We start from the raw sequence: 72,089 nt of genomic DNA on the forward strand, positions 1-72,089 counted from the left end.
TGGATGTCACTTGAGTGAGACGGAGAACAGGCACAAGGGGAGGGACGCAGCAGACAACATATTCAGTGCTAATTGGATCTGCTAGCTGAAGGCAGGTCAGTGAGACACGTTTCATTGCAGCTGAGTGGCTGGAGATTGTTTTTAAAGGAAATTACTCATTTTTCTGATGATACTAAGTAAAATGTCATTTTTTTCTGGAAAAATATCTCATTAACATCTTGGTCAAGACATGATGGATGGATGTTTGAAAGTGTAAGTAAAAGCATTTTCACATTTAGAGTTTAACAAAAAAGCATTAGGCCTAAACTGTGCAGCCTTAAGAAAACCATTAGGCAGAAAAAATAATTGAAACACTAAGCAAAGCTTCCACACACAATTTCATCAGTGCAACATTTCTGAGCGGGCTCACTCTTTTGTTTTTCAATCTGTGTTACTTTTGGATCCAGCATCTAATCAAGTCAGGGGTTGGATGCGTCTGTCTTTTTCACAGTTTCAATTTTCCAGGGAGCAAAAATGTTGGCCTCCGGTGTAATAGAAAAATCTCACGTGGTCTGAGTGAAGATTGGCAGACACAACCTATTTTTCTCTGTCAAAAGCTTCACAAAACTGCTTTGCAACTGGAGTGACTCATCATTCAGGGTCCTGCTATTCAGCAGTGATGATTCACCCAACTTTACAGATGAACATCAATGTGTTGTAAAGGTTTTCAGCAGAAATAGGTAAGTGAAGTGAGACACGGATCTCGACTTCTCCAGCTTCTACGATTTTTTCATTTGCTAAATCTGATTAACCAATAAGCTTTAATAACATTTCAACAGTAGGACTGGGTGTACAGAAGTTGAAGAAAGTAATAACTTTAATGATTCTTGTTGTGAGCCACTTTATTGGTGTGCCGGTAGAAACAAATCCAATAAGCAATAATGGGAGGTAGTATCCAATATTCTGAGTTAATATTTCAAACTAAACAGTTGCTTACAGCCATTACACCAACACACTTCCAAGAGTATTAGTAATCACAGAATTGGGTTTAATGTTGTACAATTAGGAAGTTATTGTCATCTAAAAGACAAAAAATGTTTGTTTGATGATTTTTAACATTTAAGCAACAAAAGTCCTGCTTAGAGCTTACAACATTCCCAATTTTATTTTTTATGTTTTTCCTTTTTCTTCCAATAAATATGTACATTCTTATACAAAACCTTCACATGAACTCTACTTTATAGATTTTATGTTACATTATTTTTACATTACAAAGTTTCCCAGGCTGGTGAAATCTCTTTAGATGCCATAAAAAAGATTTTCTTGCTGAAATTCTTCCAGAAATTTCAGAACACTATTGAAAAACCTTCTGAGGTCAAATCAGTAACCAGAAAGAGACAAAAGTAAAAAGCAAATCACTGTGAAGAAAATTTAAACAGCAGACGAATGTCTGTCAAATGGCAGGAAAAAACAATGAGAAAGTTTAATGACAATATTTCCACTTTTTTATTAGAGGGTCAGGCAGTGACCTCCACAACACATAATGCATGTGTTGCGTGTTTTATGTGCAATTTCTGAACTTCTTAGCATGAAGTAACGGGATTTTCCAGTTCAAATCTCCTCCACAACAGCAGGTCAAACATATAACAACAATAATACGACTCTAGTAGTGGCTGTGAAACAAGGTTGACCTACTGCTGCTGTGGTTGCTGTTCAGATTCTGTACTGAAGGTGCAAAGTGGCTGCAACCAAAAAGAAATATCAGCTATTCTTTGGCTCAGAAAAATATGAACTATAACTGTTAGCATTTAAACACTGATGCTATAATTTATTAATTATATTGCTGAGTCCAATTTTTATTACTGACATTAATTAATATGTTACATTTTTGCTTGTTCGCCATATACATTATCACTTTCCATTTCGCTGGACATGTTTTATACTTATTTTATGATGGTTTTGTTAGATGAATATTGCAGATCCAATCAATCACAGACAATATAATGTAAAAGAAGTTTTGCTGAGTTGGTTGGGGGTTTGCTTGTCTGGGAGCAGGAGCCCCAAATCAAATTCTGCTGAGGGACCCAATAAACTTTTTAACAGGCTTTGGCTTAAATGATCGAATGAGCCGACACTTCTGGTTCTGCATCTAATGTTTTGGACTTTCTTTTAAACTAATAGCTGCTGATACAAAAAGATGTATAAGTAATTGTCAAATAACACAATGACAAAACAATACACTTATCAAGGAAACAAAATAAAACTTTCTTCACCAGTCTTGTATCTCTCTTTCTTGTATTTGTAAAAAGCTTAGTGATGCCTCAATTTGGAACTGAGGAGATAAAAAGCACTTTGGTAGGAAGGTGTATGGAAGCAAAACAATGAAGCATGGAGAGGGAGATGATGTCGAGTGCTGGTGTAAGACTCCTGCGCTGGTCAGCTCTGCATGATGCAGACTAAAGAGGAGAGAGAGGAGGAGGAGAGAAAGGAGGAGCGAGAACAGGAACAGACTGCCTGAGCTGCACAGCGCTCAGTCTCTTCTCTGAGCTTCGCAGAGCTGCTTGTCTTTGCGCTTATTTTACTCTTTCACCCACAACGCTGTTCAAACATTTTTTTTTCCCTGAACTGACAAGATTTAAAGAAACAGGCAGAGGGTGTTACTTTTCCTTCTGCACCATGTTACCCTGGAGAAGGAATAAGTTTGTTTTGGTGGAGGATGATGCCAAGACTAAGCCCAAGAGTCTGGGGACGGGGCTGACCTACCACTCCATCCTCTCGTCTCTGCTGCGCTCATGTCCAGACTTGCTCCCTGACTGCCCCTTTGACTGGGTGGGCAGCATCTTTCATACCAAACGGCAGAAGGTGGAACTCAACAAAGAGGAGCCCGTTTACAACGTGCGTTACCTTGGGAGTGTGGTTACCATCACGGCAAAGGGAGACGGCTGCACCCAGGAGGCGGTGGCCAAGATCTGGGCAAGGAGCAACTATGGGGAGCAGAGTGTCAAGATGAGGTTGATGGTGGGGTCACAGGGAATAAGAATGAGTGCTGACAAATCTGGGAAGAAGAAACCCATCCATCTGTATTCTCTGAACAGAATCACCTACTGCGCAGCCGACCCATGCCGGCCCAAAATCCTGGCTTGGATCTACAGGCACCAGGTGAAGAACATGGCGGTGGTGCTCCGGTGTCACGCCGTGCTGGTCAGCAAGTCGGAGAAAGCCCAAGCTATCGCCCTGAGCCTCTACCAGAACGCCACCTCGGCTTTCAGCGAGTTCAAGCGGCTGAAGCGTCAGAGCGATTTCCGGCACCGCCAGCAGCAGCTGCTGGGCGAGGAAGCGGTGCCCCTGATGCCACTTAGGAGGCTGCTGAATGGGCAGTGCCACTACAGACCGCCTGCTGAAAACCCGGGCACCACCACCCGCCTCTGCTCCATCACAGAGGAAGAAGAAGAGGAAGAGGAGGAGGAAGCGGAGGAGGAACAGGACAGCAGAAATAAAAACAACGAAGAAAAAGAGGCGAAGGAGAAGCAGAAGGTCCTGACAACAAACACAGACCCGACTCAATTGCTGTCAGAGCTGGACATTGGGGACATCGCCCGGCTGGAGCAGTGCCAAATCAACTTTGTCAGCGACAGCAACAACAACACGTTTACATTCATAACCTCTCTAGTGTGACTGTGATGTAGTTTGGGAAAGCAGCTCTCCAACTCAGTAAAAGACATTCCTCTCTTTGCCCTCCACCGGCGCCCCACTCAGGCTCCCTCCGTCCACGTCGGTGCAACGTGAAAGTGTTTTTACCAGAAACTTCTCCCACTGTCGGGTGGAGGCGACGGTGCGATCCTTCAGTGGGAGCGATTTTTCTTCCTCCCAGATGGCTCCGAGGTTTGGCTGTAGCAGTTTAGGGAACTGCTTGTTTACACTTGAGGGCTAACGCACAGACCGACGACAGCACAATGACGAACGAGGACAGTTGTTCACAAGAGCACCAACGATGCTGAGATTGCTGAACATGGGTCTCATATCGAGGAGAATTTTCTTTTTACTTTTATGTGAGGAAAATTAAAGCCGCGTTTACCAGCAGGGACTTGTAATAGTTTTTTCAGGGAGGTTTCTTTGTAAATTTGTACATTTTTCTATTTCTGACTTAAGTATTTGTTATGCTTTTACAAATGGTCAAGGACGATTAACAAACAAGGCTATAATTCAGGAGGGAAGCCATTGAGTTGAAATCTATATTCCTGCCGTTTGTTACCATGCACGGACAAACTTCCCACCCTCCATTTTTCGTCTCTGATCCTTTAGCTCTTAAAAATCAACACTGTGATTAAAATTGTATGACCAAGGGAACATCCAGAAGTATTCATGCACCACTTTACTGTTTATGTCTAGAATTTTCAACATACCAATATATCAGTGTTTTTCTGTGACATGGCTTCACATTTTTTGAGTTTTACAATTGTGTTTGTTTTTCCACGAGCCCTTGCAAAAACGGACACAGACCCTCGACGCTTAACTCAATCTGTTTTCAAAGATTAGCTTTCTTAACTGTGCTCCGTGTGTGCTACTGTCTCTAGATGCTTTGTAATAAATATAAGATGAAGCTATTTATTTTCCAAATGCGCTGAATAAAAGTTACGCTCACTTGGGTTTCTTTCTTGAATTCTCAGAGGGAGAGTATTTCTAGATTCCATCAAAGAGATTATTCAGATGAAAGCAGCAGCTCTGCGTTGTTGTGCTGTGCATTTGCATGTTTGTGATGTTAGATGGCCTACCAGCCCTTCAGTGGCACCATGGCCACCCCTGTTTTATGCATGAATTTAAGCTAGGAAAGGATAATGAGCAATGAGTTGAAACCTTAATTACAAACCCATCTAAAAAAACTGAAAACATTGAGTAAAAGTACCATCAGGTTTTCATACAAGCATTTTCAGCAAAAATTTGTTAAAAAATTTTAAGGCAATATTTACAATATTGTTGCTCCTGTAATAATATTGATTGTTAGATATATATCAATGTACTCTGATATATCTCTGATATATATCTAGCCATTGCATGTACTCAGAAAAATATGCTTTTTTCAAATAAAGATATTTAGCAAAATCACAAATTTTATTTCACATGAAGTGAAATAAAATTTCACACAGGGTCAAGTAAAGACTATTTCATATTTTTACATCTCTTAAAAACAAACAATAACTGAATTTGAAAGAAGCACTTAGATACTTACTGTGTAATCAGATGGCTAATTAGCCAGGCTGGGTTAGCTAGCCTGACCTCTACTTATCAGATGTTCTGTTATTGACAGCTTTACTTACAAAAGAGCAATCCCTCAAAAGGAGTAATGGGTGCCGTCTTTCAGTTTCAAGCCCATAGCGCTCTGAGAAATGAGAGTGACCTGTCTGGTAGTGCACAAAAACACTGAAGGGAGGGGCAACTGCTCCGAAAAACTCTGGAACGTTCTCTAGCATTTTATTAGATAAATTTACACCATAGTACTGAGGCCTAAGAAGGGACAAAATTAAATAAATAAATATGTTAGTAAATAACTTATATGACAATAAGTTAATTAAATAGGTCATTACAACATTGCAGACAATTTAATAAATGTATATTTTAGTTATTCCATGGTTCCTGTTCCTGCAGCGTCACCGTGAAATAATTCAATCAATTAATCAGCAGTTGCTATAATTATGTACTTATTTATTTAATTTCGTCCTTTTCAATCCTCCATATCATAGGACAGGCATGGCAGAACATTTTAATGGTTATGGAGCTTTAGCAGAAGTTCAAGCTGGAAGACTCCGCCCCCTCCGTTCACCCATCGACGTCATGCTCATCCCCGTCCTCAGCACTGGACCTCACCCTGCACGTTCAATCAGCAATCAGGCTCTGCATAAAAGGATCCACACCCAAACCGTCAGACGCTTCCCAGCTGCGTTCAACCCACCACCTCCCCATCTCCACCCTCATCCTTCGGTTCTCCAGGATGGAACCCTTCCTGACCACCACCACCAGTGTCGGGCCCCGGGGGGAAAGCATCCCTAATCAGTTATCGGGATGTTCATCGAGTTCACATCAAATCTCAGCTCAAATCAGCTGCCGGAGCCCGAGCGCCAAAGAACTGTTATTCATTGCTGTCATTAAATCTTTTAATTGTTCCTTGTTCTCTGTCTGAGTCTTTCCAGATTGAACTGAAATCATAGCATTTTAAAACCATGCCATACCTTCCATGACTTACTGAAACACAACAGCTACAAAAGCTTTCTGATTATTTGCCATGAGCCTTAAAATTCAGTGCTTTTATTTTTCATTATTTATCCTTAAAATAACTCCAATTTGATTGAAGTCTCCCTTTGATTAAGTAAAGAATACAAAATAAGCTTGGCAGCATTAAACATCATGAAACACAAGAGTTAAAAAATGTTGTGAAAGAGTTAAGAGAGAAGTGATGTGATGACTTCCTGAAAGATGAGTTTCAGAAAGAGCAAGAGTTTTTGAGGCGTTTAATTACAAATTCAGATTTCTTTTATCAAATATTTTCATATCAACTAAATATAACAAATGTGACATGATTGTGCTATAAAAATGCTGGTACACACCTGTAAAATATGTAATACTGCCCCTTTAATATCACTGTAAATACCCCAAAATGCCTGTCTGTATTGATTCTTCTTATCCATCCTGACTGAGCTACAGAGAACCTGCACAGAAGAAAGGCGGGAAATCTTTGAAAATTATGTTTATTGAAAGCTCAGTTTTGTGCCAAAGGTTTGTCAACTAAATATGAAGTCAAGGCCCCCACTTAGTCACCCCTTACAAATCTTTCTGCAGCCACACCCACTTCACGTCTAACATTATTACTTTAAATATTTCTGCTCCCATGAGCTTTAAAAAGTCAGGGTTTTTTTGCCTCTAGAAAAAGAGATGTTGGTGCCGAGCTGCCAGTCACTTTCAATCCATGTTAATGTCACTTGATAAATTTCTGTAGGCCTTGTGCTTGCTTTCCATTGCTTAGCTGTGAAGGCAGCAATTAATCAGTGCCGTGAAATGTTCGGGGAGTGAACATAAAGCACCTGCCTCAGCAGGACGGTTGTCAACCTCTGCGACTGCGCCAAGTGATCCAAAACGGGGACAAAAGGAGCTTCAGTCACCCCCAACCTTTTTTATTTCCAACGCCATCCATTTTAATGAAGAGGGTTTTTAACCTGACTTACAGAAATAAAGATGAAATCCGTGCAGTGTATGTATGTGAGGTGGATTTGTGCTGTGGTGTTGTGCCCCTGAGGAGTTTATTAGCATCAGCAGGAATAAATGAATATTTCATGTCCCATATTTCAACATATCAGCACATATTGCACGGCAGTAAATACCTAAATTCCCTGAAGTTATTTCAGTCCAATCCAATTTATTTATAAAGCAATTTTAGAAACAACAAATGATTGACCAAAGCATTTTACATTATAGCAAATAAAGTCTAAACAGATGTTAAACAGACAACTCAACAAATTTGGTAGAACAATGTGTTGAACATCAGGGACAAAGTCTTCAAAAATAATTTAAAGGGGGACTATTAATGCAAATACATCATTTTCAAATTTTGAAAATGATGATCAAATTTTGATTATCAATTTTCATCATTAAATTAATTGAGGAATTTAATTTAATTCCTCAATTAAAACCACAAATTTTAATTGAGGAAAATTGGTGGTAAACAATTTTCCTCAATTATTTACCACAAATCTGACCAATCACTTTAACATTTTGCATATTTTCTTCTTTTCTGACCAATCACTACAATTCTTTGGTCAATCATCTTTATCTCCTTCTAATTTAACTTCCTGTTTAACAACATTTCTTGAAAACCAAACCTGAAAACATGCTGCGCCACAATCCTTTTTCCGCTTCCTGTCGTCGTCTTCGTCTTTCCTGCCTGTACTAACATCTGATTGTTGATCACATGACTCATGTAATAAGTGCAAAAATAAAGTCAGAATAAAGCTAAATCTGAGAAATTGTGCTCATTGTTGCCTTCAATATATTTGAAAGAAAACTTTATTTTCTCAAGAGTCAGGGAGGAGACATTAGACCATAGACAAGAAGAAGGACGACTTTTAAGATAAGGCGGGTTTATAATTCAATGTGAGGAAATGAAGAGGGAAAGGAAAAGTTATGTGCAACATTGTCAACATTTTTGTAAGGCCAGGTTTTGGCAAAAATGAAGCTAAAAAATTGCAACTTTGATTGTGACTTTTTGAAAAAGGTGCCACATATTTAGTAATTTTAGTCCGCAACAATCACAAAAATCATTGCAACATCCTGGAGGGTCTGAACCGTACAACCATCCACTGCCAAAGGATTAATTAACCTAATAGTCATGTTTTTGGTCTGAAGTTCCCAGCATGGATTTGAACCCGGGTTGTTGAAAGGCAACAGAGTTAGCAACCACACCACCATGCAGGCCCCATTTAAAAACAAACAAGTGTTTAAAAAGAAGAATCAATTCTTCAGCACACAGGGAGCCAGTGAAGAGCAGATAGAGCAGGAGCGATGTGTCTTCGCCTGTGTGTTCGAGTTAGAAGACAAAAAAATGACGTTTCGTAGCAGAACATGAAACGCTGTTTGATTTGACATTTCTTTTTAGGAATGCTGCTTTTGAAGAGGGATAGGTTCTGCTTTGTTGACGTGTGAGACAGTGAGAACATGTTTGGTTCAATCCGGTGAGAACAATCTGGAGACGGATTGTTCTGAGGGAATCCTCTGAACTGGAACTTGCCCGATCAATACTTTTTTTCCCCCTCGTAACACGCTGCTCCTGATGGAGGAATGAATCAAAAGAAACATAAAAAAGCATAGATTTCCTTCTGCCATCTACCCATCCAGAGAGAGGATAAGTAGAGAATCTGAATACTTATGCATTTTAATCTTCGCCTCCGTGATACCATCCTGCAAACACAGTGCTCTAATGGCAGAAATGTGTGCAGCCACCTGCAAATGTTATGTTAATATGGTATGGGGTGGTTTGCAGAGACGCTACAGGGATTTTATGTAAGCATAAATCAAGAAGAGGGAGCAGATGGCAGATTGAAGTTTTTTATCACGCCCATCTTCCAGGATAACAAGGGGTTCAAGCCCAGATATGCAGCATGTTAGGATTTTTCCCCATATCAGCTGCAACACAGAAACCTTATCAAATGACACAACTGCATACAGCCATACTGTGACAGTTCAAAAAGGTACATATTTTTGTTCGTCTGGCTGCAAACATGCATCTGCTCGGCAGCCTCTACATCCTCACACAGCGTCTGTGAAGCTACACGAGGCTGTGAGTGACAGCACCACAGGTCCAATTATCTCCATCACGGAGGGAAGAAACTAAATGTTTTCCACAGCTGCTGGCAGTAGGTAGAGCTCTGATTTGTTCCAGTTAGAATTAAGCCTGGGGGAAAAAAAAAAAAAAGATTCTGCAAGCTGTCCAAGGAAGCACACTGAGGATCAGCGAGACAGCTCAGCAACTGGGCAGATGAAATTCAGGGTAAAAATAGAAAAGAATGTGTGCTTTTAGAGTTAATGTTACAAACTGGAAGGAAACTTACATCCTTTCTCTAAATATTCATACAGTTTTGCTTTTTGCTTTCTGAATGTCTAATTCTGGACCACATTCATCACAAATCGCTGCTGCCTGTGGCTACTCAACCTCTGGTTTACACTCTCTGAGGCTCATGTGGAGATATAGGGACCAAAATGATATTTACTTCCACATATTTACCTGCAAACAAGTTAATCCTGAAGATACAGTAAGAGTTGCAAGTAAACAAAAAAAAAACTACAACCATATGTGTCGAGGTAGGTGGTGAATAAGAATGGATACACTAGGATTTGCTGTGAAGAAAAGCAAAAAATCATTAGGAACAACTTATTATTGTAGATTAACAAGCCCATTCAAAACCCAAAAACACAAGGAACACACAAACTGTACATAAGAAATTGGTAACTATTTGCTGACATTACAGTTAAATAAACTATATCACTATATTCTATTAAAGTTCTTGGTGTTTTAAGCCGAACAATATCTGTGTTAATATATGGAGTTACCTTCGTTACTCCTTGCTGTAACATTTACTCCTCTCTATCTCATACACTCTCAAGAATGGAGGCAAACCATAAAATGAAATCCGTGTCGTCTACTGTTGCCCCCCGTTCTTGAGGAATTCAAAATACATGCAATCCGCTGGCTTTCTTAGATTAACTTTTTTTTTTTACTGCTTTGCAATTAAGTGAGCCAAACTGTTATGTTTTGAGGCATTTTCCTGACCCACATGCGGAATTATGTACAAGACGCAGAATGTGAAATGGAAAGATTTATTTACAGTATTTGCAAGGAAGTAAAGAACGATCAAGAAAGGCTTTTCAGGGTCTGTGATTCTGCAGCGTCTAGAAGAGAACGGGGGTAAGACTGGGTGAGGAGTATGGATGATGAATGACTGATTGAAAATGTGATGGCTTACAGGTGGATTGACAGTGTGGAGGGAGGAATGAGGATCCTCATGGTGGAATGTGCATGGTAGTCTGATGAAGGGCTTTGTCCGGAGGTGATTTTGTTGAAGGCCGAGTGATCCAGAAAATGAACACGCAGAGGGCTGGAGAGCAGGCAGGCGGATAATGACTAGGAGGATCTGTCACAAGGAGTTTTGTTGAGGAAGTCCTGGGTCTGAGTGGCACTTTGAACTTCAGGGTACACAACACATAGGATAAGCTGGAGCAGAAGTAATTCAATTATGTTTTCTGAGTCAGTAAAGCTACCTTCACACAGGCAAATGCAACCTAATAACGTTCCTTTCATCCAAAAAAATATTCTGATTTGAGCCACTTTCATATGAGGTACTAAATCGAAAAAGTATCTGATGGTTTTCAAAGTGTCTGCAGTCTGAACGGTCATCACGTTGCATTTAATCTGACATTTATGTCATTGACATGAGACATGCGTCATAATATTTGGCCAGAAGAAGTTGGTTCCCCTGATCCACCACTCTGACTACACACAAGTTCCAGTCGATGCTCCACAAATTTAGTTAAAAAGAAATATGATTACGGTCACAAAATTCAGTAGTATCAACAAACACACACAAAAAAATTGTATTTCAGCAAAAACATTGAAGTAGAGCACCAACACCTGCAGTGTGACTGTAGCCAAATTCATGAACGTGTAGCATCTCTAGAAGAAGATACAGCAGCTTCATTTCACCAAAAAAAATAGATCATCAGTCATAGAACAGTCGTCCTACAGCTCCTTAAATGGTGTGGAAGCATTTGGCTGAGTTGTAATTAGAATTTTTTCTTTTATATATCAACAACAAACTTCCATTTTTTTTTATCAGTTTAGAAGATAACCAGCATTGCTTGTGTGTGGGAAGACAGTCTCCAATACATCCTTGCTTGTTATTATACAGTCTGAGAGAAGGGCCTGGAGTTCAGCTTGCAACTTCAAATAATCAGAGTATCAAAGCAAGCAGGGATCTTTTTGCATCTCATGCATATCTTATAGTTTCCTTAAAGAAAAATGTTGCACATTGTGCATTTTCCAAATATGGCATTTTGAGTTTTGCTCAACAGCACTGTGAAAATCTAACTGATGCAAACCAAAGTCAAACATTCGAACTGTAAGCTGTATGTTTGGGATTCTTCTACTTTGAATTATATCACACAGCTTATCAACACCGACATAAAGAAATGGCAGCTCATTGATTTGATGTCAAACATGTTTCACTCTGTGCCACAACATACAACTACACACCATTTATCTAGTGAGAATAGGGGAAGAGTTAATATAATAAAATGTTTTTTATCTTGCTAAAAACAGCACAGTTAGCAATGCATGAAATTAAGCAAAAACTTTGAGATTTAAAATCAAGCCTTAGGTCTTGTGTGTGACTTTTGCATCATGTTTCTACTGACAAAGGTAAATTATCACTCTGCTGCGTCTATGCTCACAGGAGGAGTGCATTGTTTTTTTTTGAAGCTGTTCAAGAGCTGCTGATAAATTCATGATGATAAAACTACAGTGTAGAACAGCTTTACTGCTCATCTCCACACTCCTTTCTGCTGCAGATTTTACTGAAAAGGAAGCACACAAAACATCCACTGCTGTTTGAAACACAGGATGTACCATTAAATCTACCCAAATGACCCTTTACGAAATGAGAAAATTTTATTTTCCTCATCACTTTACACAAAGCAAAACCAAAAAGGGGAAATATAATGACTCCGTCAAACACTTCCTGAGATTTTCTACCACAGCCGACACAATGAGAGAAAAGCAACAACCACTCGCTCCTTGACGTCACCGTGGGGCCATTAGCCACATTAATAACCAGGAGCATAGGTTGAGGTTTTGGTTCCTAAAGTGTCTTTCAAGGGACTCAATTGAAGACACTGCTGATTACGTCCTTCTGGTGTCTTTGTTTTTTTGCAGCTGTGGTGATGCATGTGTCACCTGCTTTGTTGATTCCAATCGCACAAACCAGTTCCATCAATCCTGCCTGACACCTTGGTTGTATGCGCTGACTGAAGTAATTATATTCTGACGTCAAGAGCCCAGAGCTAAATGTCAAGAGTAAAATACATAGGGCCAATAAATAAGCTCATGTCAAAGGGTAGGCTGGCAGATAGATTGATATGGGTGTAATTTAAAGCTTGCATTGTGATGAAGAGACTTCCACATGAGATCCTAACTATTTACAACAAAAGTATTTTTTATTGTTTTTGGGCTTGGTGTTATTTATTTATTTATTTTTTTGCGGAAAAGACCATTGCACCACACCTGCTACTTGTTTGTGACATCCACCTTATGCGTCTTTGTCTTGCTAATAAAAGGCGTAATAGCAAGATGGACAAAAGAATAAACAAAACATAATCCAATTACATATATATCGTGTCATGTGAATTTTTGAAATGTGAAAAAGTAAAAGCTAATTAGGCGTGTTTTCATCTACTGGTTTGGAGTGGATCAAAAGTTCTTCCTCATAATTACAGCTGAATACCAAATAACTAATTAGAAGTCAACCACAATGTCAATGTCAGTGCTGCAACTAACATTTATTCAGTGGAGCTAATTAATCAAACTGAAATGTTATCATATTGTGCAAAGACCAAAAAAGAAAAAAGGTGGAAATTTCTGAAGGAAGGATAAATCGATATGGGGAAGTTGTCTAAACCAAAGAGAACATTTCTGGCCAGGAATGGAGTTAAAGATTTTCCTGATACAGATGAATAGCTCACATAATTGCAAGTTTGTCTTGTAACATTTACAGTGATGCATCAGCAGATACTCTTGCGATCGGCTCCTGACCAGGAACTTGAAGCAAAATGTTTGAAATAATTAGTTTGAGTCATTGCATTGTCTTTTGTTCTGTTACCAAAACTTTGAAAGACAAAACTATTGATTAAAAAATGCCATCAGAAATCTTAAGTAAGGAAAAAGAGACACTGATGAGAATTTTTAAAAACACATTTCTGGCTGCCACCTTGAATGCAGAAGAGAAGAGTTGCACCCGTCTTATCTTCTAACTCTCAGCGGGAAAATGTCAACACGTTCCTTCCGGAAATGCAATCCGTGAGAGATTGTGTCTCCCCTTTAGCTTTTCCAGCGTCAGATTAATAACATTCACCAGGTAGCATTAAACATTATCTACTCCCCCACATGTCTGCGTTTCCGTCTATTTGAAGCCACAGATACAGATGTCATTTACCTTCCTGCGGCAGCTTTTCTTTATATTTAGCTCTTACAAAACAACGTGGAGCATAAAGAAAGTAATGGGCTAAATTATCATCACCCAGTGTTCGCAGGAACAGCGGAGGTGTGCTTGACATTGAACCCGTGGCTCTATGGGTTCAGTTTGATGTTCTGTTTTTAGCTCAGCGAAAGGTATGACTAATATGATGACCAAACGGAAGCACTTTGAAAGGAAGTTTTGCAAAAAAGAAGAAAACAAGGCTCAACAAGGAAGGAAAGAAATAGTCCTATTTACCCCCGCAGCATTTCTTTGGACAGAAAGGAGGCAATCAGTCCTGCATCCGTTTGTTTCCCAGCTTCCCATTACCCAAGGAGCGCTGAAACAAGACTCGAGAGAGCAATCACTTAGGCACACAGACGCACAATCAGAAAAAAACTGGGACGAACTATACACACATATGCACATAAAAGACTGGGGGCATCTCATTTAGTGTTTTGAGAACGAAATAAGTGTTTTTTTCCCCCTCTAAAGATCTACAGAGAGTGGCAGGTGGATAAAAGGGCAGTGGAGTGGGTGGACTTGGCCAGCATGTGAGTGGGCTGGCACATGCCACAGAAAAGGCCTTGTGTGGACAAGAGCCAGTCACAGCCACAGTTCCTGAACAAACAAGGATGCACAAAACACAAACAGTCTGGTCCTCTGCAGCTTCATAATGCTTCATGTTGATGAAGATGCTGCATTACTCATATGTGTGTGTGTGTGTGTATATATATATATATATATATATATATATATATATATATATATATATATATATATATATATATAGTGAATCTTAAGGATTTATATCATGCAGTCACATATTTCTAACATATTGCCCATAATTTTGAGGAGTTTTGCGTACAGCTTATGAAAAACCAAACCACATTTTTTTTTCACTTAAAACCAATAAAAAGAATTATTTTTCAATGTAGAAATACTATGTTAACCAGTCATTGCAGTTAGTCAAGTACTCAGCCATTGACAATCTTCATACGGAGAGTAAGCTGCAAAAGAAAGCCGGCTGTTCACAAAGAATATTAAAAGTGCTGTAACTTATATAAACAATAAATGTAAAAAATGTTTTTAGGTATTTGTTTAAAACTGTCATCGTGCCATGATCAAGCTCCGCATGCTATCATTCCTATCTGAAGAAATACGCCTCTACTGGTCAAAAACAAACAATCAAAGCCATTCTTAGTGCTGTCAATCAAGCCTGTGTATGCGCTATTCAGTGTCGTAATGGCAGAGAAGCAACTTAGAATGACCAGAAAACTGTTTATCTGTCACCATGTTAACGATACTGAGCATACATGACAGGCTCTGACAGAGGCACATACATCAGCATGATTGACAGTGTTAAGATCCTCCTCCTGGCTCTGACTGGTTGTCTCTAACTGAGCACTGTATTCCTGCAGATATCACTGATAGATATAGCACTACCAATTGTGCCTCTGATTAAAAACCATAAATGAAAAAAAGTCCAACCACTTTTTATTTGCCATGTCTTCTGAGAAAATACATTTTAAAAGATACTAATCATAAATAAGCAAAGCAAAACTATTCCAATTAAATATTTTTTTGTGGGCACTAATTTTGTACAATGTATGCTTTCTTTTATAAATCTTGAAAATGTTTGTATGCTCAGTAGAGAGCTTCTGTTTCGTCTGACCTCCATTATAATGATTGCAAAGCTTATTATCCTACAACCAATAGATGTATTCCACTGAATAAAAGATGGGACTGGCAGCCTTCTGCCTAATGAAGTCAGGCGAACAAGGAAACAAACAGTATTTGAGTCTAACAATGATGCATGTTATGGTCTGTAAACAAGGTCATAATTGGATTAGCATCCAACAGACAGATTTTGTTTAAAACATGCACAACATGCTCTCCAACAGCATATACTCCCTGTTGGAGAGGTGCAAGCTGAGTAATCACACATTTTTACTTTTGTCTCATTTAAATGAGAATTGTTGTAATTTTTTGCTGAATGCAAACATCTATTAAAAATCATGTTAGCAAATGTTCTTTGCTCTAATGCATCTGATTGCCTCTGTAAGAAGATTTCTGATGCTTGTTTCTGCTTTGTGATGTAGGCACGAATAGCTCATCCTGCGGGGGGCTGATCTTGTGCAACAGACAAAATCAGCCTTGCAATCTGTGTTAAAAAGGGGTTGCCAAATATGTGAAGCACAAAGAGAAAAACTAATTCAAGGCACTGGGAAAAAAAAAACAAAAAAACATCTGTCTTTTACAGAAGTTTGCACACACTCCTCATTAGCATGAATGTCATAATAATTTGAGTATTCCAGTGATATAGTTGAATCATTGTTGTTACAATTTCAATAACTATAAAAAACAAGAATCAGGAGGTTTATACTATTCTAACATCATACCTAGAAAATTTCCAAATACATGTGAGTTGACCTCAGCGTTATGAGCACCACACTCTGACCAGCTGAGCATAATGTCAAGATTTTATCGATGTTAAGAAAAACTTACATGATGTTGACAAAATTTCTCATGTTCTAATGCTTTTCAAAATCAATATGCATAATGGTTTGATTTAAAACCTTCTAATATTTTGAAGTGTTGGTTTTCTGAAAGCCTTTATGTTTCAATTGGGTAGTGTGGGGATTGAACCCATGATAGCACACAATTTTATCAATAATAACTAAAGAGGAACGCTTTAATTTACTGTCATTTTGTCCCAAACTGTTTTCTTTAGCAGAATAGAATGGTGTAGGATACGTGTCACAATAAGGGTGGACAAAAACCTGCTAGGTTGTGTGTAAACTTTTGATATCCACTGTTTAGTCACAGTCAAGCCTTTTCCTTTTCCTTTGAGGTAAATGTCATGGTATCCATTTTGTCAGCTATGTTGCCACCACTGCATGACATGCCAACACCACTCTGAAACGCTGGAGGGGAAAAAATGAAATGGTCTCCCATTGAACCTGATGCAGTCTCACACACAAACACACACAAGCGTACACGCAGGCATTGTGATTCTAATTAATTCTAAACTCATCATCTCCCATATCAGCATTAGGAAAACAGACAGCCATCCGATTAGATAACTCAAAAACAAACTAAGAATACCTTCAAGTCTCCTAAACCTGCTGTGCCTAATTATTTTCATCAAGCCTAGCCATTACCACCTGCAGGTAAGGACAAAAAGTATTCCATTTATTGCCTTGGTAATTATGTAACAGAAACTGCTGTTTTCTGTTTTGGAAAGAAAACTTCACCCGATTGTTCACTGAAATGTTTCAACATTAACTTTAAACACAGACTGTATGTAAACTGCCTGGAGAGATAAATTCTTACTCATGTACCTCATATTCTTATTAGCCTCTGTGAAATGGTCAAATCAGCTGGACCAAAATCATTTTGTTTAAAACCACATAACCATAAAAAATTACAGACCATACTAAAGAGGGTCATTTGTAACAAAGTAACATGTCAAATTACAACTACAAACATCAATATGGTTGTGGTTTCACGTTGTGATGATGTAGAGGAGTTTAAGAGACTGGTGGTTGTTAAATGAACAATTTTAAACAAATGTCTGTTAGCTCAGCATCAAAAATTTGCATATGTAGATATAATTTTTTTTATATATATAAGAAATTAACTTCATGTTAGAGTAACCCATGTCAGATCCAGTCCCAAGTAGGGCTGCAGCTGGCGATTATTTTAATAATCAATTAGTCTGACAATTAATCGAATAAAAAATAACTGCTACGTTGTCCGATTTCCCATTTAGTGCACAAAACAAAAATGGAAAAATCGGATAATGAGCGTTCAATTTCGATTTTCATTATTTCATTTTTGACAAGCGGTCTCACCTGGAAGTTCTCTTGTACATACAGATAAACAAAACAGAGGGGGAACAGGGGAAAACCCGCCGTTTTTTGCTAGCCGCCAATAAAGCTTGAAAAGAAGAAAAACCCGCTGCATTCACTACGTACACTATGGAAAACTTCATTGTGTTTCAAGAGAATAAAAGATTAGGCTTACGACCCGAAGATATGACAAATGAGAATATTGTCGTAATATTTCAGGTGTGTTTGTGTTTTTACCTTTATTCAGATGCATTTGTTAGAGCTGTAATGTAAAACAGAATCGTGGACTTGCTTTTTAAACTTCATAATCAGGCTTGCTTGCTTGCTTAAATACATTGGAAACATTGTGAGTGTGGTTAAAAGCATTTTATCTGTCCCAGGTACAAAAAGAGAGTATATATTTGAAGGATGACAGAAATGTTGCTATATTTTCCTGGGGTGAATGGGACTTCAATTCCCTGTAGCTTAATCATTGCGGATATTATGAGGTGCCTGGCATCCCAGTAGAAATATGGGCTATGGCGCCTTCAAGGGATCATCCTGCCCGTTTCAGTTTCCAGAGGACACCTGGACCAGTTATTGGTTCCTCCTGCCCACCTCCATGGGCCACCACGACCAGGACATTTCAGAGGTGATCAAATATTCTCCTTTACGAAACATGCTACTGTACTACCTCTACAATGCCTATGCTAAGCCTGTAAAATTAGCAGAGAAGTTGAAAACATGTTGGAAATCTTTCATAGTTAAGTTGGACACCAGATGGTGTTTTTGTAGTGGATCTCTAAAGAAACTGGATCACATGATGGTTAGGGCTAATGACTTCAGTTTTGACCTATTGTGTAACTACAAATTATATATATGGGGGGAAAACACTACGCTGCTCTGAAAACTCCGGAGCACATGTCAAAGAAGCCTAAATTTGGATTAACTGAGTGGATAGATAAAAACATCTTAAAACAACTTCTTGTTGCAAATTAATAGTGTACTTACCTCAATTTACAGCTGCTGGTGGCGCAGGCTGGTATGGTATGGATTTTGGTTTTCTAAAAGAAAAACGGTAAAACGACCGAGTCTATTTTTGTTTTTTTCATTTTTCATTTGAAACGAAAAAACGAACTGCCTGAAAATACACGGACCTTTAGAGGACGCACAGGGAGCTTTATAGCGATAAAAAACACCACCCGAAATTTTTGATAAAACAATATAGGGCTATTTTGGGAAATTAAGCACCTTTTTAAATTTAAATTGAGCTGAAAACCTGAGGGGGAGAAGAGGAGGTTGCCATGAAAAGGAAAGCACGGTGGAAAGTCAGGTGAGCTAACCATGCTATTATTGTTTTCATGTTCCTGTATAAACCAATTTTTTAGTTTCTTTGTCAACAACCCAAGTATTTTTCAAATATTTTATTTAATTATTTTTTTAACAAACTACGCAAGTAGTTTGAAGTGAATTGAGCGAAGTGCTAATGGGCTCTCTGCACGTCAGCTTCCGCGTTCGGGGATAAGCGGCTCGGTCGCTTCCAGTCTATTGAAAATGGCATTTTACACCAGGTGCTTCCAGGGTTTGCCCAAGGTAACAATTAATGACCCGAAGCTCCAACAAGTAAGGTAGAGAAAGGTTTTAAGATGTAGGCCTCGTCATTCATTCACGGATACGAGGGTGAGTTTTACTTTCTTGAAACGTTGTGGCTAATATTAACTTTAGCTTATACTAGTAGGCAATATTTTCGGACAAGTAGCGTCTGGTCCATAACGCTTCAACACGCCGTCAGATCCCGGTCAGAAAGACGCATTTAGTTTAGTTTCCATGAGATAATATTCAGAAAGGATTCTTTTATTGATTGATTTTAGTTGCCTCTGCAATTAACTCTTTGTGTAAAGTCTATCATGTCCTCGCATGTGCACCAGTCAAGGGTGTTAATTATAACCTGTCAAATGATCGACGGGCTATAAATTTTCCTGTCGTTTAAAAAAAATAACCAGTCAAATACGGAAAATGTTCCATCAACGCGATTTTTCAATAATTGATTCATCACAATTAGCCTTAATTGTCAGCATATCCTGAAATCCATGTACTTGTCAGGAAGTTTGTTTGAAATTATTTTATAACCTCAAAGAATGGTGTGATTTTCTTCAAATATATTCATAGTCTAACATGAGGTAACCCTCTAGAAAGATAAAAGGAAAAATATAAATTTCTCATACACAATTCAACATTTGTCTTTAGGTGTTTAACACAGGTAGGATGAAAATTGATCTCATGGTTAATTCACCCTTACAAGAGCAGACTTGTTAGATTTATCTGCTTCAGCAACATGAGACAGATGAGTTGGATGGGAGCCGAAGAACTCAGTTGGGTACATATTGAAGGGTCGAGCTGTTTAATATTCTGCTTCAGAGAACAGACAGTGCCAGTGTCTGTGAGACTCAGACAGTGAGTCAGTGGCAGGATGCCTACATTGAGACTGAAATTAGAAAAGATGCTGCATATTCTGTAGGCTTTAAATCAGGTTTATGCATATGCATTTTCCCAGATGCATGGTCTTTTACCACGCATTTCGCTCTGTCAGGCACACTCATTCTTTGATGTGCAAGCGTTAAACTATCCAAACTTTCACACAGCCCTGCCCTTCTGCAGCAGCTCTGTCCCTGCACAGAGGGTGCATAAAAACCGTATTCAACTGGATTTCAAAATTATTTTTCATTGCCAATGAAATCAAAAGAAATCAGGTCATTTAAATAATCGCTAACTGTTGCAAAGGTGCTTATCCAATGTGTAAGAGTCTGAGTTTATACTAGGAAAACCAACAATATGTGCAACAGACTGAGAACTAAGAGGAGGAAAAATGTTTTGCAAACACATCATCCATAAAATTTATCACATAAAACATAATTTATGTTATTTATTCTGAGCATCAACTCCCTTCAGTTCGAACAAATAAGATGCTGATCCAGCTCAGTTGCCTGGGAGATTTACTTTTGGCCCCTAAGAAAAGGCTGGTAATACCAAGATAAATGGAGATGTTGTGGGAGAATCACAAATATGAGAGGGGATTTGCCTTACCTTGATTTTAAAACTTTTCTATTGACGTTCATGAGTAAGCCATTTATTTACGTCTCTGCAATTGGATTTTTAACCGTTTCCAATCTGGTTTCAAAGCACTCTCTCAATTAAATTTACATCTGGATTGTAACTGAGCCGTAACTTATTCATTTGATAGTATAATTTATGTGCCATATGAAATGAAATATATGAAATTTCTAAGTATTTATTTAGAAAGTGCATGAAAATTAGAGGTAGGAAGCACAACAGTGTCATTATGACCAATGCAATCCTCAGGACTATCAGGGTTTTTAGAAACAACATTAATCATTTTCTCTTTTAAATGAATAATACTTTGATAGCTGATCAAAAATAACTTAAGACCGAATGAACATGAACCAGAATTGGTCTGGTTTCACCGCAGCAACCACATTGGACGTGTCGAGAGGAAAAGAATCAGTGATTAAAAAAAAGACTGAAGTGATTCGGTCTTGCCAACAGCAGAGTTTATATAGAGGTTTGCAAAACCTGATTTTATCTTGATTTTACACTTCCTCTAATCAGCAAACTAATTTGCATATCAGTTAAATACTTACGTGGAGCTAAATACTTAGCTAAGAGCTAGTTGGCTAGCAACCTGAATATTTAGTTTGCAAGCTAAATATTTAGGTCCTTTGCAAATGTTTAGGCTGGAAAATAATTTGCGAATTAAAAATTTAGTTTGGAACTGTGACGACTGTAAATGTATACCATGGTGAATATATGAAATTTGAAAAATGAACAATAAAACACATTGAAAATTGTAATTTCAACACATACAGTTGGAGAAAAGTTTATGGATTTTGAATACTTTTACAGCTTGCTTTACATCTCTTGTTTATTTAAATAAAAACATTAACTCTACTAGTGTTAGCCAGATTAGTCCATTTCATGCTACATCTTTGTACTTGTCCACATGCAAAGTAGGTGCCTGGTTATAAAAATGGCAGTGTTAAAATGGTGCTGCTGCTTTAATGTGTTCATGAGATTAGTTCAGTTTAGATGTCTAATCTCTGCTATTTGCCTGCTAGAATATTAACCAAATGTGCGTTAAACTGTATTCATGTAATCACTTTCTGCAAAGTGAGGAGAAAGCAAATTAGTTCCTGTGCTGCAGTATTACCATAAATAAACATAATATATAATATGTTTATCAATCTGGGATTTTAGTCACAGGCTACATGGAGTCAAATAAAAATAAAATATACTCTAGTGCCATTTGATTACTCTTCCTGTCTGCTGTGGTCACTTCTGTCATATTGGCAAAGACTCTTTTCTCTCTCTCTCTCTCTCTCTCTCTCTCTCTCTCTCTCTCTCTCTCTCTCTCTCTCTTTCTTTCTCTCTCTCTCTTGGTAAATGAAATGCCATCTGTGGAAATGTGATGCAGAGAGGAAATACAGTATGCCAGGAAGGCTGGTAAAGAATTCAGAGATATATTTTTCTGTAGGACAATACATCTCTGTTGTATTCTGTGTTTTCTGTGTAGTTATTTTTGAGGTTTTCTGTGTTTAGAGTCCTGTCCCTGTCCTGTCTTCCCTTTTGATTGCTTCCCAGCTCTGTCTCATTCCCTGATCACCCTCTTTGTGTATTTAAGTCCACCTGTTGTCTTTGTCTCTTGTCAGATCCTTGTTGTATGTCAGTCTGTTTGTTAGCCCTCCAGTAGACCTGTATAGTCCTGGTTGGTTTAGCTCCATGGTCAGTCCTTTGTTTCTGTTGCTACTGGTTTAAGTTTTGCTTATGTTCTCTGCCATGCCACCTGAACTGGACTGTTTGAGCTACTTAGTATTAAACCCATCATCATCATCATCATCATCATCACCTCAAATCTGGGTCTTGCCTGCGTTCACTCTCACCACCTCCACCTCAACTCATGACACTCTTAATTTTGATCTTGCACCCAGAAAAACAATCTCTCCAATATACTCTCTACTTCAGGTAGAAGTACTGTAATTCAATTGTGTCTTTTATTTAGTAAAAATTAAACTTGTTTTTTTGTTGTTTTTAGGGAGGGTAGGCAGGATAGTCTGACGCAAAAGCTAAGTGTAGAGAGGACAATAACGACCCCACAGATGAAAGCCAGCAACAACCAATAATGGTTAAAAAAGGAAAAACACTTTATTTTTTGAATGGCTTCAGCTATGAAAAACATGTTTGTGAAGGAAAATATTTTTTGCTGAAAAGATGGATTCAATTACACCACAAGCCTCCTCCTTCAAAGTTTGCTGACTACTGTGTTCTAACATTTAGAAGAATTTTTCATCCAAGAAAAATTAAGGAAGCATACATTAAATATATTTTTCAAACACATTCTAGTCTGAATCAAAAACAGTTGCACACCAAGTTGCTAAATCTCTCCTCTCCTATTTAATCATCAAGAGACCAGGCTTGGAGCTATTTCACTAATAATTAATGTAGAGAAGGATTTGGGGCAGTGTTTTACATCCAAATTAGCTTTTATCTCCTTTTGTGACCACGGTCCTGGAGGTTTTTGTAGTGGGTAAGCAAGAAGAAGCAGATTCTTCCAACACCTCATTGTAAAAGCTCTTCATGTTCAAAATACTAAAATCCTCACTGAGAAAAGCCTGCTTCCAAAAACACTCAAATGTTTTTCTTTGATCATAAAATCATCAAATTTAATTCAGTTCTTTCACAAATGCAAATTCTTGTCTTGTTTTTGCAACTGATGAAGAAATGAAAGCCTTCCGAGAAGAGATGCAACATGCCTCTGTGCTTTAATGCCATATGCTGAAATCCCTCAACATATGCCATTAAATTTCACTTTTCCTTCAGGTGCTTCTTATGAGATTCATTTCAAATTCCAGAGGCTTAGTATTTTCCACTGGGAAGCGATGAGGACTTGTCATTCTTCAAGCCTAATTGCATTTACTGTAAGACATCAAAGAATGAAAAGGGGGAGGCTAATATTGAGGAAACATTCTTCCTGAGCTTTTCAGCTTATCTGAAAATGTGCGCATTACATAAGAGCAATAAAAAAGGGATTTTTAGTGCACAAATATGAGCTTTATGAGAAGTAGCTCGATATACTGAACAGTTCATAAGCTCCATGCTTGGTCAGGGCTCCTTTTGCATGAATCATGATAGGGTTTGATGCGTCTCATCTTCCTCATTATTCAGGTCAGTTTGCAGGTCAATGATGCACAGTGATACCATGGGTTTTAAAGCAGGCTGGAAAATTATTGTGATATTTTGTTTTCACAATTGTACCAAAAAATATAATAAAAGTTTACATCCATATAGCCAACTCCTACTGTGAACTCGAGGCTGTGCACTTCACAATCCACAATCACTTAACAGCAGCTGTTCTTCCTCCCTGAAAGCATTTCTCTGTCCCATGTTTCCCTTCCACCTAACTTTCTGTAAGTATATTTATAGCAACATTTATCTTTAGCAATTAGCTTTTGTAGCTTACTCTAAGATTGCAGTCAGGTCAGCAGTCTTCCCTGTGGTTATGTTTGTAGATTAAAATTACGATTGCATCATTTCTGACTTGGTGAACAACATCATGAGCTGTGGTTTTTTTTGAGAACTTATTTTATTTATCTTTGTGTATTTGTTTCTCTTTTTTTGCAATGGGCCCTTCTTCTGCAATGGAATAAAGATTGATTGTTTATTTTTGAGTAACTACATTTGTGTTTTCATTAACTGAGACATAATTAACACAAATGAATAAATCGTATGCATCTATTGTGACAGCTGGAGACAGGCACCAGTACCCCTGCCGACCCCAATGGGATAAGAATGTAAGAAAATGATGAATGGATGCATCTACTGCTATCTATCTTATCTAATTTAATGATTTAACAGTGCATAAATAAATTCTATGGGTTTATACTGAAAACACAGGAAGTGAGGTATCATTGTACTTCTGACTAAGCCACAGAAATTAGCCTTAAACTTGGTTTCAAAGTGTGAATTTCATTAAATCGTGAAATTGAACAGATCACGTAATGGTCTGGGTTGCATAAGAAAATAATTGCCCTGATAATGAACGTGGCACCCTGCTAACTTGATTTGTTTTAGCTGGGTGTCTCCGAACTCAGCCGTTATAATCAGTGGAATCAAGGTATGGGTTTAAGTCTCAGCTGGGGGGTCCTGCATAGCCCATTAGCACGGAAACTCCATGTCAGCTTCCTCTCCAATAAATTGCATCCGACGGATTTACAGCACACTGGATTGCAGTAGCCTGGAGGTGATGAGAACCTTTAAAAAAAAATTAGATTGTCTTTGGGTGGGAAATTTACTGAGGGGGGTCTACCCTGGGTCTCTATCCCCTCAGCTCTAACAGCACTGCAGATGCTTTCAATCGTCACCTACAGCTTGTACTTCTATGATGGAATAAACACACCTGCTTCTTGTGGCCTCCAGAGACCCCAATTCGAACAGTTTTCATTCGGCAGAGCTGCTGTAAATTTGGTAGGAGTCATATCAGAGCCCGGCAGTTGCGGGAGTTCAGCTAATCTTCTGAAGCTTTAAACAATGTGTTTGTCAGAGGCAACGCCTGCCAAGCCCCTCAGCTAAGCAGCTCTCAGAGAGGCAAATGATTCCCAGGAACTCTCGTGTCTCTCCTCTGCTGTTCTGCAGCCAGTTGTTGGGAGCTGAAACATGTGGAAGAGCATCAATGTAATGCAATGAATGCCTCAAGCAGAAGAACCACAACAAAACAGTTTTTTTTGCTTTGCAAGACATGCTGGTTGCCTCTACAGGAGCCGGTACTGGTTAGTCAAATGTAAACGTCAGAATACCTTTATTGACTCTAGATTGTGTCCTTGGTAGTATTTGCAGTTCTCATAAAAAATAAAACTACAGTCTTAAAAATTTGCTACATCAGCACCCTAGAAACATTGGCACTTCTTTTACATTTGTACAGAGCCTTCCAGGGAACATGGGGAATTTATTTTTCTTTTGCGTTACCTTGCAATAGTTTTGCGTTCGCTCGCAACAATCTACTGATCAGTTTATGCGGCATAATTGAATACTGCAAGCCTTTCTTACGGTGGCTGCCGTACTTTCTGCTTTAATACAAGGCTATGTAAGGTTTTTCCATGAATGTTAATATCTCATTGTGAAATGACGTTTTATATCTATCTTCAGTATAGAAAGGCACCACAAACCTATGATATAAACAGAAACTTTCCTTAAGTAGGAAAGAAATAAAAATACATCCAAACTATTTGGAATATTTGAGTTTTTATCACGGGGTAATAAGTCATCTGACTGTGTCTCTGTTGTGTTGGTCTGAATGGTTTAAAGGGGCAGCTTTCAGTGCCGTTCCATCTTAGCCTTAACAGATATAAACATACAGTAAATCGATTTTCTCTCTTCTGTAGTGAGCAATACAGAAAAATCTGGCCAAAAATGGACCCTTCGTCAGCACAACAGTGGCATCACAACGTTGACAATTCTATTACTCGCCTTAATGCTGGCATGAATGTGATCATTGCCATGCTTCGTAACATGTCTCCCCCTGACCAGGTACCCCACAGGCTCCTCCCCAACCAGCCCCTGCTGTCCCGCCCGCAGCTGTTAAGGAGCCTTGTCTAACCCCTCCAGAGCTATTCAAGGGGGGAGACCCTGACCAGTGTCGCACTTTTCTCACTCAGTGTGAGATTCACTTTGAGTTGCAGCCCTCCTCTTTCCTTACTGAACGTTCAAAGGTAGCATTTATGATTTCGCTTTTGGCCGGTAAGGCCAAACAATGGGGTACAGCAGAATGGCAAAATGAATCGGATTCCTGTTTGACCCACTCTGTGTTTTCTAAGGAACTAATAAGGGTCTTTGACCCTGTCCTTCCTGAGCAAAAGACAGCTAGGGGACTGTTATCTTTGAAACAGGGAAGGAAGAGTGTGGCTTCTTACATCATTGACTTTCACCTGTTATTTGCTGACAGTTGGAATCAGGAAGCATTAATGGATGTGTTCATGCTAGGTCTTAATGAAAACATCAAGGACAAGCACAATCCTCACATTGACTGGCAGATCAAGGAAATTTTGGGCTGGTCAAGGTCCTGCTCTGCCACCTGTTTGCTCTCTGCTTGCACCCCTTTTGTTCCAGACAATGGCGTTGAGGAAACTTACCCAGACTTGTCCAAGGTGCCACCTGAGTACCATGACCTGAATTAGGCGTCTGTCCTGCACGTAGCCTGGCCTAACTTTAGCAAAGTACAGCTGCAGGGGGAGAGAAGCAGGCTTGGTTGAAGCAGTCGGGGAAACAAGGCCATAGGTGATGCCCTCAGCAACGCTGAGACCCGCCTTACAGCAGTGTCGTTCTCATGCAGGCCAAAGGAGGAGCTCGGCTTTCCCACTGCCCCTCGGTGGGTCACAATCTCCAAGCCCCCGTGGGAGCCCCTCTCCATCCATTCTTTGGCCTTGGAAACAAAAACAGCGCAGAACGCTGGCCTTTTGCTGCGTTTCTCCTCACTCCTCGCCATCTTTGCTGCAGACCTGAGCGCCTCTACGAAGGCATCGCAGGCTGCAGTGTCCTCCTCTCCCCACTGTCCTTTGGCAAACCCAGCCAAGCGCAGCATGTGGCCCAGGGACTGGCTGATGTTGGCCGTGCTGAGCTTTGCCACCTGCAGCTTCTTCACATACAGTTCTACCTTCTCTGGTTTTTGAAGAAAGGCCGCTGTCACCAGAGAGGCCTCTTACGATGGCTGCAGGAACTTCAGCCATCGACACATAACTGCCATCTGAGGGAAGGACAGGTTCGAGCACAGACACAACACGCACACAGAAAAATCACACACGCACACAATGTTTTAGCCAGTGGAGAGGGAACCTGTGTGCACCGCACCCTTAAACGGCCTGCCGCAATGTTGCAAGTCAACAAGCCATGCCTAATTTTTCCATTAATTTTTACCTCCTGCCTGGTGTTTCCGACTTTGAATTTCTCTTTTAGGTGTTCCACATAGCGTTGAAGAAGCGTGTCTTTTAGATTCCCATCTCTTTCATTGACCTTCGGGTGCCTTTCGGAGTCATGGATCTGCTACAGACGAGACGTGTAAAGCGCTTTGAGTGGTCAAAATGATTGGAAACGCGCTATATAAGTTCAGTCCATTTAGTAATAATAATAAAGAAAAACAGAAACTTAAGTGAGAATGCAGCAATGCATTCTCAATAATAATTTTCAAACAGAAAATGACAAATCCTCATAATTTGAAACTAGTCTAAATTGCCTGATTAATCTGCATGCAATTTCAGACAACTGTCTCATTGCATTAAATTAAAATATTTTTTTCTTGGATTTTCTAAAACTGTGCAAATAAATTTAATTACTGTTCTGAGTTTAGAAACAATATGATAAATGTTTCACTTTGATGATGACCTTAAAACACATTACACCTGCTAGCTAAGAGCTTGTTTGTACGCTAATTGTAAAAATACAAATCTTATTTAACTCTGCACGTTTGTCCTCAAATAAAGTAGAGCTGCTGGATTGGCTGCAGACATATTTCAACATTTAAGTTTGGCACTTAAATATCTGGGAAAGTTGTAGTGCTTATTCTTTTCCATTTGTTCTTCTGAAATATAAAGTTTAAGTTGAAGGGCATACAGAAGGTGGCTGCTGATGATAAAGCCAACAGATAAATCAGATCAGGCTGAAATCCATGAGCAGAAGGCCGTGGTGTAAATATCCCAATATATTAAAGCTTTGCCTCCCACACTTGACATAGTTAATCACGTAGCTCTCACTGTCATCCACAAATAGCCTCGCATTAGTCAGTCCGCACCGCCTCAGAAGTCTCTGTGAGACACACAAATGACACTACAGTTACCCCATAACAAACATGGCTGCTTATTTCCTCCCACAGAGGACATCCACATTCATAGCTAATGCACTTAAGTTATTAGAGTTTGGTTGCTTCATCTTTCACTGGCTGTAAAGGTGATAGAAACTAGAAAATTTGGTATTTGCTCAGAATTCCTTTGGCAGTACAGTGGCTTGGGAAGGTGTTGATTCCCCTTCATCTGAGCCAGCAGAGGACCAAACTCATTTTCATTTTGGGCTACATCAAGATCACGAATGTCCTCAAAGGGTTGGTTGTGCCATCGGGAGGCGCAGAAATGAGGAGCAGCATGAAATGTGGCAGAAACAGGGCAATCATGAAAGCAAATCTTTCAACAGCATTCTTTCTATACTGCAAAAACACAAAATCTTACTAAGTATTTTTGTCTAGTTTCTAGACCAAATATCTTAGTATACCATATTTGTTTGTTTTTATGATATTTGCACTAGAGACTAGACAAAAATACTTTGTAACATCTTGTGTTTTTGCAGCGTACTGCAAAAACACAAAGTTCAGGACAAATAGTTGTGTCAACATATTCTTGAACCTGAGCTATGACTTTATATATAATGCAATTAAAAACAACCTGTTAAACTGTGCTATGCTCAGATCAATCATAAAAGATCCCAACAGACAGCTGAACTGCCTTATTAAATTTTCAAACACCACAAAAAATAATTGACATCCAAGACACATGAAGCAATGGTCCTGTTAAAGATGAACAATAATAAAAGAGCAGAAAAAGCATGTGGGGATAAGCTCCATTCTTCAATTTTCATTGTTGGTATGAAAGAAGTGATATGGCAACCAAGTGCAAAATTTAAAATGACAGGAAGATACAGACAAAACAAGCACAGATTTAGAAGCCAGCTTAAAAAGTTCAGCGTTACATAAGGAGAAAATGGGTCAGGAAAAGTGGAATAAGTAGTATGAAGATTTTCTCCGAGCATTCATAGTGTATGTACTTCTCTTTAAAGGGGTAAAAATGAATTAATGAAACTCGGTTGTTTTTACCAAACAACACAGAGACAGACTGAACTGAAATGTGCTAGATCTAAAGTGCTATGCATCCACTGCTAATGACAGCCAGAAGCAGAGATCAACCCTTTAACCATATTAAGTATTCAGACGCAGTCATATCAGATTTCTATCTTACACAACCTGTTTTGGTTCCCTTCTGCTTTGCATAATCTTGCATAGCTCATATTTGTAGCGGAGAAAAAAAAAACAAAAAAAAAAACAAAGTCCAGTTGAATTTCCATAGTTTAAAGGAAAATGTGGATATAAAGTCACAATTCAATGTAGCAGCTTTAATTGAAGAAATCTTCTGATTTGGGTTGTGATGTGTCAAAGAGAGCAGGAAGATGCCATCTTTTTTCACTGTCAGTCTGTTGGTTCTAAATTCATGTTTCTTTGGCTTTGTTTTTTATTTGCTATTTCATATGTGGCAAACATATATAATAAAATAAGGTTGTATCACCCCTGTCTGGAGAATATCAGTAGATTAATATCTTATTTCCTGTACACATCAATCAGCATTGGGAGGGGAGTAAAATTTGTAAAATGTCTTGATGTAAAAGGTACTGGAGGACTTCTCATTCTGTCACAATATTACATACCTGCCTCACATTTCTGTAGAACAGGAAGGGATGATAAAACAGAAAAATAAAGCTTTAACATCAACCTTACTATGTTTTTGGTACTCACCCGACATGCTGGATGCTTGAAACTCAAGTGAAATTGACAGATTGTCTCCACCATATGATTAATTTGGCTAATAATCATTTGACCAGTTGAAAGTACTCGTATATACACCAGTATATGTGGCAAAATGTAACAGCCTTCACAATGTCAGACATTTTGTTTGTTATCCAGGTAACTAACTTTAGCAGGAGATTACAGCTCTGTATTTTGTTTTAGTTCCCTGAACATATGACCAACTGGTTGACCTTTTTTTTTCTTTTCTTTTCTTTTTAATCAAAACTTGTTTTTTCTGTTTTTACTAGCTTGTGTGGATTAATAGCTATTCCTATGCTTTGTGAAAATGAGTCAAACATGCATATGTAGCAGAAAGAAGCCTGCAACACGATTCAAAACACCTGGCACCTAATCGCCTCATGATAGGTGGAGAGTATAAAGGATAAAGGAAGACTCTTACCTGGTTGCTTTATGCTGGCATTTGGTCACACTTTAGTGGGAAAGGTCACTTGTGTAGCTTGCAGGGCTAAAACTCTAACGCTGCTGTAGCTTGCTGGAGATGCTGTTGCTTTGTTTAATCTGTTTTTGTTTAATTTTCTGCTTTTTCTCAATCTGGTTTATTTTGGACCATTCTGTTCTGTGTGGCCTCTGGCCTTGCTGCGGTTAGCAACTTAGAAACTGTATCATATGAGTTTGAAAACATTTCTCCGTGTCGTGCCTGCTGCTAGCATGTGCTTGTTCTAAATGAAAATTAGCACGTTCTTCTTTGATTTCCAATTTTGACTTCCAGTGATTCACTTCCTGCTAAAGAGCCCCCTGGTGGTTGAAGAAAAATCCACAGAAAGGCTGTATGTTCAAAGTGTAGGAAAAAAGTAGCAGTTTATAATCCAGAAAATATGGGAGGTGAAATTGGATAATTTCCACTGCACACCTGATGATCGCCCACGGTACACTAGTGTGCCGTGGCACAGTGGTTGAAAAACACTGTCTAATTAACCATAAAATTAAAGAGAATGCAAAAATAGTGAATTAAGTATAACTGACAATGAAATTTAAAAGATTGCAAAAATATGGGGCTATGCCAGTCCGCCGCTGACGGGCATCATCAAGCTGAAACATCTTGACTTTCAATTTCTTCTTGCAACACATTTCCATATTTTATCACTTTTGGCAAATTTTGTTTGCCAAAAGCTTTTCTACAAAGAACCCCAACTAGGTTCTTCACTTGTCACTCATACAGTAAAATTCTGTTTTCTGAGATACTGTAAAATCAAAGTTCTACTTGCTGAGATTTATTTGCATATTGCAGGCAGAAAAATGGAAGATGGAAAATGTGAGAAGAGATAAATTATCAAACAAGAAGAGCATAGAATTGCTACCAGTCATAAATTTTACCCCCTCCATGCTGCTTTCTCCCTGCTATGTGGTCACTGCTAAGTACCACTTTTATAATCCAGAACAAGCTGCCAGACTTCTAGAGACCTAAGGGACATCAAGTTGGAAGGAAAACTTTGTGAACCAAGCAGCTAGAGCTGCAGAAGGAAACTTCTGTATGAAAATGTCTTACCTTTTTTTTTTTTTTTACATTTTCCATGTCTCACTCTCAAATTTCAGTGTGTTTTATTACGTTTTTATGTGACATATCAACACAAAGTACCACATATGTTGTAAAGTGGATTATTCTTTTTTTTTTACTTTTTACAAAAAAAATTTTTTTTTTTTAAATATGTCATGCATGACTGTCTCTTACGAAAGAGAATTAAGGCCACTAGATATAAATAAATTCTGACTTTTATATTCTTCAATATTCTGAGATCAAAAGTCAGAATTCTGAAATTAAAGCCAGTTACTTTTTTTCCAGTGGCCCTAATTCTCTTCCCCTTTTTCTCTAATACCAAATTTTTTTTTTGAAATCACATAATTACATGAATTTTGAATTTATTTTTTTCTTTGTGGCTGTTGAACATGAAGAGATATTTTCTTCAGATTCTTCTTCTTTGGGTAGTTGTATATAAACTCGACCATAGCTGATATCCTTGTTGTGTAGTCGGCTGCAGGAAGACCATAAAGCCTAAAAGCACACTAACGACTAGGTCACTGGCTGCGAATGGACAAGGAGAATGAACTTTATGAACGTCACACGCTTTGACTTTCTTGATGTACAAGCCCAGCAGGAGTGTTGGTCCGGCTGCTAAATGAGCCTCCATGGAAACCAACTGTCCAGCTCCATAGGAGAGGCTTCTATTAAAAAGCAGCAGCTGGAAAATGAGCAATCGGAGCAAAGCTGCCCAAGTGAGACATTAATGTTGAGGGCGGGAAAGAAGAATGGTTTGCAATTTTCTCCTCCCACCTCAGAGACACACGCGCACACACACACACACACACACACACATCCAAACCAACTGTGTACCTACTAATCATATCACACCCTGCAGAGGCTGAACCATAAAGAACAAACAAGCAGTAAATGCATCTACTGAACAGACATTCTGCCTCCAAGTGGAGACAAAATTACAGTTTAACAAGATTTCTGGCATATTTGTTTCATTGGTCATTTAATGCATTATTCTAGACATTGAGGTACATTTTTGGGAATGTACAACACCAACTTATTTTTATTGACACTGTTTTATTGTCATTGTTAAAATTGTGTGAACACACAGTAAAGTCTTTATTAGTGACCAGATTGTGATGTGGTGTTTCAATAAACACATGCAGCTTCCAGGTTTGTACGATACTTTTCATGAAAGAAAAAAACAGCTACGTAGCTTCTGTTTTTTCTCTTACCCACAGAGATATTTTTTTTCTCATTTATTTATTGGTATAAGTCACTTCATATCAACATGAAGGATTGCCTTGTGTTATAAAGATTTGTGGTAAAATTTTTAGGAGTTCTCTTCAGAACTGTATTGAATGGCGCTAAAATGCTAAATCTATTCCGGCTGATCCAAGTCATCCATTTAGGACATAGCTCCAGGCTCAGATAAACTCAGCCACACACTATCAGTTATACATATATTTTTTTTAAATTTGAGTATTTACTGTAACTGTTTGTATATGTGTGTCTGTCTGTGGTTTTCTTATGGTTACTGTCTACTTTAAAATGTTTAATAAAAACACACTGAACCCTGAACTTTGAAATTCACAAATATATTTATGGGTGCTAAATGTTGGCATGCAAGATTTTCTTTTTACATCCTGCACAAACGATCTACTCACAGCTAACCCACATTTAACAGTTACCACACATACATCTAAAGGGGCAGTATTATTATATTACATATATGTATGTTATAAAAATGCTGTGTATATCAAACATTGGTAACACTTCAGTTGAAGGGGTGTGCATAAGACTGACATGACACTGTCATAAATATGTCATAACAATCATAAACATGAATGTTTACAAGTGTTGTCATGAAGTGTCATTTGGTAAATAATGACATTTTTAGTGCAAAGTTGCACTAAACGTTGCATTAAAAATGTAAACTTTGCATTACTTGGTCATTAGTGACTATTGTAACACAAAGTTCTCTTAAAATTTGCATTAAAAGTACATTAAGTGTCAACTTTGCATTAAAAATGTCATTATTTACCTAATGACACTTCATGACATCAGTCAGAAATATTCTTGATGGGTTCTTGATGGGTCCTTCATGTTTATGACTGTTATGATATGTTTATGATGGTGTCATGTCAGTCTTATGCACACCCCTTCAAATAAAGTGTTACCCCAAACATTTGACTTTGCAATTTAGCATCTTGAAAGTGTGCTTCTCTAAGTAGCTCCTGCTCTTTCCAATACTCCCCTTCAGCAAGTCATCACAACATTTCCCCATTAAGCCATTTTCAGCAGTTTCACTGAGAAGTAGCTCATATGACAAGCTCAGCTGATGCTCAGTTCCGCCAGGTGTTTGCTCATTTTTGCTCTCGCTAATCTGAAGGAACTGTAGAAACGGTAGTGCTTCTGCACTGCAGAGGAGATTCAAGAATTTCTCAAACATGCATGAAAGAATCAAAGCAACAGTCCAGTTACGTTTTTTGTTGAGGGAATAACATTATAACATGATGTAAAGCTCAAAAACATCAATTTTATAATGCTACAGGGGAAAGTCTGCTCACTTTTATGCATACTAAATTGAATTGTAAAATATAGTTGGTCTTTCCAAATAGATTTGGGTCGGAAAGACAAATGGAAACCATACAAATTGTGTTGCAACCTGACAAAACGATAATGGCCGTTCAGCTTTACGTCGTAATCATTAACAGGCAGCTGAGGACATCCATTTGGCCATCCCAATGATGAAAACATGAGAAAATACAAAAGTGGATTAACACAAAGAACTTGAAAGAGCACAACAGGGAAAAGATAACAGCAGTGTCATTGGAGCACTCGGGGCCAGTCTTTATTCCTGTGAGTATATGATATGTTTTGGATTTTAATTGTTACATAAATATCTCATTCTACTGAAATGAGATAATGAAATTATCTTTTGCCAAGAATAAAAATGAATTGAACTGAATAGCACTTATGGTGGATTTCAAAAAGGAAGTTGCTTCTGCTTAATTTGAGTTATTGTTTCAGTGATGATGTATTGTCCCTCTGACCCAAATGTAACGGATATTATTTCTAAAATGAGAGCGGAACCATCGCCAGAAGGCTACTTTTTTCATGAGTTTGTGGGGTAATATTTCTGAGGATTGGTCTCCTATTGAAAAAGGTCACACAGACAAAAATGATCCATTGAAAAGGCTGAAAAAGCAGGAAAAATACAAGGTTACTCTAAAAAGAGTGAAAAAGTGTGTTGATGACACAGGCTGCTGTTCCTGGCAGAAAACATCCTGTTCACAAAATTAAATACATCGATCTCTGTTTTGGACGGCAGACTCAGGTTTATTTTGAGCTCACTCAGCAATCCTTTCGTCATGAATAAGAATCAGTGTGAACGATGGAGCGGTATAAAGAAGTTTCTACTGTAGATCATCAGCCTCACAGATTACATCACGATGAAAAATATTTTCCAAATCACTGGACCTCTTATTAAATTTACACTCAACATATAGCCTTTTTTCCGTTTCAGCACATTCAGACCTAAGCAGATAACAACACTATCGAGGCGTTTGAGTGCATTCAGTGGGGGGGAAGCTGAAGCAGCAATATTCCTCCAGATTCATATATCAGCTCTGTGTGCATTATTTTGAAACACTATAGTGGCTCTTAACCACCAGACAGCTTTTAAATTACAAACACTGAAACCAGCATGGGTTGGTTGCTTGGGTGCAGATAAATTAAGCTGCCAGAGGTCACTCGGGGTGTTGCACAGGTTTATAGCTGTGTTTGTACCATCAGATGGTGTTGCTCTCTAGCAGGGCTCTGGAAGCACACGTAATGGAAAACCTTGGGGGAGACGCAGCTTGAACAGAGCATGATGAAAGGACACGACAGAATCATGGGGGTTCCCGGAGGGTGTTGCGTTTTTTTTCCTCCCACTTCATGACAAGACTCCAGCAGCCAGCAGTAACCATTGGCATGACTACACTCCGCTCACACACTCAGCCTCGTTCTGAGAAAATGTGATGGACGCAGGCCATCTACATACCATCAACCAAAATATAATATGGAAATTTTAAATACCATCATGAAAGTAATTCATATAAAAAACATAATTACATAACAAAATCAGGCAAAAGAAAAAAAAATTCCAAATAAGTTTCTTTCCATATAAAACTTAGTAGCTTTATTAGTTGTAGCAATAGACTTTATTTGAGAATATTTATTTTAGATGTACCATAATAATACTGTAGGCTGTTCAGATTTTATACATTTTAATAAAATATTGTCACACAGAAATCGCCATGTTGTTTTTGCTGCAATGCATTCTGGGTAAATGAAGTATGCTTACTCCAGTTGAGTAACATCTTTAAGCCTTTATAATTTAACCGGAGCTTATAAACCACAAGAGGTAGTGAAGATGAGGAGGACCAAACAGAGGACAGAGTTGTTGGAAGAAGATGCACACCTGTCAAAAACTGACGTTTTTTTTTTAACCCCCCTCCTGTTTCCCTCCCCCTGCTCTTGAATTTTTATTTTCTCATAAATATCCCGTATTGTGCCGCCCGCGCTAACCCCCAACCCCACAAGCTATCACCCCCTTTGGTCACAGAAAATGATGGATCACAGATTTTGGTGTAACAAATTGCACAAATCTAGAGCTGCTGCTTCAAGCTTTTGAATTGGTGTGATTTAAACTTTTCTTTCTTTTTCTCCTCCTGTTTTTATTAACTTAACTAGCTGCCATGTATTTTTTTGTTTGTTTGTTTGTTTTCTACTTATACAGATTTAATGGCATTGGGAGAAAATTGTAACTTTGTCATATTTTATATCATCGCCTATTTTACTTGATTTACCGTTCAATCTGTGAAATATGACGTGGCTCTTTCCAGCAGTTTCACATAAACGCTTGGATGAAGCTTTGAGGCAACAGAACAGAAAGAAAATGAGTGATAGTAGTCGTAGACTACTATGTCTCAGACTGATTGATGAGCCCATTAATATTTCATATCTCATGTTTTAAAGACAAGCTTTTGTGAAGTCTTCCTCCTATAGTCAACATACCGATAGCTGACACATATGGCGGTTTAAGTGCAGGCTTGTTCAGAAGGCTTGTTAATCCTAATTATCTCCCTTCACTAATGAAGCCATTAGTCGTGTTGAGTTGCCAGAGGCCTGCAGGGCCACACTGTTCCTGCTGCTGCTGCCGAAGATGCTCTTGTTTTCTGCTTTAGCATTACAAGTGACTTCTCCTGAACAATAGATCTTATTTTAATCTGGCAAATGCAGATGATGCATGTTCATCTTGACACAGCAGGTTGAGATTATCAAGCTTCAATTACTTCAATTATGCTTTGATTTAATTTCACATACGGTGCATCTTTTTTATTTGTTTTGTTTTGTTTTTTTTTTCTTTTTTTGTCAAACTGCTGCAAAGTGATTTTTGAACGAGGCAACACCTCTTGCTTCTACAGCTGAGGTTTGCCAAAAGGCTGTACTTGTGAGAAAGGGTGACAGTTGGCCTGAAGCTGACTGCTCAATAATGCATGTAAAACCCTGAAAGCTAATGAATAAAAGGCCATCTTGGCAGAGAATATGTCCCCACTGCATGAAAGTCACTGAATAAATTATTTGGTAATCAAACATCATCATGAAGTTACGAAGAGACGCCGTAAGTCAGATAACCGGCCGGTAATTCGTTTAGCGATCCTTATGTAACCGTATTCTAGCTGAATCTGTTAAAAAATTAGAAGAAAATGGAAACAAATGAAGCATATTTTTTAGAAACATCCAGGAAAAACAAAATGTGCTGCATAGTTTTTTTTGTACTTGAACAATAGATCTCACTTATGTTTTAGTTTCTTCTTCATTCAGTTCATCTATACTTTGTTTTGCGCTGCATCCGTCTCTTTGGCGACGCACAGACGTTCTCATATCAAAACAGATGCTTCACATCTGCTTGAAGGTTGTCATTTTCTTAAAGTGCCTTTAATTTGACAAACGAGCCTCATAGGAATGTATACTCTAATTTATTGAATGAATATGACTGTAGTGCAATCTGGGTCTCCCCTGGTTTTTGTATTTTTTACAACAGAGGTTAGGATTTTATGTCTGGTGCCTTGCAGAAATATTAATAAACTTTAAACTTTTTCCCATTTATCACTTGACCATAAAAACGTACTATATTTTCATGTATCTGTAAAATCTCAATGTTTTTAAATACTTTTGGTAAGCTCTTTTCATACAAAAAAATCTGTACTCCCCTTTTACTTGGACACCTATAAATAAAATGAAGTACCAGTCAGTGTCTTCTTAATTCAGTAAAATCATTGCTTTTGCAAGGCACTGGATTTGCACTTATGTTTCATCTTTAAAATTCCCTTTCAACTCTTACCCAATGAAAAACAACTCCCTGTTCTCCATTTTCTAAGCAGATCACACGAAACCTAGTCTGACAACTCTGTCTCTGCTGTTTTTAAATTTCCTCTCTCAAAAGCAGCACCGTGACCTCAGTCGCTGTTTTCAACTGGTTGCTCTCAGTTTACCCCTTGATATTGAAGAAAATCTATTATATATGAACCTTTAAAACTCTCTAAAACACTTGTTGCTGCTTTCTGGCAGCAGTCTTAACCTGTGCACCCAGATATTCAATCAGTCTCAGTGTTTTGCAGTATTGATTGCCCCTCCTTCCTCTTCGAGGAGTAATCAGTGGCAGGCAGTGAAGGAGGGATGACAGAGAGTCTTCCTCTCTGCATATGGATGAGGTGTAATCTGTCTGCTATCACCAGCTTGTAGCAGCCATGGGGCAGAGGAGCGGAAATGACTTGCTCTGTGTATTCTTTGTTCTCAGCTGGAGTTAGTTTCTCTAACAGAATTGAGAGCTGGACACAGAGAAAAGTGAAAGCTGTCCACTTGAGGAGCTCTGCCAAGTTGAAGTGCTTCACTCACTTGCATTTCGCAGTCCATTTGTGTCTCTGCTTTGTTTTTTCAGCCTTGGAGATAAAGAGCTGTGCAAAAATGTTTGTTCCTCTTCAACTTTTTGATGTTTTTTTCATTTTCAATACAGATATCTAAGGTTTAGCATCAGCCAACACCAATCCGACACAAAGAAAAGTGCTGAATTGACTTAAAACGTTTTCTGTTTTCAGACATAAATGTACTGAATTGCTCATTTATTTGATAACTTTGAACAAGTTCAGCAGACGTAAACACACCAATAGCTTTCCAAGCTTGGTCAAATATGTAAAAACAACACAACTTTAATTTGTTGAATCAGTGCAATTAGGAGTATTTGAAACAATAAAAAAATAATGAAAAACTGAAACTAACAAAAACAATAAGTGAACTTACCTTGGTCAAACATGTAGAATTTAACTACATATAGCCTTTCAAATGGTATATTAAGTGCAATTAGGAGTTCTAAATATAAGGTTAATTAAATAATAAAGCATAATGTAGCAGCTCAGAGCACAAAGCACAGAATTAGGGTGAATAGATCTGCTCTTGTGGATTAGGCACTTTGTCACCATACCCAGTCTAGATATGTTTTCAATATGGAGATTAATACAGATATTAATATCGGATCAGTGCATCTCTAATCAAAACCAGAAACTTGATTGTGTTTTCTTGGGATTTTATGGGATAGACTTAGAACATTTGCATTAATTTGTATGCAGCCACCCTGAATTAATTCTGCATCGAATCCCTTTTTCTGCAGTTAAGTCTTCTGGACTCTCTGTCGTCTTCACACATCGCATGTTCTTTCAGTTTTACCTCAGTTAGATTGTAAAGTCCAAGACTGGCCTCAGATAATCGACTGGATTTAGATCTGAACTTTGACTGGACCATTCTAACTCCAGAAATAAACTGAAAGACAAACCTCCACCCCCAGTATCAAGTTTTCTAGAGCCTCTACTCATCTTCCCATTACCTCTGACCAGGTTTCCTGTCTCAGCTGAAGAAAAACATTCCCACATCATGATGCTGCCACCACTGTGTTTTGCTGTGGGGATGACGTTTTTAGGATTTAGTTTTTTCTATGCATGGAATGTTTTGATCTCATTTGACCAGAGACTACTTCTATAATTAGTGAGGGTTTTCTGGCCCATTTTGTAAATGTACATGGACGCCCATGTTTTTTTTTATGATTGCAGTCTTGTCTTACTCTTTTAATTTTAAGACGATGAATTGAACAGAATTCTGTGAGATCCTCAAAACGTGTTGTATTGTTTTATAACCTAACCTTCATTTAAACTTTCCACAGTCAGATCTGTCCCCTCTTTTACATATTAGTAATTTGCATGCTGAGAGCAGCCCAGGCTCTCTCACACGGGATCGAATATATTTCTCTCCAGTATCACTAAAGATGCTTGTTAAAGTTGCTTCTCTGCTGGGTGACTCCCTGAACAGTCAGGGCTTTTCGCCAACTACATTTAGGATTCTGTCTGAAAGGTTCAACTTCAAAAAGAAAGATGGGGCTAATCTGCAGCACACCCCACCAATCACTGTCAAATCCCCCCTCCTCACCCTCCATGCTTTACTTTGCACAGCCTCTTTGGAGATCTCTCCTCTGCTTTGATTTGAATGGATGTGTGGTTATAGTGTTTTCGAAGAGGCTGCATAAGGGTTTGCAGTACTTACCACCTTTTTCTTGAATCTTTATAACATTTTAACAGTAAAATATCCCAAAATATACTTTTTTAGAGCTTGCAACTTAAATCTTTGATGTTTTCACACTTTTGTCCATGTTTTTAACACCGCTGTCTTGTCACCACACATCATGGAATGTCTGAAAGTTCAACTGTGGTGGCATTAATAAGTTGTTAGACTCTCTTTTCTCTGCAAGAAGCTACAGGAATGCAAAACACTGAGCAACTGAGTTGGAAAGTTATGCAACCATTACAGTGTTTCGCTGTATAAAACCAAACCTCAGAGACAGACAGGAGGTGACAAACATATGTGTTTAAAGTACAAGCAGTGGCATGTATCAGAGCACAAACACATGCTTCACGGCTTGTTTGGAAAGATCCTCTTTGCTTTGATGTGATTGGACAGTTTGTCCAATCCCCTCACACATCGCCTCCTCAGACTCTATACCCTTCCTCCCACGTCCTCTGTTTGCACTCCAAATGTCTTCATGCCATCTGACAGTGACGCAAAATACAAGCAAGGCAGAGTTGTCACTTCTGCTCTGTCAAGCTCCAATGTGTCCAAGTAGTTTACTTATAATGATCTTTCACTGTTTGGACACAAGCAGAAAGATTTGTTGCACTTTTGTTTTGCTAAACTTGTGTGAAGAATAAAGATTACAGTAAAGTTACAGTAAACATCTACACTTGTTATAATGCAAAATGTTGATGCATATTTTTTAGAAAATTTCTATGTACTGAATATAAAATCATTTGTATGTGTTTTCTTGTTTTTAATGCAGCGTTCCCATCGCTCTAGTTCACATAATTGGATAAATAAGATCATAAATAATTTCAAAACCAAAGGCCTTGTGAAGTATCGGTGTGGGTTCAGGGCCAACCAAAGCACAGAGGAAGCACTAGTAAGACTTATAAATAATTTTAGATGCAACGTGGATGGAAAAACGCTTTCAGTTCTTATTCTCCTCGATCTACAATGCTTAGGAAAAAGTATTCACCCCCTTTGGTGGTTTCATTTGATTTTCTTTTAACTTTGTTTTTACATTTTTATCAAATTGAAATATTGAGAGAAATAAATGATTGGCATGGAGCAAAACTGGAAAAATATAAGAACTCTGAACCCGTTTTCTTTTCCAAAGTTAGAGAACTGTTAGGTTATATAAATCATAGTTTTATTGAGTCTGTTTTGTAAAGATTTTGGTGTAGAGATATAATCTGATGCTTAAAGCCCTGAAGGGGTTTTCAGCCCTTTGTTTCTGCACAGACTGCCTTCCTTTGATGGCAGCCCTAAGTTAGGAAACATGATTAAAGTGCTCTACTTTCTGCTAATACTCTGAGGCGAAACTTGATAAATCACTGAGCATCAAACCGAACAAAAGAGAATGGAAGGATGAATGCAGCAGCAGCTTTTCATTAAGTCCTTACAAGTTAAAGACCAAAGCCAAATAAGCTTTCACTTGTCTGTGTTTGATAAGCGATGACCTAATAAGTCCACCGAAGTGTTTGTTTTTTCCTGAAGCCATCAAGAGGGATAAGATCTTCCTCATGCTTCATGGTAAATATGTGTCATGGAAACTTGAAGTGCTGTTATTACCTATTATTATCCTCATCATGACAGTCAGTCGGACTCGTCATTCTGCACTCTTCCTGCACCTCAGAGCTGTTCAAGCTGTCTTGATCTGACGTTTTCTTTGCACCAAAGTCTCAGGGTTTGCTTGTAATTGGATTCCATCTTTTCAAAGTGAACTAATTGGTGTGATCGATGGAGCTGAGCTGAAGTCTTTTGTCTGTGCGTTTTTTGTGCTGCGTAGCTAAGATAATCTCCCACATGTGGGTGGTACAGATGGACAGCTTGATGATGAGCTACACCTGCTGCTGTGCTGCTCCCATAGTCCAGCATACAGGTGTATTAAAAGTGCTCAGTCTCTGTTACTGCAGTTACATTTCTCACAAATAACTGGTGGTGGTAAAGTGTTTTAGTCTCTTTGTAAATGTGAGGATGCATTTCCCACTCCATAAACGTTTTCAGATGCTGCTCTCCTCGGTGTGTTTCACTAGATCTGTCACGATCCACCTCCTGAGCGCTTCATCTCCATTAAGACCCAAAACTCTCCTCACTGGACAGAAGAAACAAATGGCCTCAATTTAGCCGTAATGGATTTAGGCGCTTTCAGGTTGTAAAATGTCACAGAATGTCAGCTGAATCATGGGATAATGGTTAAGTTGGAAGATTTTTTTTTCAGCACAACTTATATTTACAGTGTCTTCACTTTTTCACATTTAGTCATGTTTTATTGGGATTTATGTGATAAACTAATACAAAAATGTAGGTTAGAAATTATGATTTTTTAAAATGATTTCACTAGAGTTTATTTGCATTTGGTACTCTCTATTTTGATTTATGGTGGGACTCGATTAAAATTTTTGAGTTAACTCTGTAGCCTGTAATTAATTAATCACAATTAATTGCATTTTAGTAAAAAAAAAAACAAAAAAAAAAAAAAAACATGCAAATCGACAAAATAAGCAATATTTTTAATTGAATAACAGTTTTTTGGTTCTAAAGTATGGAATAAATTGACAAATGAGCCCAACAACAAATGTATTTAGCATTTTTAATATGCTATTTAAGTTATTCAACCATCAGATTGATGCAAAAGTGCTATTTCAATTATTTCATTAATTCCTGGTCATTCGTGTAGCTTTATTAGAAATGTGATATTAACATTGGGAATGCCTGCGCTTGCTGTAACTTTTGCATTGAGATGCTATTTTAGCTTTGGTGATGGGCTTTCACTTTTTTTCTGGAAAAAAAGTGAAAATAGTCTTCAGTCTTTTCCAGTGTCCCATTTTTGAAGCTAAAATTAACCCCAACTGGGCCAAACGCTTGAAGAAAAGCAGCTTGGTCGTCACTGTTTTTCACGACTGTCGCTTGTGCGTCAGATTTATGGGTGTACCAGAAACACAATACAAAAGTTTGTTTTGGAAATTGTATGTGTAAAATTTTTTTTTGACATTTTAAAATCCATAATATTAATAATTTAAAATTAACAAGCAAAAGCCCTGGTCGTAATTTTATTCTATTTTTTTTTTTTTTTTCAAATTACAGCCTTATGAGTAAATTGTTTAGTCTCTAATCCAGTGTTCCTATGGAGGCATCAGAGGTTTATTGAAGAACATTAGTATCAGAGATAAAGCTGCGGACACATTCAAAGCAGGGTTAGGTCATAGCATTGTTTAATATGTCATAAGAAAATGGAAAGAGTATGACACAACTACAAACCTAGTAAAATTGGTTACCCACATAAACTGAACATTAACCAGGTTAGCATGTCAAGAGTCCCATGATAACTCTGGAGGAGCTGCAGAGATGCATAGCTCAGATGGGACAATTTGTTGCATTTCAAAATATAAAAATTATTTTTATCGAATCTAAATAAGAACCATATATTATTTTTCTTCCTCTTCATAATTATGCCCTCCTTTGTTTTTAGTCGGTAAAATAAAATCCCAATATCATACAATGAAGTTTGTGGACTGTAAGGTGATAAAATGAGACCCAGTTCAGAGTGGATCCCTTTTGAGATCCACTCTCCTCCTTGTTGTCTGTAACAACTGATGCTTCTTTCTGTCACTATTTTAAGCTCCCACAGACTGACTCCGTGTTCTGCGTCCTGTGGACTGGAAGTAGTTTAAAAGGGAACGTCTGATTCAGTTATTCAGCCCACTCATTATCATCTGAATTTGTTTTTCAGATTAAACCCAGCATTTATTTTTGCACTTTAAATGGTCAGGAGGTGGATTTCAAGTTGAAAAACTCTAAAAATGAAAGCTGGTACTACTACCTACTATCTATCTACTAAAATGGATTTGAGGGATGTGATGATGATTATCCTTTAAAAACATGAGCAAAAAAGTTATAATTCGGGCTTTGCCTCTAGCCAATTATTCCATCTTCTACATATTTTACACATCCCAGTTGTCCCAGTTTTATCAAAGAGCCTCCTGGCTGGCAGCATAAAAAGAATTATGAAGAGAAATAGTAAAAAAAAAAAAGAAAAAAAATGAATAAAGTGCACACATCTCTGCAGGGTCAGAAGACAAAGAAAATATGTAATGGGGAAAGAGAGAGAGGTTGCTCCTGAGTCTGAATGGCTCTTTGGTTATGAAGAGAGCTGAACAAAAACATAAATAAATAGAGAAAAACACGGTCACGTTTTCATCTCGGCGTCTGTTATGGCCCGAAGCCTCCTCGCGTCCCTCTTAACTCAAACAGTTGTCAGACCTCCAAGACTCTGCATCATAGCAATATTGAAAATGGAAGAGCTGGGACACTGAGCCAGCTGAAGCCGTCCCCTCTCTGTTCTGCTGGCTCACCCTTCTTCTCATACCTCCCTTTAATGAAGCATTCTCAGAAGAACAATGACTTTTTTTTACTGTCGCACACCGAGCCATGATGTAACATTTTCATGTGCAGACACAACTCTTCAGAGGACAGGGTTGTTATTATCAGAGAGGAGGAAGTGCCAGCAGGCTTTCGCTTTATTGTTGTTTTCATGTTCCTCTTGCTTTAATGATCAAATGCCCTCTGGTGGTTAAAATGAGTCATGTGCATTTTAAAACTCCATCTGTCCTCCAACAATTACTCCTCTGCTTTGCTCTGATTCTCTTGGGATCTGGTTGGTTTGGTGAGAAGCAAAACAGAAATGACTCATGCATTTCTGAAAATTACTCAGCAGGTTTATGCTCCTTAAAGCAGAGCAGCAGATCTTCTTGACAATACATGTTAAATAATAACCAATTAGGTTTTTGATTCTTTGGTAGTATCAACTCATTTAGATAAACCTTTAATAATTTAAAAAGATGCTAATATGAAATCTTTCTTTCTCTGACCATTTTGCAGTGATTAAAATAAAAAGTTTAAATACATTACTGAAGTTTTTCTGCACATTAAGGCATTTTAACGAGGTCGACGTCTGAACTTTGACAGGGCCACTGAAAAACACAGATTCTTCCCTGATTTTCAGCCTTTCCACTGTAAATTTGTTCCTCAGATTCACTCAAGTTTTTGCTGTCAGATGGATTTCTTGACATTTTACTCCAGAATATTTTGATATACTGAGGAACTCATGGTTGGCTTAATAAATGGAAGATGCCTTCAGGTCCTGTGGCTGGAAAACAGGAATAAAATATAATTCCTCTGCAGCTACACTTGATAGATGGCATGAGATGGTTTTTGCTGATATGTTTGTTTATTTTCCAAAAGTTGCGCAGTGCATTATTATCCAACTTCACTTCCTTTCTCTCATTTCTCCAAGGGGCATTGTTCCAGAGCTCTTGTGAGTTATTTAGAAGGAACTTTGTAAACTTGAGCTGAGATGCCATATTTATTGCAAGGGAGAAAAGGTTTTTACTTTGCATTTTTTCCACATAAACCACACCTTGTCACTGTTTTTCTCTCTCTGCTTGTGTATGATCACTAATAAAAGTAGCAATTGTTTTATCATAAACCTTATCATGATAACTGGATAATCTTAAATAAAGCTCTTTCAGTTTTTTCAATTGTAACCATCTACAAGTAAAATTGAATAGACTTTTAATAACTTTTAATAACACACAAGAGGTAGGTCAATGTAATACACATCCATCTCACTCAAGGTGCAACACAGGATACAAAAACATGCCGCTAAGCACCCTGGGAAATATGGTAGATCATCCACTCCCAGCACACAATGTTTCTCAGCATTGTTCAGATTTATGGACATTTGCATTTGATGTCTTTCCCAGAAAACCTTTTGTTATCACACAGCGGTCTGCTGTCAGACCAGCTAACTGGATAAACAGCTGCTGTCAGAGAGGTGATGATTATCGGCTAATCAATCAGCAGCAACTTTCTGTTACTTTCCCTCTTCAATCTTGAGAGAGGGGTTAAGGTTCACTCAGTTTGTCACGCACGGTTTTACCATTGAGGATTCATTTTTCTCTAATAAATACAGACCATGGAGTGTTTTTTTTTTTTGTGATCTTAAGGATACATTTAAAACAAAATTAATTTTTAAAATTATATGATTTGTAAAACACAAGCTGATACTCCTTATTGTTTACATTGTTGATTTGTATTTTTGTATTTTTGGTGCTAGTTTTGTTTCTGCATACAAACAAGCAAAATGACTGCAGTCAGATTCTGAATGAATGTCAAACATTTCTGATTCTTTTCAAATGATTTGAAAACCATGATGTGCACTAGTTTGTATTCATAAAAAATACAAATAAAACAACATATTTGCGATTGTGACAAGGCAGAAAGTTAAACATTTTAACAAGTATTTTTGCAAGGGAATTTCTAATAAAGTGGTCCTTCAAAAATGCCATTGTTAAATTCAAACCATTTGTTTTATTTATTTTATTGCTTAACTGTATTGGTATTGCAAAAAAAATAAATAAATACCAATACAGTTTTTGTCTGGAGAATATTTAATATTTAATGCCTGGAAGTGGTTTTCAAGTGGTTTACTTTATAAAAGATACCTATAGAGTATAGAAATGGGTCATCTGAGCAGTTCTTCCACCTTTGTTTAAATATCAGACATAAAAGGAAACATTATTCTTTAGATGAACACTTAGCAGAATTCAGGGAAGTTCAACGAAAAGAAACCATTAATATTGTGAAATTATGTTTTGTTTTCTTAGCTGCCACAAAGCCCTGTCCTTTGGGAGAAGCTATTCATGTAAAGGTCACAATCTGTTTTGGTCAATCAATACGTTTCCATGCAGCACAAAGAGTTTTATCTCCTTTTGTGACCCTGCAAGCGTATAGAGGGCTTAGGATGAATCATGTCAGGGGACATAGAGTAAGACCTTGTGGAAACGCTTTCTCATGCCAGGACAAAAGGATTCAGTCCTCATGTAACCAAAACTGTAAAATCAGAGACATAAAGGAACTTGAAATCCATCAATTAGCTTGGCCGCTGACACACCCATTAAAACAGAGCAAACCGGGCCAAGCAGTGAAACCAGAGCTCTCTCTGAAGTAGGCCATCAACTATTCATTCTGTTGTGGCGGCCAACACCTATCAGGTGTGATGCGGCGTGTACCGATTTGAGTCGGCTTTATGACCGCTCGTGTTTTACAGGAATCCCAGCTGACCGTAGCTGCTGCTTCGCAAGGGAGACGAGGAGGCAGAAAGAGTCAAACGACTCTTGGAAGCCATTACACAGATTGCTCCGAGGGACGACTGGCGCCATGCATATTTAATGACTGTGTTCCAGTTTTCTGATAATTTATACGTGTTCAAGGAAAACCAATGACAAGCCATCAAATGGCTCACTATAGATGAAACAGATTTGTGAAAGTTTTTGAAATATTCATCGTATGACTTATTCATTTTCCTCATGCCTTTTATATTTGAGTTGTCAATAATGATGGCCACTGAGTCTATTTCATCAAAACAACCTGTGACATCATTGCCTAAAGGTCACAAAACAAAAATTGATGACAAAGCTTTTTAACTTCACATTAAGAAATCAGAGCAGGTTGAGTAAAGCAGAAGAGTAATTTATTTACGTGTATAAAACAAGAAAATAATACACTTATTCTATGTGTTCATATACATGAAATTTTGTTTTTTATACTAAGGTTCCCTGAATTTGTTCACTTCTCTGTCTCCATGGTGCCTTCTGCATATTTATAGGATATCTCAGCTGCTATTCCATAAATAAATCACCAAGTAGTCCAGGTAACAGTTCAGGCTTGTCGAAAAAGTTAGTTTTTCCAACACATAGTGAGGATAAAAGGAAAAATACACTCTTTGTCTGTTCTAGGGATTTTACCAAAGATTATTTGTAAACTCAATTATGCATACCTCCCCATGTACATATGGGAAGGTATAATTGTATTATCCTTACAAATGTGGTACCATTTACCAGAGGAAAAAAACAGACTTTCAACAATATAATGCCAACAGGCATTGTTACAACAACAAAATAGTCTACCGGTTTAAATTTTCAGATATTCTTGTGTCAGGTATACTCAAAACCCTAGAACTTGAGGATGTATTTTCTTTTTACCTTGGTTGTACAGGCACATATAAAAACAAACACCATACACTACAAATAGTTGTGTTAATTATTTTTAAAATTCATATATCCATTTGTAACGTATATTTGTTGCACAATGTAATATAAACCAACCCTTTTCTAAACTTTGAGGTCACTGTCCAGGGAAATGTAAAAAAAAATAATAATAATAAAAACCCTGTGGAAATTGCACACCCCTTAAAGATGAGTTGGAAAACAGTAACAAACCAAATGCTTGCATGAAATTATTCATAACAAAGAGATAAAGAGCTCTTAAAAATTTAACAGAGAGCTTATTATCCTAGATGCCATGAATCAGACAAATATCGCTTTGTTGCTCATAAAGAATAATGTTAATGAATTGAACAATAACTTGTAATGTTCACATGGTGTTCTGTGTTTTGTTTGAACTTATCCATGCCACACCCCTCATTCCCGTTATTCCCCACACCTGTGTTGCTCCCTGATTGTTTCCCTTCTTAAGCCCTTCTCAGTCACTACCAAGTCGCCAGATTATCGAACGCTTTCAGCTAGTAGTTTTCCAGCACTCCTGTCTCGCTCTCATCGTCTCTACCACGCTTTGTTCCACGGATCTACCCCTTTTGCCTTGCCCTTGTCGGACTATTGCTATTTGCCCTTCGGATCTCGACCCACGCCTGTCTCACTGACTCTGCTCTCGCCCACTCCCACGGATTCTGCTCTCAGTCCCACTGTGCATGACCCCCGCTCGTCTGACTAAGTATTCGGATCCGGATTTGGCCCTTCTGCTGTTTCACCCAGTAGTGCGCTGCCCAGTATCAGCGCTTCCCCTCTCCAGGCGCTTCCTCCGGCGCCCTGCGTCAGCACAGCATCTGCTGTCTCCTCGTCCCTCAGCCGATCACCGCGGTACCGGACCGCCAAGCCAGTGCTGCAGCTGACGATCCTGTGTGTCCGGCTTTAGCTGCTTTTTAATAAATATCTGAGTATTCTGCTCACTCCTGTGTCGTGGCTGAATTTCTGGGTCCCTCTAGTGAACCATTACATAACTTTAGCGTGTCCATCTTCAGAGATATCCATTCATCTTCATCTTCAGAGAGATGGATATTCATAATTTCATTCTCTTATTTATAAGTGCATTTATGTGATGCGCATGAATGTACTTTTGTCTTTAGCCTTTCAAACAGTCCACATAAAGCTGGTGAATGATAGTATGGCACCTTTTACCTGATGTTGTGAAATCATGGCTGTTTGATAGATCAGCTATTGAGGTTGAAGATGAGGTTGAAGATGTTTATGCTGTTCTTATTAACTTAACTGGCTACAAACTGAAAGAAACTGGTCCAACATTTGAAAAACTTGAAAATTGTTACTTGTCTGTTATCTGTTTCGTTAGCTTAGCTTGGCTCAGTTTAGATTATATTAGCTTAGCTTAGTTTAGTTTAGTTTAGTTGATCTAAGCTTAGACAGTAACTTCTGAGATTTATGCTTTATGTTTGAGCGTATTGTCAAGTATTTTGCTGACAATACATTTTACACTACTGGGTAACCAGGAAACACTCCCCTTTTAAAAGCTAAGCTCTCTAAAGGTTCTTCTAAGGTTACATAGAGCAAAACCTACAGAAAACTTCAGGGAACATCCTCTAGGGGTTAATGTTTTTGTTATGGGTTATGGAACAATAAAGAATGTTCTTTGAATTCCAAAATTAGGGTGGGAATTGAAAATTAACCAAATGTCCTTGGAGGTTTCCCAAACATTGCCTTGTGAACTTGGTAGATCTTTAGATTTACGGCTTGTCGCTTTACAAGGTACAACTTTCTCTTTTGACATCATAACCACTTTTATTCTTCTTGGTATAGATGCAACAGAACTCTGACCTTTCCATCTCAAAAGTTGCTACCAAACTTGAGTGCCAACAGTTTCCTGTTCCTAGCTAACAAAAGTGACACTGAGGTCTTGGTTTCCTGAATCCGATCTCCTCCTAGATTTCACGTGTTGTGTATTCAGAAATAGTATTCTGAATCCTTTGGCGCTAACAAAATGTAATTAAACCAAAAGTTGCCCTTCTATTATCTCAAACCAATCTATCAACCTCCTTTGACATCAGCATGGCATTTACAATCCAGATATCAGATATTCTCTGACTATTCTGTGTAAATGGTGAGATTTTTTTTTGTCCAAAAATCCATTTAACATTAATCAGCCATAACTATGTGATCATCAGTCAGGTCCAACTTAGTGTTAATTTAAGATAAACAAGTAGAAATTCAATATCTGTAGATTGTGAGGTTGAATTTCTAAACCATGGTTCTAATACTGTGATACTTGAACTACTAGTACTGCTTCTAACTTAGTGTAGTAGTGCACTTACTTAGGATTAGTATTTTATGAGTTTTTGGTACCTTAAGCTGTAATTTTTAGGAAGCTCAAGAAGTTTTGTGCAACAAGTTTTTTTCGCTATGGGGGGCTGGCAATTTTCAATGAATCTCAATGTTCTTGTTCCAACATTATTAAGATTATTACTTTTTTTCTCCTTGCATTTTTCGTAATGTTATGGCTGTCTAGTGTAAGAAAACCAGCTCTCAGCCCGAAAGCCACCATGACCGTTTCCTAAAATATGGAACCATCCCTGAACAGTGTTCACCTGACATAGCGCGTGTAAAATTAGGTCAAAGAAGGCAACATTGAAGTTATGTCTCCAATGAGTTAACACTGAGCTCTAATTCTTCTTACATCTGCTGTAGTAGCTAAATATGGTGTTGTCTATCCAGCGGCGGAACTTGGACACGGCAGTGTAGACTCCAGGAAATTCAGCGTCAGCACATCCTCTTCCCCACGACACCACTCCATAGGCCCGCCCGTTACAGACAAGTGGGCCACCTGAGTCTCCCTAAAACAACAGCATAAAGGATCATCAGGGGTTGTATATTACTAACGTGTTGATTTCTGTTGAGAATTTAAAGGAAAAATAACATTTCTCCACCTTCTCTTCATCAGCTCCCTGTTAAATCTAGAATATAATTTAAAATTCCTTGATAATTAAGCTGCATTGTATAGTAGAGATTTGATTGTTTCACATCTTGTTCCAACTGAACTCTTTGCTTTCAAACTGCAGGTTCACTGGTGGCTCCTATGATTTTTAAAGCCAGTGGATCCAGCTCCCGGTTTTAGTCAATAAGCCAGACAGACACATTGTCTACTTCAAAAGACCAGGTTTAAAACTTTCCTTTTTGATCAAACTTATACTCAGTCATTATCTCCTATTATTTCTGCCACTAACTTTATGTTCTCTGTGGTTTTTTTCTTGTCAGACAGGTTATATCTGACTCATTTCTGTCGCCTTCTTTGAGGGCTGAGCTGTTACTGCCAATAACTCAATATTCTCTCTTTAGATCATAAACTTGGAAACTTGTGCCCGTCTTTCTATGTTTAAATTATTATTATTTAAATTTACTATTTAACACGTTTCCAGAAGAAAACTTATTTATTTATTTATTTATTTATTTATTTATTTATTTATTGTTGGACACTTTTAGAGGAACAAGAGCAGTACAAAGACAGCATTGATTTTGACTTTTTCATCAAGACTGCAGAGAGCAATAACACCAGCATATGTAGCTTGTAAATGGAACGTGATTTCCCCCATGTGTCCTTTATTGGACAAAACTGAATTTTACTGACTGGGAAAAACAATAAAAACACTTACAGTGTATTAAACAGTCTCTTTTTGAACAATGTACAAAATAAATTAGAAACTTCTTTGACTGACCAACCAGAAATATGACCACACAGAGACCTCCACACTTACTGCTGACTTAATCCAATATTAAGATGTCTTTTTATTATTCCAAAATAACTGCTGTCACAAATATTAGCATCCCTAGCAATTTCTATAAAATAAGTGTAACAATTTTTGCATATGTCTTAGAGTTAAGTGTCTAGGAACATTTAATTAGTAGTTTACATTTAGTTTTTGTGTCAATATGGTATAAATTTCATGTGCTACATAGTTCAATTTAACTTAGCCATTCTTCAAAAAAGGAAGTACAAGAGAATATCCCCGATGTTTGTCCATCTTTATAAGTTGGGAATGTACCAGAGGATGTGTACTGGAGCTTTAATACAATGTATAGTGAAGACAGTGGTTAGGAAAGGGGGAAAATGATCCAAATCTTCCTGTTTGAGAATCATTTCTCCATACTAACCATCATTTATTATACATGCAAAGTAGTTTTTTGGGAAAAAATGCCAGAAAAACTTACTTCCTGTCCTACCATCACAAACGTAACAATGCAAGCCTAGAGAAATCCATTGAGAGTTCAGCTGGATGAGACTAATATTGAATTTTTTGGCAATATAAACAGTCTAAATACTGGTGGTGGATCTGTGATGATGTGGGCCTTTTTGTATCACAAAAATCTTTTGGGGCTTTTTACAAAGGTCTTTTGAGATCTTTTAATAAAAGTTTGATTGCTTATACAAGAAAACTGAAAGAAGGTAACAATATAGCCATATACTAACAAATAAAATGGTTTACTAGACACTATATCAACAGCATAAAAGAAAGTCTAGCCTTCTCTGCCTCTGTAAAATGTGGCCATTTAAATCAAGAATACTTTATACACTGAATAAAATAACAGAAGACCTCTTACCTGGCAGGCATCTTTTCCACCAATGTTGTAGCCGGCACAAAGCATTCTGTCAGTGATGCGGCCATTAAACGACTCAGTGCTGTTACATTTCTCTGCAGACACAATAGGAAGTGTGACAGTCCGAAGGGTGGCTGGAATCTGGCCCCCTGTGGGGCTGGTGTATCCCCATCCTGACACTCGACACATTTCGCCCTCCGCTATGGAGGCATCCTGCCTGGGCAGCAGAACGATGGACACGTAGTTGTTCAGGTAGATGGGTGCCCTTAGCTAGAAACAGAGTAGAGAGTGTTTTTTTTTATGATCAGATGAATTCAGGAGAAGATTATGCCAGATAATTTGCATTCTGTACCTTAATGAGCATGATGTCACTGTTGTTTGTCGTGCTGTTGTACTCAGGGTGGGTCACCAAAAAGTGGGGGAACACTTCCTGCTCTGTGCCTTCATAAATGGACAAAGAGTAGTCTCCTGCTACTACCACCATTTTGCTTATCCTGTGTGCAAAACAAGGTATACTCCATTAATGCCATGAGTTGTTCATGCATAACTTAAAAAGGTCCGCCCAAATACTATAGTTACAGTTGCAATTATGGTAAAAGAGAGAGAATGGTTTCTTTCAAATTTAAGGCAATAATAAAAATAATCTTGTCTTCATCAAGTCCTGAAATTGTTTAAATCAAACTTCAGGTGTACAAAAACACACATCAGATTCCAGACTGTCATAATTTGTAGCAAAAAAATAAAAGACAAATGGAAAAGCTTTGAGTAAAATCATTTCATACACCTTTGATGATTCAGTGTAATTTAGCTTGGAAAGAAACAGGCATGTGTTATAAATTAATAAGGAAGTGTAATTAGGCCAGTATTAAAATAATGTGAGTATACAGTGACAAAGGCTGCTTAAAAATGGAAAACATTCAAAAATATTTGACCGTAAATATTGACCTCTACAATCCTTCCACATAAGTAAATGTGGAAGGATTGTCAAAAAATATGACGGCAGCATTTTCAAAGTTGCATATGAATGACTGTAGAGGGAATGTTTTGTCAAAATTACATATTATAGGTAGAACAAACACCTCATGTTGATGGTGATGTAGGGGGCAATGATTTCTGATGGTTTCTGCTGTTTTAGATTTTGGGCACAAATTCTCATGTAAACTGAAGCCTTAAAAACCAACTACTTGTACTTTCTTTGATTTGTTTCATAAAGAAAACATATTTTTCTTTCTTCAAGCTTTACTGACTCACTGCACAAAACAGCAATGTTACACTACTCAAACCTATTGACCTCACACTGGCAGCCTAGATCCAAAAATGAACCAGAACATGATTTCCCCCCTCACAGGTCTGTTGAATGCCACACCTGGCTGATGGAGAAGGGGAAATACTAAGCGCAGAAAATGTTATAAATGCCCATTACAGAATGATTGAGCTGTCTGCAGAGACGGTAGAAAGCTGCTGGGAATGCTGCAGGCTGACCTGAACCAGGTCAGGTACTCTTCATCTGTTTTTTTAAGCCACACCACAAAATGGCACACCAGGCAGTGAACAGAGACATAGTTATGCCCCTCAGTGTTGCATATTCTTTCACATTACAACTACAAATCTTTGTGGGATTGTAAGTGATTGATATCATGTCAACTAATTACTCCCATTAATTATTTTCCCCATATCCGTCTATACCAGCCTGAGACTGGGCTTTGATGCAAAGAGAAATGGGCACAAATTTTCTTATTATGGATAAGAGAGCGAGTTTGGAAAATTCTAAAACATTCACAGTTTTTGGTGAAACTCTGCTCTTTGTTGACGAAAAGGGAAGAAGGCAACACAGATATCCGGGAACTCGACAACACTTACAGCCGCTCACTGGTTGTCATTTAACAATAGGTACTGTACAAAGTATCAGCTAGCTGATGTAACAACATTATCTGGATTAAATGCCAAACACTGTGTGAATTGATTGCCTCCTTGCAGGCACAATTATGTGCTTGTAATCCATATAAAAGTGTGTTGTCTGCGAGCCTCGACGCCACCATCGTACGTGTGTCAGATTGCAGAAGCAGAGAGCTCCATTGTGTGACGGGTGTCATTTTTCATTTGCTTTATTTCAGCCCTGGCATTAATAGAACTTAGCATCTGATATGACTGGAGATTCCTGGATCCAAGAAAGTAAAGCCGAGAACTTTTTGTGCCACAAGACTTCTCTGTTTATTATAACTTCCTTAAAAAAACAACAACCTGAAGCTGGACCCTGAAGTGAGACTGTGACCTGGGATTTATTTCACCTCTTTATTGAGTTTGTGCTTTTGCAGGAGGTTATGTAACATCTATTCTCTGCAGAAACAAACCAGAAGAAGAAAACCAGCTCACCCAATGTTACAGTGTGCTGCTGTGATCACCCAGAATCTGTTAATCAGGAAGCCCCCGCAGAAGTGCTGGCGGCTCGTCGTCTGTAACGATACAATGTACCTGATGGAATGAGGAACCGGCGCGTAGCCTCCCACTATGCGTTCCTGTGCAAAGCCCTGACCTGTGACACACAGAGAGGTACAGAAGGGAATTAACTCTGACAGGAAAGAAACACAGAGCTGACACAGTTGTGCTTTCATTTGTCACTGGAAACACACAAATCTTCGCCCTGCGGATTCCTTTCACTCAGCAGATCGATGAAGAACGATCTCATCCCGGAGCTGCATTGATTCCCAGCAAGGATGAATCTCAGCGTCATTATCTGGTGTTTGTTTTGAGTAAGCCAAAGACACAACTTGTACTTCAGCTCCTACCAGTGCCTTGTGAAAATTCACATTTTGTCACATTACAACCAGAAACACTGATGTGTGTTATTTGGATTTTAGGTGGCAGAACAACACAAAGACATGACATATAAGTCCAGGAGTCGATTATTTGGTTTCAGTTAAAATAGATTTATGTAAATCTGAGAGAAACATAGTTATTGTTTAGCAATTATCAAGCAAACCCAACACTGAACCAAATGGAAAACAATACGAGATAAGGTTGCTTCCAACTGATCTACCTTTACACAATCATAGACATTATACATTAGAGTATCTACAGTCAGAGCTGCCTGATCCTCTTACTGTAATTTCACTGAACACATTAATATCACCAACACAGTAAACATTTTATAGAATCTGCTCACAGTTGTGCTCAGTGACCAATACAAGCCGGTGGGAAAAATTGTCCAAGAGATATTTAATATATTTAGCACAGAAATTTTAAATTAAATGACTTTTTTAATGAAGTGGATGACAGAATAAACAAACAAAAATCAGCTGCATAACAGAAACAATCACAGTCACATATATGGTCCTGCATTTCTACAAAAGAGCAATGAATCTCAAAACTCCTTTTTCCAAAGCTAATCTATCATTGTATTTATTTTAAATCATGACATTTTAATGTCCATGCCTCAAAAATTACAAGATGTAAGATGTAATTTAGGATTTTATTTGATTCACAATTTAACAAGAGATTAGCAGTTATTTTTTCCAAGACGAACTAAAATATGACTTTAATTGCATTTATTTAAATAAGGATTATTCTAAAAAGATTTCCATCCATCCAGCCATCAAACCATCCATCTATCCACAGTGTGGTGGAATAATCTCCTTCTTAATCCTTAGAGTTAATGAACAAACACAGAGCTGTAGCTCACTGTGGCTGAGAGAAATTGATCAGAAAGCTATTATTAGCAGCACTGCTGCATGTTGAGACCAACATGGAGACCTCACACAGCAGATAACTATAGACTGGAAGTTAGAGAACATTATATAAAACCTTGGAGCCTTACCTCTGGTATTTGCTTTTAGGAAAACCACCAGTGAACAAGAAGAAAATTGATGTTTTAATACCAGTTTTAGCAATTTCTTTCACTTTGTAGGTTAAAACCCAGAGATACCCCATTTTACACCGGCTCTCGTTCCCAGGTATGTTTTAAGAGTGACAAATTGTCTTGGCACAAATCAGGGCGTCAGCCTCAAATACTCATTTGTTATTGTTCTCGTGAGCTCTTGTCTATTGTTGCATAGGTTTCAAGTTATTTTTGTGAACAAGCTCACTGTCTCTCACCTTTACTTTTTGGAGATCTCCTCATTTAAAAAAGGACATATTTTTTTACTTTATAACCTTCAAAGATTATATTATGGGATCATTACCACCCATAATATAAAGTTTCACATTCATTAATTTGTTTTTAAAAATATTCAACAAAGTAACGTTTCTAATTGCCTTTTCTGAAATCTCCCAAACTTTTTTATTTCAAGAAGAAATCTCTAACCTCCATTTCCAGCTGCGTTATTACTCTGCTTGTGATACGATGCTCGATCGTACTCTGATTTAAAAGCCTCTGAGTCACACTTTTGCTCTCAGTGGAGCATCAAAGCTGCTAATTTCAAAATGTGCTAAAAGGGATGCTTTCAAAAATTCATCAGGGACACCAGCAATACATTAGGTACACATCCATGCACACTCATTTCAAGAACATGATTATGTTGGATAAACTCAGACTGTTAAGTTGCAACAACATCTCTTTCCTCCCAATCTAATGTCACTTAAAGCCATTTGATTTTAATGTATTAACTCAAGTTAAAGAAGTGTACTTACAGTTCACAGCCAGGACTTTCAGCAATATACAGAGCAATACAGATGCCACGTTCATGATGATACAAAAGAAAGAGCAGTCTTCCCGCAGCAAGAGGCTTAATCTGTGTGATACCTGTCTAATTTAAGGGGAAGGCATCTCACCTGCACTCTCAGGTTTCCAATAGTTTCTATTTCCGTTTCCATGGTCACGTCCTTCTCAGGCCAATATATAATTGAAATTGCTCTTTGGTCTCACTGCTTCCATGACCTAATCATGCCATAGGTGTTTGTTGTTGTACAGTTTTACTGCTGGTTCTTTTCCTGTCATGTAAAATGTCACACAGGGACCATAAGCCTGAAAGTCGCAGCTATTTGTTAACTTTAATGTGTCATTTGTCAACTTCTCTGGTGTCGTATGTTTGACATGCTGTATCCAAACTGGTGGCTGTAGCTTTTAATACGGATCAAATGTGCTGCTGTCTTGTTAAATGAAAGGAGAAAGAGGAAGGCTCTCTGTTGCTGTTCATCACTGTCCAGGCTCCTCTCACTGATTTCCCCAGGAAGGATTACAATAAGGGTCTTGGCAGCTAAAAGCTGTAGGATCAGGCCGGGTCAAGGCAGCATGTCTGGAGCCGGCCGTCATTAAAAATGGAGCAGGTTTCATCTCATCTGCCGTCCCTCTGAGGAGTTCCTGACCTCAGACGGGTAATAGCCCTCCAAGCTGCCTTTGCTTGTGCTGAGAGATGCAGCCGAGGTGTCTGTCATCCCCCTGAAAGCAGAACTCTGTCTTTTTTTCTCCACATGAACCTCTCCTCAGCTCAGGTGCTGCCATTACTGCACCAGGGTGCCTCCAAATCAGTTCAGTTTGTTTGTGATGCTCAAATTTATAATCAAAGTGATATCAAAGCACTTTACAAGTCAAATGGATCCAATTAATTCCAAATATGTGCAATCAAGTCATGTCGTAATTGTTTCTGTCCATCTTTTGTCTTTCAAAAATCTGAGATTAAAAGACAAAGACATCCAGCAACCCTTCGTTCGGTTTCTGGGTATGACATCCCCAATGTGGATCTCTAGTTGTTGTTTTTTTTGAGTGAAACCTTTGTGATTAGGATCTTTTTTATTTTTTTTATTTTTTTTTTATCAAACCTTTGTTTGATCACATAAAAAAAACCCATTAAGATTAAAACCTCTTTCACACGGATGACCTGGCTTAGAAAGGCAGCAGCACAAAAGGCAAATAAACAGAAAAAACAAAAGTTTACATTAGAACTATATATTTATGGCAACAATCTGCCAATGACGGGCAGTAAATAAATTAAAAAATGGTGGCAATTTAAGTTTTGAAACACATGCACTGTAGACATGATATTTGTTGTTGTTTTTTTAATTTTTTGAAAAGTGTTCAATGAAATCAGTTCTGACAGTTTTCGTTCAGCTTGCAAGGCGTTCCAAGCAGATGGGCTACAAAAGCTAAAAGTTTTCTTTCCCTTTTCAGTTCCCACACGAGGAACATAGAGATACAAACGGTCCTTACGTAAGGCATAACTACAGTCTGTTCTCCAAATGATAGTGCATAAATAATTAGGTGAAAGCCAATCAAACACTTGTCCATTGTTAACAAACATGTAGTACTGCATGGGTACCTCTAACCCAAAATATAACGTTTTGGTCAGGCTGTCTTTTAGTTTAATTCCAGTTTTCTCCCATTTAATTCCTGTTTTGTGAAATTAGGTAAATTTAGTTTTTATTTTCTTTTAGTTATTTTGCTTGTTGTGGTGTCATGAGCTCTTCCTGAAGCTAAATGCCTGTTTGTACAGAAGAAAGCTAAAATATAGCAAAAAAAAAAAAATTAAACATAATAAAATGGAGTCTATAATCAAGACCAAATCACTGAAGAATTAATTTAATCTCTATACAATGATTTGGCAGATGGTCTGATACTGTTTTTAATCTGTGGAAAAATTGGTTTCAATTTTAACAAATAAATTATTTACACGTGTAATTTTAGCATTACCTGATACAAGAACCAATAGAGTTCACTCAGTACATTTCACAGAAGTAACAAAAGCATTTTATACATATGTATAGTTTAAAAGAAGAGAACACCTGTGTGCATTGCTTAGTTTAAAGGAAGAATAAGGTGACAAAATAACCAGGTGTCCTTTCAGTTATCTGTAGCTCAGGTTCTTAAACAAAGTTACTCTCACACCAGTATCCCATTACTGTGGATCTGCCTTCCATTTCTATGGCATACAAAGATACAGGACTTCAGTAAGCAATTTCCCAGCAATGGCTTTCTTTGATGAAACTGTAGCACATGCAGTTTCAGAAAATTATGTGGCATGACTGTCAGAACGTAGAGACACAACCAGACACCACCAGATGTTAGCACCATTTCTATTTTTATCCAATTGTTTGTTTGTTTTTTTAGCAGGAAGTCCCTTGAGACAAAATCTCTTTTTTGAAGGAAACCCAATATGTTTATGGGAAAGCTTTGTAAATACTGCAGCAATGACCTGATAGTAATGTTACTTCATTTAATGCAAAGCTGTCCAGACTCTTTGCACAGCAGATGTTTAGGAAATCATTAAGTTTAAAAAAGATAAAAAAAAAAAAAAAAAAAAAAGACAGAGATGTCATGGTAAAAGTAATATAACTTGTGCTAACGTAAAGCTATAAATGATTTTTATGCATCGTTCAGAAAGGGAATTTATCATAAGCATATTTGACACATATGACAAATATGATGATTTACACAATCTTTATTTCCTCATATTTAGGACCAGATAACATACCACCTAGCGCAGGCAGAGGATGAAAAAAAGTGACAGCAGCTTCACTGATATAAAAAAAAAGTTAATCAACATGAAAATAAACATTTCCTTCTGATCAAACTTCTTAACGGCAAAGAAAATGGTAATTATATTTCCAAGTCAAAAAATGTGGAAACAGTATCAACATTTTGAAATAAAATAATAAACGTAACACAATGCATTGACTCAACTAAAGGCTTGTACCGTATTTTCCACACTACAAGGCGCACCGGATTATAAGGAGCATAGAATAGACGCGACAGTAGAGGTTGAAGTTACGTTATGCATCCACTAGATGGAGCTGCACTAAAGTGAAAATCAACAAAACAGTCCGACTCCGGTCGGAGAGGAGAGGCTTCCACGACTGGGCCGGGGCGTGGCCGGACGATGGTCCGTTTGCACACAGCATGTTGGTGGAGAACGTGGTGCTAAATGACCTGCAGACGACCTGATTCTAGACAGTCTGTAGGTAGATAGGTCAGTCAAACTTTATTAACAAACCAGCATTCTGACAACTATCCCAGCATGCACCGCGCGCTTCTTCTTCAACGGGCGAAAATGAAGTCGGCGGCTGCTTACCGTAGTTGCTAGACCTGTTGTGGCTCAATATCGGTCCATATATAAGGCGCACCGGATTATAAGGCGCACTGTCGGCTTTTGAGGAAATTGAAGGCTTTTAGGTGCGCCTTATAGTGCGGAAAATACGGTAGTTTTATGGGCGAGACGTATTTATTTTCTTTGCAATGTTCACAATGTTTGTGGTATTTTTATCAACAAGCTGTAATTGGTACAATAGTGTTACTGAAATTAATTATAAGTATTTTTGACTGTGGTAAAATCAAATGCTGATTTACAATAACATTTATAAAACCAGAGGTAAAACATAACAATAGATAATAATAATGGCAGGTTGTAATGAGCTGCTGTTCCATATTGCCAAACAGGTTTTTGCACAGACGGGAGTGATTTAAATTCATATTTTGTGCATTTCCAGCAAAGCCACTGGAAATTTGAGTTATTTTCTTCCAATAAACAAAAGTCTAATATTTTATCCTGCCTGTAAACTGGTGAGGATCACCGAAGATTGAGGCGTTTCCAACCTAAATACTGCTGGACTAAAAAACTTGAGCCTACAAAACAGAACAACACCTTATCTTTGTCATGTAGTAGGTCAGAGCGTGAGATGGTCAGAGGACACAAAACGATGGAAAGATAAATTTAACAAAAGATTTGTATGGGGATACAGTTACACTTAAAAAGCCAGGAGGAGAACACTGGTCTCACCAGAAGCACAGAAGGGTTCAAGCTTTTCACCTTACGGTAAGCGGAAGATAATTCAATTAAACTCAACTCTTAACCATCACTGATCTGACACTGATTTACAATTCATATTTAATTTATGTAAATTTGCAAAGAATGCACCTGTCAAATTGAGTCAGATGAGATTCAAACTGTTAAAACTGTTTTATATGTTTGTTTAATCATGTTGAAATGACAATAGATGCTCCAATATGTATTGTAATAAAGCTGCAGAAATACATGCTTCTCTATTACAGATTATTTAAGGCCAACAATGTCTCCTCAACAAATTGCAACAGTGCTGTTTATTCTGTCTTCAAAAGTATGCTCACGTAAGTTCTTTATTATATTTTAAAAATATAATCCTAACTAAAATCTTTGAACATTTTAAACAAATACATCACCTAAGCTGGTGAACGCATTCCTGTGTGTAAACGTAATTGTGTTGCATGTTATCTTGTTTACAGTTAAGCCCTAAAAAGATTACGTCTTAGATGCAAAGTAACCTATTCATTTGAACAACACATTTCTTCTTACTTCTTAAAATGCAATGAAAAAAGATTTAACTGTAAAAGGCTAAAGATTAGGGTGACGTCAAGGAGGAGTTCCCATTTTAAAGACTTGGACATTACCAAAGCTAATATGTAAATACGAGTGGAAACTTGCAAAAGAAGAGTTTGATTATTGTAATGGGAAAAAAAAAATTCACCACCAGGGTATAAGTAATTCAGGGCTCAAGTAAGTATGATGCGCATATGTGTGTGCACCATATTCACACACGCATACGGTGCGCTTAAACCTGTTCTGGTCTAATAACTTTCCCTGTAAAGACCAATAGTCAGGGCCACATTCAGAAGGATGTGGCCCCTGGGTCTAGGTGGGCCCGGTTTTGGTGCCCCACCAACACAAGATTATGTTACATGCGCTAATATATATAGCTGAACACCAACTTCAGGGGTTTTAGGCCTTGTCTACATGAAATATATTTTCATATATGAAATGTAACTTTGCAGTCAGACTTTATAAAAAGTTGCAAATAAATATGGCATCATTTCTAGAAATATTTTCATGCATACAGACAAAAAAATCACTGAAATATGCAAAAGAAGATGTGGAGCTTTTATAAAAAGTCCATTGTTCTTCCATCTGTTAGAGTTGAAAGTCAGGTTGGAGGTGTGGCTGTTTTTTAATATATATTTCTCAGGGTTTTCTCCACAGTTCAAAACATGCTTATGATGACTGTGCCTCTGTCTCCTGCATCAGTAAGCCTATATGTGAACAGCCACCTGATAGGCTGAATAGGAGCCCAACCCTGTTCCTATGCTGCTCCTATGATAGAGCATCATTTTTTAAGCGTATGGGTTGAGATTTGGTCTAGGTATTGAATTAAATTTGCGCACACCTACCAAACTTTTTTTTTTCTTTCTGTTGAATGTTACAAGTGCCAAAACCTAAATACCCTCCTGCTCACTGCTGTGAACAGAAAAGCTTGATGCAAGGATCATCGGGGGCCAGGAGGTCCAACCGTACTCGATCAAATACCAGGCCTCCCTGCAGACTGAGAAAGGGGAGCACTATTGTGGAGGAACACTGGTGGACAAAGAGTGGGTGGTGTCTGCTGCCCACTGCTGGAGACCGTAAGAACTGAAATTAAAGAGATGTTTGATTTAAATTGCATTTAATCTCTGTTTCATTTTCATTTTATTTTTTTATTTCATTTACTTAGTAAATAGTTCATTAAAGAGATCATGAATGAAAAGCATAAAAAAGTTTACATTTACATCTGCCCCCTATTCACATAAATAGAAAAAATAGCTTGAATAGCTTATCAATTCATAAGACTGTTACACGGACTAATAAGACTAATACAAAACATCAGCTTATTTAATACCACTTCGCTTCATCATAAGGATTTTCAAATTTCAATTTAGTTCTTTTTACCTCACTCTCAATATTGTTTGATAAACTGACACATTTTTAATACCACTTCCTCCTAAATATTCAAAACAGATTTTTACAAATTTGTTTTTTGTAAATCTGTTCTGATTATTGTTTGGTAATTTTTTTACATGTAATTTATACATATACTTTAAAATGTTCTACTTAATTCATTAAGTTTCAGTATGTTTAACTATATAAATATTGGGTTTATGTAATCTCTGTGTCCACTTCCACTTTTGACTCTAAAACAGCTCTCTCCTGTGAAAGAAAAATCATATTTATGAATGTTTTACAACTACTACCCCAGGCTTCCACACAAAATGTCAGGAACAATCATGTCTGACAAAAAGGCCTTTCTGTTTAGTAATTCCTTCACCCTATTTTAAACAGCAATAGCTTTGAATATTCTGATAATTGGATAATCGTTGCTCTTTGAATGGGACTGTTTGTTTTTGACTCCTAGGAGCCACTTGATGATTGTGGTGTTGAGTGAACACAACCTGCGTGAAACAGAGGGATTTGAACAGAACTTTGGTGTCTCAAAAATATATGTGCACAACTACAACTATAAGACATTCAACAATGACATCATGCTTATTAAGGTTTGCAGACGGGGAGCGGTGGTGAAATAATAAATACTACGTAATAGAATTGACAAGGACTATTTGCTCATCATTTCACTGGTTTGTGTTACAGCTTGATAGGCCAGCAGTGCTGAACGCCTACGTCCAGCCAGTCAGGCTGCCTGATGAAAACACCCCCCTTTTAAGAGGGAGTATTTGCACTGTGAGTGGGTGGGGTGTGACACAGGTTTATAGTTACGCGCTGTCTCCGGTGCTCCGAGCTGTGGACGTGACAGAAATATCGCTCTGCTACTATTACTACTGGGGCAGGATCACTGAGAACATGATGTGTGCTGGATCTCCATATGGTGGCAAAGATTCCTGCCAGGTACAAAAAAAACAGTTATTCTTCAAGTGTATATGTCATTATGATCAACTTTTATTTCAGGTCTGACTAAGTAAGATAAGTTCATCATCCTGCGCTTGGTCATCCACAGGGAGATTCTGGGGGTCCACTTGTCTGCAATGGCATCTTTGAGGGGATTGTCTCCTGGGGCATCAGTTGTGCAAATCCATATTTCCCTGGTGTCTACACCAAAGTGAGGAACTATGTGCCATGGATCAGCTATATCATGAATTCTGATTAAACATTTAGCTTTAATCTTAATAACATCAAAACTTGTAACGCATAATTTTGCCTTCATATCTGCATGGTACTATAAATAATTTTTAATATAGCATAATAGTAAATCATTATGTAATGTTCATGTATTAATTTCTCCCATGCTTCATATAAAAGTCTTTCTTGCTTTTGTGGTTATTTGGATTAAATATTATTGCATTAGAATAAACTGCAGAACTACTTTTCTGAATGTCAAATGAACACAAGTGAATTATTTAGGTGGTCACAATTAAGTAGTAATTTATTTTGTTAAGAGATTTCTAACATATTCCTAAATAAAAGCATTTTTATTGGATCTTGTTTCACTTAATAAAGAACAGCATTTTTATTTTAATAGTTATTGGATCAAGATAAACTGCATAGTTGGCTAAAGCTCTAAATGAGCTCACTCAATTTTTTTTTTCCCCACAAGCCATTTCATGTATGAATCATTATATATCAGTTGATTGTCTTGAATATGTATATTTCAAAGACTGTTGACATGTCTACTTAACTGTATGGCATGCTTGAAAATGTTCTGACAAATAAATACATATTGTTATATACCAAGTGAAAATGGTAAAGTAATTAACAAAGTATGGCTGTTTAAATACACAGTGATTTTTTTCTCATGATCTGATATTAAATCAGACTCTCACCATTTCCTGTTTTGCTCTGTTTGGATTACCAGGACTATTTCTGTTTGGTAGTTCCAGAAGTTTGCAAACATTTCCATAGTAATTGGTGCATTTTAACAATTAAAACCTTGGACCAGGTTGGGTGCAGCTTCGGAAGACCACATCACAGTGCCGCTGTTGTCAGCTAAAAATAAGAAAGTAAGGCTATAATTCACACATATTAATCAAAGTGAGACTATCAATTTCAGTTGTAAAATTCAACATAAAAGCATGGAACCATCCTGTCTTAATTCAACAGTTCAGCTGCTTGTGGGTTAAATGTATAAATCACAGTGTAACAGTTTTTGAATGTATATTTGCAAAAGTGTAGTGTCCTGTATGACATAGCTCAAATAATGTCAAACAAGTTTCTTTTAGATGAGAATGAGTTTACTGTACTCAAGTAGCCTCTACAATCCAACAAAAACAACAGACACCTTCAGAATACGGTGGGGAAAAAAATATTCGCGTAATATTTTTGTAGCCAACAAATCTGAAATAATGTGTGATTTTTATATCAATATGAAATAAAAACTCTGTGATATGATTCACACACTTGTTGAACCTAAGTAATAAAGTAACCAGTGAACGCATAAAAGCAGATCGTCAACACCATTTTTTGAGTAGCTGTCTTGATTACTAAGTAAGATTAAGATTGAATTGTCAAAACTTATATACGAAATGTGATATTTGGGTTTTCTGTTTTATACAGCATTTTATTGGTCTCTCTAGTTAAGGTAGACACACTCCTGCAGTTTCTTTTCCACCAGTTAACTGTTTTTCAAAATAAATAATTCCTGCTGTTGCACTTTTTCAACGCCAGATGTCACTAAAAATAACGCTTAAAATATTAACTTCTGTGGCGCATGCGTGGATGGTGTTGTTTTTGTTGCGCTAACAGTCCGCTACCTTGGAACAGTAAAATCGGGACTGAGGGTCACAGAAAGGGCTATTTGAGCCTCCTTTTCTGGGTTCATCATGTCTGTGAAACACGCCATTAGCCGAGGGCTGGAGCTCGGCCGGTCCTTTCTTCAGATTGGTCTCCTTAAATCAGGCGGCCGAGTCGCAGCAAAGCTCCGAGCTGACCGTTTCCGTGTAGGCCCGTCGGTCCGCACCGTTCAGCCTCAGGCTTTCCTGCCGGCCCGGTACCGCTATTACCGCACCTCTCTGAAGGGTCTGGCGGCTCAGCTTCAGTCCGCCGGTTTTAGAAGGAGGTTTACCGGCGCGTCGCCTCGGAACAGGGCCGTGTTTCTGGCTTTTGGCCTCGGTGTGGGGCTTATCGAGCAGCAGCTGGAGGACGACAGACAGAGCGCTGCAACATGTCAAGAAATACAGGTATGGTGACCTAAAGATAGATTCTGATTCAGTAGTTCGATTTCTTTTTATTTCTCTATCTCACTGTTTACGTTTTAATGATGTTTTTTAAATCTCTTTCTCACTGTTTATTACATACTGTTTTTATTTTAATTATGTAAAGCACTTTGAAATGCCTTGCTGCTGAAATGTGCTATACAAATAAAATTTGATTGATTGATTGATTTCAAAGCCTTCAAGCAATCTTGACTGCTTTTGAAAATTCATACTTGGTTTGGTCAGACCTCAATAGAATTATTATGCATTTCCCACATTCAGTATATTTTATTTTTAACCAAAGGACAAATAAATGTTGTGGCCAGGAATGATCTCGTGTAGCAGTCAGTCTAGCAACAAATCTGAAGAACCTCTGACTGAAGACTGTTGCTGTGAGAAGGCTATGAATTTCATACCAATAGGACAATATTTGGGGAAAATAGATAGGGCATGCAGATATTGGCAAGCTAATAATTTGCTTTGCCAAAAAAATGCATCCACCTCCAAACTTGAAGAAAAAAAAAGCTGAGTGAAATAACTTTTTCTACATATTCACATTTGTTCTATGAACTGCTGGGATGAGTTTCTACTGGTAAAGGGTTCATATCAATAGGACTTGGGATGCAGATATTGACAGGCTAATAGTTTATATTGCCAAATAATGCATCTCCCTACTAGCTTGGAAAAATAAAGAGTTAAGAGTGAAATAACATTTTTTTACATAATCACAGTTGTTCTATGAACTGCTGGTATGAGTTTCATATCAATAGGATACTATTTGGGGAAAGTACACAGGGCATGCAGATATTGGCAGACACAAAATTCCTATTGCCAAAAAATGCATCCCCCTCATAGCTTGAAGAAACAAAGAGCTAAGAGTGAAATAACATTTTCTACATAACCACATTTGTTCTATGAACTGCTGGTTTAATTTAGACATGGTTTGCCCAATATAAAGTGAAAACTATCCAAGTTAGTTAGAAATATCTTGTAATCTGTTCTTCCTCCCAATGTGCAGGCTGTGTTTAAGAAGAAAAAAATCCAGAGCACACTGAGACCTTTCACCTCTGGATTCAAACTGGAGGACTACGTTATAGGGAACCAGATCGGTAAAGGCTCCAATGCGGTCGTGTATGAGGCTGCAGCTCAGTTTTCTCACCCTAAGGAGACAGAGAGAGACTCGACACTGGTGGAACTAAAGGACAATGAAGAGGAAGTCCAGAAAGTGCGATCTCCGGCATGCTGCTCCTTAAGAAACTTCCCCTTGGCTATCAAAATGTTGTGGAACTTTGGGGTGAGTAATTTGCAGCAAATGTTGTTATATTTCTCACTGTTTATTCTATGTCACATGCTGTTCGCATTTTAATTATGTAAAGCACTTTGAAATGCTTTGATGCTGAAATGTGCTATACAAATAAAATTTGATTGATTGATTGATTGATTGATTGAATAAAAGCTTTAAAAAATAGCTCAAATTATTAGAGGTGCTGTCTGAATCAATTGGAAATGCTCAAAAATAGATTTTATTCAGTTTAATTTTTTAGCAAAATTATATTTTTGATTATTATTTTATTATTATTATTTAAGAAAAAGCTAGGCAGCTATGCTAGCCTAATACGACTAATTTAGATTACAGAATTTTATGCACAAACCTATTTTTGTTTAAATTTAAACTGATGGAACTTTCTAATTTTTGGGTGTTTTTTGTACACAGGCTGGATCTTCAAGTGAGGCGATATTAAAATCTATGTCGCAAGAACTTGTCCCATCTGGTCCTCTGGCCTTAAAAAAGGAAAAAGAGCGGATTACCCTGGATGGGTAAATATTATGTGTTCGGATTCTTGTAATCCTGTCCTGCTGTTCAGATCAAAGAACTACAAACATGCTGATGAATCCTTCTGGTCTCTCTGTAATGCAGACGTTTCGGAGTGCTTCCCAGAAGAGTTTCAGCTCACCCAAACGTGATCAGAGTGTATCGGGCTTTCACCGCGGACGTGCCGCTGCTACCAGGTGCGCAGGAGGAGTATCCAGATGTGCTGCCAGCCAGGCTCAACCCAGCGGGCCTCGGAAACAATCGCACTCTTTTCCTGGTCATGAAAAAGTATGGCTTAAAAATGTTAAATATGACTTGCCATATTTAATCTAAAACATCCCACCGTATTATCAGGTTTAACACATGCAGTGCTTCATTAAGCTCCTGTTGTTTTTGTTTTCTAGCTATCCCTGCACACTGCGGCAGTACCTGCAGGTTTCCACACCCAACCGCAGGCAGGGCTCTCTGATGGTGCTGCAGCTCCTGGAGGGGGTGGACCATCTGTGCAGGCAGGGTGTTGCTCACAGGGATCTGAAGTCTGACAACATAATGGTAGAGTTTGACTCAGGTCAGATGTAAAAACACACACAAACATAAAAAAAAACATGTTAATCATGTTTCTATCAGATTTTATTTAATATTTTGGCCCTCTTTCCTTTATTTTTCTTGAAGGTGGCTGCCCCCGTTTGGTAATTACTGACTTCGGCTGCTGCCTGACCCAGAATGACTCCAGCTTACAGCTTCCATTTAACAGCATGTGGGTCAGCAGAGGAGGAAACGCTTCACTCATGGCTCCTGAGGTGAGTCTAAATACTTCAACCACAGTAAATACTTTCTGACACAAGTGAAATATTTCAATATGAGGCTTCAGGATTAAAATGGCCATGATGTCCGTTACCTCTTGAAGTGTCACTTTGTCACATTTTGTAATGCTGAAACTGCAAATCTCAATGTGTTTTGTTGGGATATTTTGACTTTTTAACCCCTAAATAAAATTAGAATTTATTTTATTAGTATACTGAATCCATCTGTGTGTAATCTAAAGAGTTTAGCAAACCTGTGTGTGGAAAACTTAACACAGCACATCAAACTGAAGTATGTCTATTTAAGACATAATTTGGAGCTGGAACCATTAAGGAACATCTTTGGGAAGATTTAAAACTTGATGTTGTTGTTTATTTATATCAAAACATTTCTAAGACTTTTGATTTACCATTTTCAAAATAAATTCAGTTACTATTGTCTAAAACCCTCAAAAACTGTATGTATTGTTGCAACTGCTAGTTTAGTTTTGCCGTTTTTTCCACCTTTTGTTCAAATAGCATATCATAAATTTGAAAATATAATTAAATGTAGTTACTGTGTACAGTTTAGTAATACAAAACACATTTATTAATGAAACTGGTTGTCTAAAGAGCTGCATGACATATGGGAAACAGTATTTGGGGCTGATTGCTGTCCCCTAGTAATAAATTATTTTTATTGTCACTTTTCTTGTCATCACAGTAATACCACAAAATTTTGTGATAAAACCTTAAGTCTGTATTCCCCATGTGTAAAGTTAATCAAGACATACCTTGTAAAATTTAATTTTCCTTTTGCTTGATTTTGTGTCGGATTATTGCATAAAAACCAAATAAATGCACTGAAGTTTGTTGCTATTATGTAAAAGAAAAATGTGAAAAAGCTGAATTGACATACACGCTTGTGAACACACTTTGTGATGATTTATTAATGTGACAATAAAATGATGTGTTAAAACTCATTAAAATGTGTTGTTCTTGTCTCCAGGTGGTGACTGCAGCTCCAGGCCCTGATGTGGTGATCGACTACACCAAGACGGATGCCTGGGCTGTGGGAGCAATCTCCTATGAGATTTTCGGACAGCAGAATCCTTTCTATGGAGCTGCGGGATTGCACAGCACAAACTACCAGGAGAAGCAGCTGCCTCCTCTTCCTGCCTGTGTTCCAGCTGATGTCCAGTTAGTCACTAAACTGCTACTCAGGAGGAACCCAAACAAGGTAAAAGCAGGTTCCTAACTTAACTGAAGGATAAGTTAGGACCAAAAAACAGCACAAATAACTGGAACCTGCACTGAATGCATTATTCTTCCTCTGCAGCGCCCCAGTGCTCGTGTTGCAGCTAACATGCTGCATCTCAGCCTCTGGGGTCGCAAAGCCCTGGGTAATCTGGACAGCGCTGGCATGAGAAAGCTGGCTGATTGGCTGTTGTGCCATTCGGCTGTGGTCCTCCTGCAGGGCTGCAGCGGCCCCAGTGGGAACAGAGTGGAGGCGGAGCTTCAGAGGAGCTTCCTGTCTAACCTAGATCTAGAAGAGCTGCGCGCCGCTGTAGGCTTCCTCCTTTATGGGCAAGATCAGAGCAGGGCCTGCATCATGTTTCCATAAATTCACTCAAAACTCAGAAAACTCTTGTGTGTTTAGTTAATAAGCTAGTATAAGTGTAGTGCTGTTAGTGTTATGCATCATTTTACCAGTTGCAAAACTGCAACTGGATTGTATTATCCTTCTTCTGTGCGTTGTACACAATGTCCCACACAAGTCTTCAGTTGTGTGTCACTTAGCATATATCCATTTCTAACTAGTGCTCTGCATTTAAATCTCAGGGTAAAAGACATCAGTGTCTCTGCATCAGTTTTTCTTAATGTAACTCCCCCAAAATGAATTGTCGATAATAGAGAATACTGATGGCTACTTGTAGTTGGGTTGTTAAAGATGTAAGATCTTTTATTTATTTTTTTAATACTTACAAGAGAGAACCACAACACATACAGTAGTTTTTAAGCCACAAAGTTGAGGCCAATGCAGATTTTTTAAATTAAAACAATGCATTGCACTTGTTAGGCTCTACTGTGTAGGGTAACGTAGTTGCCATTTCCATTAAACACCTGGTTATCATTAAATGTAGATAGTTCTACATTTTTCTGCATGCTTTCTGAACACAATACATGGAAAAAAATATAAAAAAAAAAACATTTGTTTTGCTGTTTGCACTTTATGTCCAAGTTTGCACATTTGCTGAACTCTAACCAAATATTACAGATGAGGGTGGAGGGAAACTAAATGAAAATACTGAAATTTGTTAGTGTTAAGAAATGTTTGAAAAATAAAAGAATCTGAAAGTCTGCAAGTCTGATTTTTTTTGTGTGTGTAGAAAAATTTTGTTTTGTTCAAAGAGGGAAGCTGAGTTGATGCTTGAATTCCTGTGCAGATTTCCTATGAAACTTTGTCATTTGCTCAAACATAAAGCAATGAATAACTG

At 37.9% G+C, this 72,089-nt stretch overlaps 4 protein-coding genes and 1 long non-coding RNA gene across 5 annotated transcripts; 4 read left to right on the forward strand and 1 right to left on the reverse strand.

Moving 5' to 3' along the window:
* The first annotated feature begins 2,494 nt into the window (after positions 1-2,494).
* On the forward strand, positions 2,495-4,620 carry fam43b (family with sequence similarity 43 member B). The gene has a single exon (XM_007578970.2). The coding sequence runs from the start codon at positions 2,656-2,658 to the stop codon at positions 3,652-3,654; it is 999 nt and encodes a 332-aa protein (XP_007579032.1). The 5' UTR covers positions 2,495-2,655; the 3' UTR covers positions 3,655-4,620.
* A 14,610-nt stretch (positions 4,621-19,230) lies between these two features.
* Positions 19,231-42,568, forward strand: LOC107834010 (uncharacterized). Its single transcript, XR_001659788.1, has 3 exons — positions 19,231-19,333; positions 33,593-33,596; positions 42,557-42,568. It is a non-coding gene; the product is annotated as an uncharacterized LOC107834010 (long non-coding RNA).
* A 5,353-nt stretch (positions 42,569-47,921) lies between these two features.
* On the reverse strand, positions 47,922-57,815 carry LOC103156797 (trypsin-3). Its single transcript, XM_007578971.2, has 5 exons — positions 57,711-57,815; positions 55,458-55,617; positions 53,437-53,578; positions 53,088-53,354; positions 47,922-51,325 (listed from the first exon to the last, which is right to left on the reverse strand). Exons 1-5 carry the CDS (start codon positions 57,763-57,765, stop codon positions 51,155-51,157), a joined length of 795 nt encoding a protein of 264 aa, XP_007579033.1. The 5' UTR covers positions 57,766-57,815; the 3' UTR covers positions 47,922-51,154.
* A 3,915-nt stretch (positions 57,816-61,730) lies between these two features.
* Positions 61,731-65,630, forward strand: LOC103156798 (trypsin-3). Its single transcript, XM_007578972.2, has 6 exons — positions 61,731-61,825; positions 62,062-62,136; positions 63,288-63,441; positions 64,209-64,347; positions 64,442-64,696; positions 64,806-65,630. Exons 2-6 carry the CDS (start codon positions 62,079-62,081, stop codon positions 64,953-64,955), a joined length of 756 nt encoding a protein of 251 aa, XP_007579034.1. The 5' UTR covers positions 61,731-61,825; positions 62,062-62,078; the 3' UTR covers positions 64,956-65,630.
* Positions 65,631-66,495: 865 nt separating this feature from the next.
* Positions 66,496-71,952, forward strand: pink1 (PTEN induced kinase 1). The gene is made up of 8 exons (XM_007578974.2): positions 66,496-66,981; positions 68,015-68,290; positions 68,711-68,814; positions 68,915-69,097; positions 69,214-69,377; positions 69,482-69,609; positions 70,601-70,831; positions 70,931-71,952. Exons 1-8 carry the CDS (start codon positions 66,625-66,627, stop codon positions 71,213-71,215), a joined length of 1,728 nt encoding a protein of 575 aa, XP_007579036.1. The 5' UTR covers positions 66,496-66,624; the 3' UTR covers positions 71,216-71,952.
* The last annotated feature ends 137 nt before the right edge of the window (positions 71,953-72,089 follow it).

The sequence above is a fragment of the Poecilia formosa genome, unplaced genomic scaffold (genome assembly GCF_000485575.1).
Source record: "Poecilia formosa unplaced genomic scaffold, Poecilia_formosa-5.1.2 Scaffold501, whole genome shotgun sequence".
NCBI classification, from domain to species: domain Eukaryota; kingdom Metazoa; phylum Chordata; class Actinopteri; order Cyprinodontiformes; family Poeciliidae; genus Poecilia; species Poecilia formosa.

What these genes read in the sequence shown, in the direction of transcription:
- fam43b (XM_007578970.2), top strand. Translation starts at nt 2,656, where the DNA reads ATGTTACCCTGGAGAAGGAATAAGTTTGTTTTGGTGGAGGATGATGCC.
- LOC103156797 (XM_007578971.2), bottom strand. Translation starts at nt 57,765, where the DNA reads ATGAACGTGGCATCTGTATTGCTCTGTATATTGCTGAAAGTCCTGGCT. An exon ending in GAAAGTCCTGGCTGTGAACT is followed by an intron (nt 55,618 to 57,710) that starts GTAAGTACACTT and finishes TGTGTGTCACAG; the next exon opens with GTCAGGGCTTTGCACAGGAA. An exon ending in GCAGCACACTGTAACATTGG is followed by an intron (nt 53,579 to 55,457) that starts GTGAGCTGGTTT and finishes TTTTGCACACAG; the next exon opens with GATAAGCAAAATGGTGGTAG.
- LOC103156798 (XM_007578972.2), top strand. Translation starts at nt 62,079, where the DNA reads ATGTCTCCTCAACAAATTGCAACAGTGCTGTTTATTCTGTCTTCAAAA. An exon ending in GTCTTCAAAAGTATGCTCAC is followed by an intron (nt 62,137 to 63,287) that starts GTAAGTTCTTTA and finishes TGCTGTGAACAG; the next exon opens with AAAAGCTTGATGCAAGGATC. An exon ending in ATGACATCATGCTTATTAAG is followed by an intron (nt 64,348 to 64,441) that starts GTTTGCAGACGG and finishes TTTGTGTTACAG; the next exon opens with CTTGATAGGCCAGCAGTGCT.
- pink1 (XM_007578974.2), top strand. Translation starts at nt 66,625, where the DNA reads ATGTCTGTGAAACACGCCATTAGCCGAGGGCTGGAGCTCGGCCGGTCC. An exon ending in CAACATGTCAAGAAATACAG is followed by an intron (nt 66,982 to 68,014) that starts GTATGGTGACCT and finishes CCCAATGTGCAG; the next exon opens with GCTGTGTTTAAGAAGAAAAA. An exon ending in GAGCGGATTACCCTGGATGG is followed by an intron (nt 68,815 to 68,914) that starts GTAAATATTATG and finishes TCTGTAATGCAG; the next exon opens with ACGTTTCGGAGTGCTTCCCA.